Source organism: Callorhinus ursinus, unplaced genomic scaffold (genome assembly GCF_003265705.2).
Source record: "Callorhinus ursinus isolate GAN/ISIS: 27379988/994484 unplaced genomic scaffold, GSC_fseal_2.0 scaffold8, whole genome shotgun sequence".
NCBI classification, from domain to species: Eukaryota; Metazoa; Chordata; class Mammalia; order Carnivora; family Otariidae; genus Callorhinus; species Callorhinus ursinus.
In genome coordinates, this window is record NW_027397070.1 from 59687301 (window position 1) to 59752437 (window position 65137).

General features: G+C 42.6%; 1 long non-coding RNA gene and 1 pseudogene across 2 annotated transcripts; both read left to right on the forward strand.

Moving 5' to 3' along the window:
* Positions 1-11878: 11878 nt before the first annotated feature.
* Positions 11879-58536, forward strand: LOC141373296 (uncharacterized). 2 transcript variants are annotated; one of them, XR_012379122.1, is made up of 6 exons: positions 11879-11964; positions 13630-13771; positions 39544-39603; positions 40008-40115; positions 55771-55925; positions 57516-58536. It is a non-coding gene; the product is annotated as an uncharacterized lncRNA (long non-coding RNA). The 2 variants fall into 2 exon arrangements; XR_012379121.1 differs by lacking the exons at positions 55771-55925; positions 57516-58536 and adding an exon at positions 41142-41895.
* LOC112821845 (eukaryotic translation initiation factor 3 subunit E pseudogene) lies at positions 20842-21877 on the forward strand (annotated as a pseudogene).
* Positions 58537-65137: the final 6601 nt, after the last annotated feature.

Here is a 65137-nt window from a genome sequence, read left to right on the forward strand (position 1 = left end):
TCACTGCAATGGTGCAAAGATACAGGAGGCCACAATTAATAATAGGTATGAAAAAAAGTTTTTCTTTTTGCTTTCTTGATGCTTTATCATATAGTACTAATTAGAGTTTTATTTGTACATATGTCCTTAAATTTCAGTAAAATGAGATACTGTGTGCAACTTAATATAAAAATACGCTGAATTTCTAGTGAATTTTAAAAAGTACAGAATGCCTCCTCCCATGAGGGATGGGATCCCCATTTTCATCTTGCTGGTGAATGAGCTACATCCAGAATCTTAATCTTTTTTTTTTTTAAAGATTTTATTTATTTATTTGACACACAGAGAGAGATAGAGAGAGAGAGAGAGAGGGAGAGAGCACAAGCAGGCGGAGCAGCAGGCAGAGGGAGAGGGAGAAGCAGGCTTCCTGCATGAGCAGGGAGCCCGATGTGGGGCTCAATCCCAGGACCCTGGGATCGTGACCCGAGCCGAAGGCAGCGGTTTAACCAACTGAGCCACCCAGGCGCCCCCAGAATCTTATTTTAAAGTCAGCTTCCTGGGACTACTTGTGGTAATAGTTGTCTCAAGCAGGTCCCCCAGATGCAGACCCCGAGGAGAGAATTTGTGTGCAAGTGATTAAGCAGTTTACCCCCAGAGAAATTGTAAGGGAGTAGGAAAAACAGAATAGGGAAAAAAATTAGCCAGGCAAGGTTGTGATTTCAAGTAAAGTTCCAGATTCGGTCTGAACCCTTGAGAATAAATTCCCCAGTGGAGTTTATCCTACCTAAAAGTAAGGGATTCAGGTTGTTATACTTCTGTACCAGTCAGTCAGGCCACCATGGGTATTTGTAACTTCCCAGGCTCTTTTGGTTCTAGAGGCATCTGAGTGAAGTGGTTCCCGGGGACCACAGATTAGCTTCCCGAAGAAAGTTACAGATAGGAACTTCTGGAGCAAAGCTTGTAGAAACTGGGGGATGGCAACACTGAACCAACAGGGAGGGTTTGAGGGGATCTAGACAAGAGTCCCACGACTGCTAAAGAAACAAAAATTAATATATGAACAACTGACTTAAAGCTTCTGGTTGCTGACAAGATGAGAAACTGAACTGGGCTTCTTTCTGCCTCCTCCCAGTCTCAAACTCTGAAGAAACCACTGGAAAGATATAGAGAGGCTGGGTTTCCATTAGCATGATGTTGGAGGGCATAGTGCCTGACTCAGGGCGTCAGAGAGATGGGCGCTATGGAGAGTTTTGCTTCCCTCACTGCCCTGAGCAGATCATTACCTTCTGTGATTAGGTTATATAGGATTGTGCCTTCCATCTTGCTAGCAGACTCTCTATCGTGTCTTTGGATTGCATGCTTTCATGGCAAAGGACTGAGGGAGTCTCCTGCCAACAGCCAGAAAGGAACTGAGGCCCTTAGTCAAATAACCCTCAAGGAACTGAATTATGCCAACATGCATTTGGAAGAGGATCATTTCCCACTTGAGCCTTCATGTGAGAACCCAGCCCTGGCCAATACCTTGAGTGCAGCCTGTGTGAGAGCCTGAAGAGAGGACCCAGCTAAGCCATGTATAGATCCGTGACCCATGGGAACTGTGCGATAACAAATGTATGCTGGTTTAAGCCACTAAGTTTGTGGCAATTCGTTACACAGCAATAGGTAACCAATGCTAGCACTCTGCAGCTGGTCTGTAGGCTTGAACACATCTGCGCTGAGGATGGTTATCTGTGGACAGGTTTTATCTACCTGCTGGAATGCGAGGCCCACTTTTGGGGCCCCCTCCAGCAGCGAGGCTTTGCCCTGCACATAGTAGGCTCATGGTCAATGATTCCCAGGCAGGGGCTCCAGGCATTTATAATAACAAAAACTGACTAGGTTCTTACTATGTGCCAGGCCTCGTTTGAGGCACTTTACAAATCTCAATTTATTTAATCCTTACAACAGTCATTATCAGTTAGGCTCTAGTAGGATTTCCATTGCAGATGAGAAAAATTAGTCTCGGAGAGGACACATAATTTGCCAAGGCGGTAACACCTGTGAGTGGCAGAGTTGGGATTTATGCCTTGGATGGTCTGGCTCCAGAGCCCACACTGCCTCTTAGAACCGAGGAGAGTTGGAGCTCAGTGCCACGCAAACAGCGTCCTTTTCTGAAGTGCCATAAAGCATTCTAACTCTTCAGTCACTTGTCAGCTGTTGGAGGGCAGGCATGTATCTTCTTTGACATGAAATCCCACCTTGCATATTTAAAACATAGCTACAATAGGACCCTTAAAAAGTTGGTTGAATGAGTAAGTGAATGAATGAATGGATGAGGTGTCTTTGAATAGCATGTGGAGACCAAAAAAAAAAAAAAAAAGGAAATATATAGAATGCTCTATTTCTAGATATTACACACCAGCAGACTCACGTGTCTCCCACAACACATTTCTGTGCAGTTCTGTCAATATTAGCTCTTCTGGTACTTATTTGATAGCACGAGTTAGGAAATATGATGTGTTTTTCTTGCCTTGGAATTGAGAGAAGAAATAATTCACAAGAGGTAAGTGAAGTGGAAGACAGCTACTGTCCCTAATAAGTGCGTCTGTTTCTTATTGGTCTGACTACACAGGCATGCACAGAGAACCCTGGATTATATCTCATTCCGCACTTATGGCAGTTTATTACCTGCAGGGGTAAGTGAGGTTATAGAATGGGTTGGTTCAAAGAATGTACTTGCTTGCTTGTATATGCAAATATGGCTAAATTGCTTAAAATAACAAGTTGCTTAACACCCTCAACTGAGGGAATTTGGCTTGAAATGTTCAGACATCACCTGTCATTAGGCTGCCTACGACAAGCATGGGGAATGAAAGATGGTTTCTTTCAATGCCAAGTTCTTTAGCCACACAATGATTTCAGAGTAGGGAAAGCGGCTAAAGTCTTGTCTCATTTTTCATTGTTTTTGGGTACAAGAGTCAGAGTCATAGTTTTTTTTAACAGTGTCTATGATTAAGTTGCTTTGGTTTCTAATACCACGGACAAAATGTGGGTGGGGGAGTTCCAGTCCCAGACCATCCGTTACTCCATAAAAGTGGACTCCGCCATTTTAGGTGGTGTCTTTCGTTTCCTGAGAAGACTGGTAGGACTGAGCTTTATTTCCGTGGCCTTTCCCCTCTGTTTTGCTGTCATCCTGGCTGTGCCACACAAATCTGGTGGCCTCGCACCTGCTTACAACTTTTCACTGCCTCTTTCAGGCCCCTCAAGGAAAAGGATTTCTCGGCCTGATAGCCAGGATGGCTTCTATCATCCAGTTCCTACTCCTCTGACTGACTTCAACTCAATGGTTTTCCCTAACCCCCACCCCCACCCCCAGCCTCCATATTCCTACTCTTCTGCACTCTTCTGTTTCCCAAATTTTCTGTGATCTCCAAAGCCATTGGTCTTTGCACGTGTGGTTCCTATTGTATTGGGAACCATTGCCTTCCTTTCCTACCTCCCAGCCCTGATCCAACTCTTCAGGCCTGACCCACTAAGAAGTCGTTGGCTGTGTCTCAAGCATTCTTTCAGCTAAGATTGGTGCCCTCCTCAGGGCTGCTATGTTCCCTGTGCACACCTTACAGTGGTCCACTTGAGGAGCACTGGCCTGCTCCTGCTGGATGGCCAGCTCTGAGAGGGCGGGGACTCTCTAGGTTCTCTCTGGCATCTCAGGACCCAGCACAGGGGCCTGGTTCATGGAAGAAATAAGAAACACACAAAATAAAATAAAAAATCCGTTGGGTGAATGTTCTCATTAATCTCCTATTAACCTTCATTTCTCCACTTTGGGTGAATCTAAATTGCAATTAGTTCAGTTTGTAAATTTCATTCAAGATGAATGACAGTTTAAGTAAAATAAAAGCTGTTAGCACAATAGAAAATTTCCTCAAAATAAATTAAATTAAATTAACTCTTGAAATGGATACCACATGAACTTCATGATGATAATTTAAAGCAAAAATTTGAAAACCAGTTTCTCAGATTTTAGACCTTTAGTACTCATTCCAAGTCAATTGATTTTCAATTCTTACAGACCCGTGTCATTATATGGGAATGACCTACACAGTGATGCTGTCTCTCACCCTCTCTCTCAACTTTGCTTAGAAAGTGTGACGTGCATTTTTTTTTTCTGCTGGCGTAATAGGGTAAATACATTGAGATTTGCTTCTGGTCATGCCAATACAGGACAGAAAAATGGCTAAGAAGATCTAAAGGACTCTTCTAATGCACAACATTTACGAGCCAAGATGATTTTTATTTAGAACAACGTTTTCTCTGTGCAGGGTACACTGCACAGTGTCCCTCCTCAGCTGTTATCAGCAGTAATAACAGTCTGACCGAAGAGAAGAGATGAGATTTAATCATTTGGGTGTGTTTCTAATCAGACCCCAATGCTCTCCTGGATGGAGGTGAATTTGAAACTGGCACTGGGAGTTGATGAAGTTGTGGCTTTATTTTTGAGGATTTTCATGGGCTTTGATCTACTTTGTAAACTCTAAATCACTGTTGGAGTTTTGCTTACCATCTTACAATGTCTTCTATCAGTGTGAATGCTTAGAGCCAGGGTCTATTTGTAGATCATGTAGTTCTTATCCCGGGGCAAATTCCAATGATATTCTTGTTCAGGAAATTGAAGTCAGCCTGACCCCACTTACCAGGACTGACTTCGTGGAAAGGCATTCAGTGGTTTACCAGGCAAGTCAGGAAACAAGAACAAAACACAAGAAAAGGGCCTGAGATAGAGTAAATTGGCTTCCAAGGGCTGTCATTGTCGATGGCCTTGGTGGCTTCCAACAACAGAAACCTATGCTTTCACCATTCTGGAGGCCAGAAGTTCCACATCAAGGTGTCGGCAGGATTGGCTCCTTCCCACATTTCTGAGGGAGAATCATCCCATACCTTTCTCCTTGCTTTTGCTGGTGGTCAGCAATCTTTGGTGCTTTTTGGCTTGTAGAGCCATCACTGCAATCTCTGCTCTATCTGAAGACGTGGCCTTTCCCTGTGTGTGCTCCTGTGTCTGGGTCTCAGATTCCCTCTCCTTTCTCTTAGAAGCACACCAGTCATTGGATTTAGGACCCACTCTTCTGCCAGTATGCAAATGTCTTATCCGGGTGACCTTAAGACCCTTAACCCAGTTCCATCTGCAAGGGCCTACTTCCAAATAAGGTCACATTCCATGGACCAGGGGCTCGGACTTGAACATATGTTCAAGGGGGGCATGATTCAACCCACAACTGAGGGAGAATTCACCTGCGGTAATTCCTTCCTGCTTTGACCCTCCCAAGAGCTCTCCATATTTTGACCTCTGGACTTTCTCCTTCAGCCACAGAAGCAAACCCCTCCTTCTTATTTGTAGTGTTTACAATAAAACCAGAATCTGAGAGACCATGGTGAGGAAATTTTAGACCCTGAAAAAGAGAAAAATCACCAAGAAACAAACCAGGAAAGAAGACTGGTTCTAAAAACCCTAAAGGATCAAAATAGAGAACAACTGATAAATAACATGGTCCCATTTTTTCTTGTTTTGGCAAAGCAAAATTACATATATGTTCATAGAAAACTTCTGGAAGGATATATATCAAAAAGGTAGCAGAGGAGGTTATATGAGGGTTCGGTGATTATGGGATCTTAAACTTCTTCTTCTTCTTTTTTTTTTAAAGATTTTATTTATTTATTTGAGAGAGAGAGAGACAATGAGAGAGAGAGAAAGTGCATGAGATGGGGGGAGGGTCAGAGGGAGAAGCAGACTCCCTGCCGAGCAGGGAGCCCGATGCGGGACTCGATCCCGGGACTCCAGGATCATGACCTGAGCCGAAGGCAGTCGCTTAACCGACTGAGCCACCCAGGCGCCCCTTAAACTTCTTCTTTCTGTGTATTTACATTTTATAATCTTAGGTAATTTAAAAAATAACTTTTAAAACATTAGAACTAATAGTTTATTGAAAGATAATGAGATCTCAGGATGGCAAAGGATCATCTACCTGCTCTGGTCTTTCCAAGATGCAATTGTTCTAAACTCGAGTAGAGATGGTGGAACAGGAGTCCATTAGTGTCTTTCCCTGAATCTCTTTATCACTACGAATTCCACACACAATATCCTGGTGTTTGGTCACCACGTGGATGATCTTACTGAACTGTAGCTGTGAGAGCTGGAAAAAACCTCACACACCATCTGGTCTAACATCCTAATTTTACAAATGATGAAAAAGAGACCAGAGAGGTTGGCAGGCTCTCCCAAGGTCCCACAGACAGAGGTGGAGGTGAAACTCCAGGTGGGGCTCCTTCTATTACCTAGGGCCCCTGCTGTCAAGGCCTTGTGCATAGACCACTGGACTAACGTGAGTCATAGTGTCTATTTCCAGTTCTACTTCTAATGAATAAGCCACTTATCTATGCTGCTACTGGATAGGCATTTGTGAAGGCTTATTCATTGAACAATTATTGAATACTGGCATCCTGTCCCAGCATATGCTGGCCCCTGTGTCTAGAGATGGATGGACAAGTCTTCAGGATCTACCCAGTTAAGAAGAAACTGTAATCTAAATGTGCCCGGGCCCACCCAGGCCTGCAGATGGGGTCATTTTACTATAAAGGCCCAACTCTCCATAATGGAAGTACCCAGCTGCTATCCTGGGAATTCCACGCCCTCACGCTGGTTATTTTAGGAAGTCTCAATGCACCGGGACCTGAGGGCTTGGGTTTTGCTGGTGGTGTCCGTAGTCACTCAACAGCAGCTCTGCTCATGTTCCCACTAGGGCCCACTTGGGAAGTCTGATGGTCTAAAAACCATTGGAGGAATTGTGATAGTCAATTTCATGCATCAGTTTGCCTAGGTCGTGGTACCCAGATATTCTGTCAAACATTATTCTAGATGTTTCTTTGAAGACACTTTAAAGATAAGATTAACATTTACATCCGTAGACTTTGAATCAAGCAAATTACTCTCAATATTGTGATTGGGTCTCATGGGTTCAGTTGAAGGCCTTAATAGAAAAAGAAAGACCGACCTCTCCAGAGGAGGAGGGAGTTCTGCCAGCAGACTTGGCCTTTGGACTTGAACTGCAGCTCTTCTCTGGGTCTCCAGCCTGTTGGCCTACTCTGCAGATTTTGGACTCTCCAGGCTTTGTATTCGTGTGAGCCAATCCCTTAAAATCAATCTCTCTCTCTCTCTCTCTCCTTCTCTCTCTTTCTTTCCTTCTCTCCCTCTCTCTCCCTCCCTGGTCGTAAATGTCCCAGCCACCCAGGGGCTTGTCAGAAGTCTCTGTGGAGAGAAGGTTGGAGAGATGCCGGTCCCCTTTCCCCCCTCCTTAACCCCTAGAGCAACTTTGGGGATTCTTTTCAACAAGCATATTCCCAATGTACTGTTTTTCCCTCCCAGATATAAATGATGATGGTGATGATGATGCCGTGATCATTATATCTTAATAATATAAAAGTAAAATTTATTGAGCACTAAGTATTAGTCAAGATGCTTTAGATGCATAAATTCATCCAAACTTCTGAGGAGTAGGGGCGCCTGGGTGGCTCAGTCGTTAAGCGTCTGCCTTCGGCTCAGGTCATGGTCCCAGGGTCCTAGGATCGAGCCCCGCCTCGGGCTCCCTGCTCCGCGGGAAGCCTGCTTCTCCCTCTCCCACTCCCCCTGCTTGTGTTCCCTCTCTCCCTGTGTCTCTCTCTGTCAAATAAATAAATAAAATCTTCAAAACAAAACAAAAAAACAAACTTGTGAAGATTAGAACTGAGGCACAGAGGGGTGTCCACATGGCTCAGTCGGTTGAGTGTCTGACTCTTGATTTCAGCCGGGGTCATGACCCCAGGGTCCGGAGAATGAGCCCCGCCTCAGGCCCAGGGCTCAGCCCGGAGTCTGCTTGTCCCTCTCCCTCTGCTCCTCCCCACTGCTCACGGGTGTTCTCTCTCTCTCTCTCTCGCTCTCTCGCTCTTAAATAAATAAATAAAATCTTTTAAAAAAAATGAACAGAGGCATAGAGAAATTAAGAAATTGGCCCAAGATCATCTGTCTAGGGAGTGGAGAGCTGGGGAGTGGAGAGCTGGGCTGTGCACTCAAGCAATCCCTTGACTGACAATGAAAATTAATGTTAATTGAGCACTTATTACATCCCCAGTGCTGTATATGGATCATCGTCCTTAATGTTGACGGCGGCCCAACAGTGCAGTGACTATTATCATGCTGTCCTCCCCGAAGAAGAGAGTGAGGCACAGGAAGTTTCACTCGCTCACTCCGTCCCGAAAACCTCCAGTGCACCGACTCTGCTAAGCCGTGGGGAGCCACGGCTGGTTCTGAAGAGCAGAAAGATAGGTTCGAAGCTGCGCTTTTGGGAAATCAATGTGGCAGCAGTGTAGAGGATAGACTGCCTCTTCCTGGCTCAGCAGCACCAGCTGGAAGGTCTAACCATAGAGCAGGCAAGTGCATAGCTGGGGTGAGAACCACTCCAGGCTGATTCCTGGGCTGGGGCTCCAGTGGACGCAGGCTTTTGGCTCTGCAAGCCCCCCCCCCCCTTTCCTCATTGTGGCTGCTTTGGTGCCTCCCTCCTTTGCTATACTTCCTGTTGTTTTGAACCCTTCTATTGGCCCATCTCAGCGGCAAACGGTTCCTCTGAGTCCAGTCTGCTCTGGAAAGCCCAAATCCACCACCAGCGGGAGCTGGTAAGGCTGCAATACTTCCTGTTGAATTGGGACCTGGGGGCATTCACTGCATTGTTGTTTATACCTGAAGCTCTTTATTTGTGGTGCTTTACAAAACACCAAAGTCCAAGTTGTCTGTCTTCGGAGCCCGACAGACCACAGACGTACAGAAGACAGCAGAGGATCATCAGCTCCCTCCCGTCGTACACCGTCGCCCTGTTCTGCCTGAGCCTTTCCCTCTGCTGCCCCTTCCATTTCTTTCATCGCCCTTCCTGAGGGGTCTTATTACTGAAGTAGACTCCTAATTAACACATCAGGTTTCCCCTGTTCCAAAAAGTCTCTGAAATTTGCCTGTTCCGTGATGCCGCTCACTCAAAACACCCCCTGCTGTCTTTATTTTGTTCTGCTTTTTGTCCTGGCTTGTATCATTTGTTTCTTTGTATTGAAAGCTTGTCAGCTGCTGGAACCTGGCACGTACTAATTAGGAGGATGGTCCAGTGCACGACACAGCTTGATGGAAAGCAAGTCTGAGTGGGGAATTGGGCAGAGAATCAGAAGGAAGCTGGGGCAAGCAGGAGTCTGGGAGACGGCGTAAGACCATGACCCAGTTTTCAGGCCCCGGGCGGCCGGTGGGCCACCTTCTGCGCTGTGATCTTCACTGCAGCTCCCTCAGCTGGCCTTTGCCTTGTGGGTAACGGTGCTCACCAGGTCTCACCTCTGTGCCTTTGCCCAATCTGTCCTCCTCCTCCAGGACGCCCTTCCTGCTCTCTTCTACCTACCAGACTTCTGGGGACTTTCCAGGCCAAAAGGAAAGTTCATCTCCCTGCCCCCAAAGCCTTCCATGGCTCCTCCAGTCCTAATTAACTGCCATTTTCATGACACCCTTACCCTGTTTGCATCACAGTCTCCCCCGTGATGCTGTAGTCTTCTCAACGACTCTCCTGTCATCAAAGAGAAAAGGGGTTCGGCCAGACACAGGTGGAGTAAGAAAGAGGCTTCTTAGCTGCTTTGGGTCAGACGTGTGTCTTCGCCTTCGGAGCAGTCCCATGCCCTGGGCCCCCCAAGAGCAGCATGAGAAGAAGGACAAGCTGCATAGAGTTGCTTCTGCAATTTGGTGTCCTGGGCCCTGGGAATTTTGGACTCATATCTGAAATATCTATTTCTTGTCTGAAATATCTATTTCTTGTCCTGTCCACAGGTTTTAATACACGGGGTGAATACTGTTGAGGCTCTACCTGATCCCCTCAAAATCCTTTTTCCATTCTTAGGTGGTCTGCTCTGGGCTTGTATGGTTGCTTCCAACAGCTAGCTCCAGTGACTCTTCGGAAGACTCAAATCAGAAGTACCTGGAAACTGGTATGCTCCTTGGCGGGGGGGGGCTTGGTCGATGACTGGCTGGTGCCCAATATGAAAGCCCAGTTCTTATTTAGAAAAAGGGGGGGCGCCTGGGTGGCTCGGTTGTTAAGCGTCTGCCTTCGGCTCAGGTCATGATCCCAGGGTCCTGGGATTGAGCCCCGCATCGGGCTCCCCGCTCAGCGGGAAGCCTGCTTCTCCCTCTCCCACTCCCCCTGCTTGTGTTCCCTCTCTCGCTGTGTCTCTCTCTGTCAAATAAATAAAATATTAAAAAAAAAAAAAGAAAGCCCAGTTTTTTGTCCAGAGTTGGGACAGAGACTGAGGCATGACTTCTATTCCACAGCTCTCCCAGGGGCAGGTTAAGGCTGGGACTTGGCCTGAAATGGCTCCGGGCTTGGCTTCTTCTGGTTCTCTATGCTGCTTATCTGTCCTCCCCCAACTCCCCCCGCCCCCAACTGATTTGCCGTGGGGAATAGTTCCTTAGAAAATCTTTGCCCATGAATATTCATTTCCAAGTCCATTTCTGGGAGAACCTGACCTAAGATAATACATATGGTGCATCTCTTCATCGGTCACTGGCAGTCACCTCCCCCCACCCCTACCCACACACTCTAGGAGTTTCCACTTTTTTTGAGTGATGGTTGACATTCTCTTTGAGGTAGCCCTCCAGGACCTAACTCCAAGTAAATTTTGTGCAAGTCAGGGGAGCCCATATTTCAAGTCAGATCATTCCATACATGTCGTCTGATACAGTGAAAATCTACCCAGTCATTCCTTGGTAATGGGATAACAGATACAGTCAGAAACTTATTTTTATGTATTCCCTTTAGAAGATAACATTTTTCTTATTTTTTCAGGCTTTCCTCATTTAAAAAAAAATTCTATGTAATACAATTAAGAACATCAGTGTTAGTTTGTGAATAGTGGAATCATTAGCACCAAAAAGGATTCTCGGAGCTTGTCTGTGTTATTAAAACAATGACTGTGGCTTTGGGTCATGTGCAAAGGTTTCATTTCATTTTAACATCCCCAAGTTTGCAAAGCTAGCCAGTGAAATGTCATCATTCATCCTCCTAGGAAACAGTAGTAGCTTCCCCCTAAATAACACTGGATGCTGCCAAGGTAGTCACTGATAGATTCCACGCATCTTTTTGGATCCTACATTCTTGATATTGTGACTCAGAAATGCTTCTGCGTCACTGGCCCTGCCCTAAAGTTTTCTGAGAAGCTACCTCAAGCACAGAAGCAAAGAAACAAATTACCTTTCTGTCCTAGGGCGCAAGTCACTGAACTCTTCCTAACTTTATTTAAACCCACCCCTAAAATCCCACCACTGTTTCTCAGCTTTGCTGCAGGTGTGTGTGTTCACGTCAACCTCCCAAGCCCAAGGCCAGGTCTTCTTCTTTGTTCCCCAGCATGGGTCCAGGAGCACACCTCTCAACTGCATCAATCACATGAGAAACGAAAGTCAGACTACTTTGAGTCAAGCCAAGGCAAATTGGGTTTGTACAAGATTCAACTGGTTCATGGATCCAGGCACCTCGGCCAACGAGCACCTCAACTGGCACCTGAAGTGTACTTTTCTGAAATGTGATTCCTCAAACTCCATTAGCTATCTGCCGTCAGGTGCATTTAGGTTTTCTTTCTAGCTCTGTCGTTCTACGATTTGATTCCTTTTCCTGCCGGAGAAATTCAGGTTTGCGTGAATTTAGGGATTTAGTACTTCAGATTTCTCAGAAAGGCAGTTTATTAGGAAACCTCGTGTTTACTCAAGTATGGGACAAGTCCCACTTGGCCAGCAGGCTAAATGCAATTCCTTGAAATTCTGTTCCATGGACTCCTGGGAGCTAAATGTAACGTTTAGTCATCAATAGGATACTTGAGGTTCATTCTTCCTACTTGCCTTCTTAAGAAGGGACTGGAATTCACGCTGGTATTCTCTAGCAAACGGAACTACCTTCCCGCCCTGTAAAGGTATGTTATTATGGAAAGAGCCACCTATTTTCTGTGTTGGCTTCCTCTATGTTTTTGGATTTAGGCATAGTGTCTTTTCAGACGTGCTGACTTTTTATGGCTTCAAGCAAGGTAATAGTGTATAAATGCCGTTGGCCGTTTACCGTTTGGGATTCAGCTCCATGTCTGGATCTTGTTATGTAGGCATTTTCAGAGCATTACAGCTCAGCTGTGAAAGCACTCTAGCTTAAAGCGAAAATGCAGTAGAACCTTGCTAATCTAACAACTTAATAACACTTGCCACCCCTGCACAGCAAGGACTTAATAGTAAGACTCAAAGCGAGGCTTCCTGTTTTCAGAATGCACGGAGCACATTCCGCTGATGATGGAGTTAGCATAAATGATCTCTAACTATCTCTACCTTTGCTTATTAAAGCCAATGAAACAAGATTATTTTATTGCTGCCCTGGTCTTTTAATTCAGCTGTCGAGGATAGCCTCCAAATACTTGACTGAGAACCCAGCTGAGGCAAGCTAGCTTCTGCTCTGCCTTGTATCCTTCGGTACCAAGACTGTGGAAAATGTCCTCTGGTTTGTGTCGTGCCTTGGGTTTCTTCGGGTGTCCAAAGACAGTCTTTAGGGGAATGTTCAAACACACTTTAGATACAGAAATCCAAACTCCGTAACAGATGATTTGTTTTACTAAGGACTTTATTCACACATATGTAATTCTAATTGTTTGGCCAAAACAGGTTAGTCCATTTTCTCTCCCTGCGGGGGTGAGGGAAGCTTTCATATTCATATTAAAGTTGTTTCCAACGATCTCTAAATGATTTTCAGGGCATAAACAGGTTAAATTTGTTTCTACTTACCATATCCCCCTTCGTAAAACAGATACTGTGTTTCAAAAAGAAGAAAGACAGGTGCGCCCCGGGTGGCATCGTTGGTTAAGCATCCGACTCTTGGTTTCAGATGAGGTTGTGATCTCAGGGTCGTGAGATGGAGCCCTGCATCAGGCTTAGCGTGGAGTCTGCTTAGGATTCTCTCTCCCTCTGCCCTTGCCTCTCACTCTCTCTCTCAGAATAAATAAATAAATCTTAAAAAAGAAGAAGAGAGACTGAAAAAGTGACCGAGTGTTATTTTTGACATGTCACCTATCTCAGCTAAAATTTTACTAACTCTAAGCAGGAGATTTCAGTAGGAAGTTTCTGTGTGTATGTGCATGTGCGTATCTAATATTTTTATAGTCTTTTATATGAGGAAACTTTTTACAGATCCTGGAAGGCAGCCCTCAGTAACAAAGTTTAATGGAGGCATAAGAGGGAAAATTGATGGTTGGTGTTTACAAGTTCCCATGAAAATGACTCCTAATGTATTCAATGAATATGTTTTCTATTGAGCGTTGTGCTTGCATCAGAGTACAACATAACTGCGCTGTAAAAATGGATATGGCCATTTAAAGTACCTTAAGAAATACCTTGCTGGTTTGTGGTCTATGTATAATCCAGTGTCATGCAGGCTTCCTGTATGTGGGGCTTTAGCTCGCCCTGTCTGGTTAATTCAGAATAGGGTCTAGGTGTGATGTGTGGGAGCTGCTTTGGGCAGATCCCTTAGTTTTTTGGCAAGAAGTGGCTCAGAATTTCCAAAGTAACCGTTTTCACTCTCTTGTTTCTTCATGTACGTCTAGAGATGGCATCTGTCAAAGAGGGAAAAGACACCTCAGAGCTTGCCCTGACTTGAGTTGTTCCAAGTGATGTCAATTTAACATCACTCCTTATAAATTAATGCAAACCAGATCATCATAACCCAAGTTTTCCTTCAAGAAAAGGGTATGTACACATGGGGCCGGATATTTCCTTGTTATAAACTCAGCATCAGTGAATGTGGCAGGAGAAGCCTTGGCAGCAGTCCAGTATTCCAAATAATTCTTAGCTGATACCTTAACCCTTGAGGGGGAAGACATTGCTAAAAAATCAGTGAAGAGTAACCTCTTAACTATTCTAAGAAATTCTTCCAGGCTTCATGATCAGTGTGATCTTTCCCACTGAATTCTTGGGAGCCTGCAGAAAATCTGTTGTAAATTTTAAAATAATCCTTTAAAAACATATGTGAGATTATGTCTCGGACTTGCTCAAAACACTCCTGTGACTTCCAATGACATTCAGAAGAAAAAGCATTAAGTCCTCACCCTGCCTCCAAGGTTCCTCATGAGCCGGCCTCCCTCACTGGGCTCCAGCTACCATCCCCCCTTGATATTCCAGCCTTGAATCTGTGCACTCATTTTCTCCCCCTGCCAGAGGTGCTCCCCTCCTGGATGACTCACCCTACAGCCATGACTTCTTCCTTCTTCAGGTCTCTGCTCAGATGTCTCCTCTTCTCAGAGAGGTTTTCCAGAACCCCTCTGCTATGGGCTGAGTGGTGTCCTCCCCAAATTCATATGTGGAAGCCCTAATCTTCAATGTCTCAGAATGTGACTTCATCTGGTGACAAGGCCTTTAAAGGTGTGCTTGAGTTAACATGGGTTTGTAGGGGTAACACTCATCCAGTGTGATTGGTGCCTTTTTAAGAATAGGAGATGGGCGTAGAGACACACCACACATGCACGTGCACAGCAAGAAAATGGCCACCTGTCAGCTAAAGAGATGCTTCAGGAGAAACCAAACCTGCCTATACCTTGATCTTGGACTTCTAGCCTCCAGAGCTATGAGAAAGTACATTTCTGTGGTTGATGGCCCCCAGGCTGTGATATTTTTGTTATGGTGGCCCAAGCTGACTAATACATCCCCCAAGCTAAAGCCCTCCCATGACTCTCCCCCAAAGCCTGCTTTACATCTCTTCCTAGCAAATGAAGTATGAACCTATTTATTTACTTATATCTATTTTAAAATTGAGATATAATTGGTATATAATGTTACACTAGTTTCAGGTGTACAACATAACGATTTGATACGTATGTGTATTGTGAAATGAGCACCACGAGAAGTCTAGTTAACATCCGTCTAGTTAACATCCGTACCACACATCGCTACAATTTTTTTTTTCTTGTGGTGAGAACCTTTAAGACCTACTCTCTTAGAAACTTTCAAATAGACAGTACATATTATTAATTATAGTCATCATGCTGTATATTATATCCCCAGGACTTGTTTCTTTTATACCTGGAAGTCTGTGCCTTTGACCACCTTCACGTATGGTAGGTGTTCAGTAAATATTTGATGAATGAATTAATAAATATATTAAATGATATGCAGTAGCCTAGCTCTACAATAACTGTACTAGGAGCTTTGAGCCATGTGTCAGCACAGATATTGAGGTCCAGTGTTTAAGTCAAATGAACCAACTTGTTCCCTAAATGTATATTAACTTAGATTGAAATGATTATAATTTTGGCAGGCACCTTGAAAATGACATTGAAATGAACCTAGTAACTAGAGAGGTACTAAGTGGAAGTTGTGAATATGCAATCAAATTCAAGAACAGAAAATGGTGTTTTTTTTCTGCTTTCATGGTCATTGTCCTATATTTGGAAAAATTAGGTAAAACACACCAGAAAGAAGCTAATGCTCAAAAATGCAGAGATACTTGAAAGTCTTTGAACACCTCACCAGAAATAACCCAATAAGATTAAAATTCCAGATCAAAATTAGCAAAAACACAGAAAGGGAAGAAAGGCAGTTGTGAGACTTCCCAGTCCCAAACATTTACCACCACACAAATGATTAATAAACGTGGGGTTCCCGCAGCAAATAATTTCCATGTCCACCACCTGTAAGGAATAGCATTACATCACTGTTCTTGGAAAAATAGTGGGAGGTTTCCAACACTCGTGATCCATCGGTCTAGGAGCAGATAAACAATAGAGAAAAAAATAATAAATACAGAAGGATGGATCTTCACTGTCATATAATCAATCAGCAAACATGTATTGACTACCTGCTACTACTTGAAATTCTACCCATGGTGTTATAGGAAAATCCAACGTTAAATGCAAAAGCTTCATGTGATTTACAAAGTCAAGCAAACCCACGGCAAATGGCCACGGACATCAGCCCTGGCTGGAATGGAAGGGAGGGCCCTGACACCAACCACTTTTGTATCTCAAGATCCTTCCATACAGCTAGGGCTCCATCAATATCTGTTGAATGAGTGTCCAAAATGGAAAGAGAAATATGGCAGTGACTCAATTTCTTAAGTGATCCATGAGTCATGAATTCAAAGCTGTTAGAATCTCTGAAAGAACTTTAGTCAGCAAGTTGTGTAGGGAAAAAAGAGGCTCCTGGACATCCAATCCAATGAAACGGGGATTCCCTACACTCCAGCTTGAAATCCAATTAATAGTCTGGGTCTGTAGTTGACTGCCCTCCTGACAGCAATAGTGAATGCTACTTTTGTCTGCCCTCCGTGCACACCCTCTTTCTTTGGATAATTGGCCTTTCTCACTCTTGGTTCACACAGTTTAAGGTGGAGCCAAGCCCTCCCTAACCCCCAGACATGAAGATGGGCAATTGGATCAGGTCAGGCCAATGCAAGTTTTCCTTCCACTTGACCACAGTGGTTGGTTTAGGGATATTAGGTGACTCAAGATAGGCCTCTAAGACGCAATCCCAGGATTCATGCTGGGTCTTCTGAGGGGGAAAAAAAGCTCTTTCTTTCTACTAGAATTTAAACTTTTAGATGTAGGCGTGATGCTAGTCATTTTAACTCTGTCAGCAGAGGGGTAAACAGACTCTAGAGGTGGAAAAAGTATGTGTGTGTGTGTGTGTGTGTGTGTGTGTGTGAGAGAGAGAGAGAGAGAGAGAGACAGATAACTGCCCTTTGGTCACTTGGATACAGCTGTGCCTGAAACTGGCTATACCCTATGGTCTTGGTTATACCACCCACAAATGCGCATACTCACTTCAGCAAATTTGAGTTGGTTTCCCATGGCTTGCTAGCAAAATGACTTGATTAATAAATACAGCAACACAGAGCAAGCCTCAAACTACTCTGCCTTTCAGTGAGACATCCCGTGGTGAAAGCAGGTGTCAAGAGATAGGGATTCAAATTTAGGGATGGGGAAAGTTACCTTGCTGCTCTGTGGCTGAGTTTCCTCATCTGTGAAATGGGACAGTCATAAAACCTGCCTTATTGTGAGGACTAAGTAAATCAGTATATGAAAAGTACTCCAAATGTTAGCCAATATTGTTGTTATTAAGATTATTCCCATTTTTAAATTTTTTAATATTTTATTTAAATGTTATTCCTATTTTTAAAAAAAGATTTCATTTATTTATTTGAGAGCGAGCGAGCATGTGTGTGTGTGCATGGGGGAGGGGCAGAGGGAGAGGGAGAAGCAGACTCCCTGTTGAGCGGGGAGCCCCACAGGGGGCTTGATCCTGGGAATCTGAGATCATGACCTGAGCTGAAGTCAGATGCTTAACGGACTGAGCCACCCAGGTGCCCCTGTTATTCCCGTTTTAAAAAACTATTATCTCAATGCCTGTGTTCTGTTGCTCTATTAAAGGCACCCTTTTGGCATCAGCTTTGAACTGTTACCAAGTTGAATTAAATATCCACAGGGTCTACTAATTATTGGATAAAATAGCCCTTTATCCAGTTATTCAGAAAGGAAGCCCATATTCAAGTCTGGGGTTTACCTAACACTTGAATCCACTAGGAGCACCCATGGCTGAACAAGAGGCCCCTGGAGGACAGGGTGACTTATCACTGCAAGAGCCCATGAGGACCAGGAACCCAGGTCTCCATCGGCACCTGCAGAACCAGCCCAAGTTCCCTTCTCCATTGAATCCAATGGGGAAATGAGTATTTTTTTAGAGGAATCTCCATGGGATATCTCCATAGGATAATCTCCATAGGATAATGGGAGCTTTAGCTTGCATCTTGAAGCTGTTGTAAAAGAAAATAACAGTGTCGGTGATTTCTCCTTCCTGTTTAAGCACTTTGTGAAGTGCCGTCCCCTAAATTAAACTGGGAAGTCAGGAAAAAACGTGTTCCCATGCCAGCATATGGACCCACAGGCCCACTTGGCCAGAGCTTTCTAGCACATGGGAGTTCTCCTAGAGCAGAGCTGGGGAACTGGGCCAGACTGCAATATAAGAATTTCCCTCTGATGTAGAAAAACAGAAAAAAGAAGAAAGAAAGAAAGAAAGAAATTTAATCATCTCAGTCAAAAACATATGGAGGCTTTCTTTTCAAATGCTTTAATTCTCTCCTTCTCCTCCTCCCTTCTCTTCTTTGTTTATTGTAGTAACACACACACACACACACACACACCCAGAGTATAAAATTTCCCATCTTAAACATTTGAGAGCCTACGCTTCAATGGGCATTAGTAGAGTCATAGTGTTGTGCAATCAGCACCACCATCCCTCTCCAGAACTTTTTCATCTTCCCAAACTGAAACTCCGTACCCATGAAACACTAACTTAACTCCCCATGCCCCTCTGCCCTTCCTCCCGGCCCCTGAAAACCACCATTCTACTTCCTGGTCCCTGAAAAACCACCATTCTACTTCCTGGTCCCTGAAAACCACCATTCTACTTCCTGGTCCCTGAAAACCACCATTCTACTTCCTGGTCCCTGAAAAACCACCATTCTACTTCCTGGTCCCTGAAAAACCACCATTCTACTTCCTGGTCCCTGAAAACCACCATTCTACTTCCTGATTCCGTGAACGTGATTAGTCCTCCCATTAGTGGAATCAGAGGTTGTGTTCCTTCCACACGGGCTTATGTCGCTCACCATGATATCTTCAAGGCTTGTTCACATTGGAGCATATGTCAGAATTTCCCTCTTTAAAAAGATTCGATACTATTCTGCTGTATGTACCACATTTACCACATTTTGTTTACTCAGATCTAGCGATGGACGTTGAGGTTGCTTCTACCTTTTGGCTTTCGTGAATAACGCTCCTATGAACACGGGTGTACAAATATCTATGCAAGTCCCAGCTTTCCATTCTCTGGTGGAATTGTTGGATCACAGGGTAATTCTGTGTTTAATTACTGGAGGAATCATCATATGTTTTCCGCTGCAGCTATACCATTTTATGTTCCCTCCGGCAATGCATGGCGGTTTCAATTTCTCCACATCTTCACCAATATCTGTTATTTTCTGCTTTTGTTGTTGTTGTTGTTGTTGTTTAAATGGCCATGCTAATGCGTGTGAAGTGGTATCTCATTGTGGTTTTGACTTGGGTTTCCCTGATAATTAGTGATGTTGAGCATCTTTTCATGGATTATTGACCATTTGTATATGTTCTTTGGGGGAATGTTTATCTAAGTTCTTGGCTCATTTTTAATTGGGTTGTTTGTTTTTTTACTGTTGAGCTGTAAGACTTCTTTATATATTCTGGTTATCAGTACCTGATCAGATGTATAATTTACAAGTATTTTCTCCCATTTTGTAGGTTGCCTTTTTGCTCTGTTGATAGTATCTTTTCATGCACAGAAGTTTTACATTTTGATGTAGACCACTTTATCTAATTTTCTTTGGTTACCTGTGCTCTAGGTGTCATATCCATAAAACCAATGCAAATCTAGTGTCATGAAGTTTTTTCTCTGTCCTTTAAAGTTCTATAACTTTAACTCATATTTAGATCTTTGATCCCATTTCAAGTTAATTTTTGTATGTGGTGTCAGGTCCAACTCCATTCTTTTGCATGTGGCTATCCAGTTTTCCTATCACCATTTGTTGACAAAAAACAAACAAAAAACACCCCACCATGTTTAGTTTCAAAATCACACATAACTGTAGATTTTGAAACCTTTCTCAGCTCTTTCAGTGTTTGCTCTGTGTATTTTGAAGCTCTGTGAATACACATTTAGTTGAATACACAACCGTGATGTCTTAATGAATTGATCTTGCATCATTGTGAAGTGTCCCTCTTTTTCTTTGGTTATATTTATCCTGAAGTTCCCCTTGTCTGATATTAATAGAGCCACTTCAGATTTCCTATTATTGATATTGTATACTATATCTTTTTCCATCCTTTTATTTTAACCTTTTTTATATTTAAATTAGATCTCTTTGAGGCAATGTTTAATTGGGTCTTGCTTTCTTATCCTGTCTGACAATCTCTGACTTTTAATTAAAGTGTTTTTATTTAATGTAGTTACTGATATGGTTGGATTTAAGTCTACTATCTTAACTATTTTGTTTTTTACTGGGTTATCTGCTATTTTCCCCCTCTTTCATGGCTTTCTTTTGGATTTAGTATTTTTACATTCTATTTTCTCTCTATTAGCTTATTATCAATAGCTGCTGCTTTATTTTTTTGGTGGAGTGGGGTATAGAGTTCTCAATATGCACCTTTAACATCACAGTCTACTTTCAAATCATGATATATCTTGTAATGTATAACCTAAGAACCTTATAATAGTATGCTTCCATTTCTTCCTTTGGGTCCTTAATGCACTTTGTGCCATACATCTTACTTCTACATGCATAATAAACCCCATAATACATTGTTATTATTTTTGCCTTAAATATTCCATTCTCTTTAAAAGAAAATTTTAGGTTAGGGAAACATATATTTTATCTTTACATACACATTCACCACGTCGATGTTCTTCTTCCCTTTTACATAGATCCAGGTTTCCAACTGGTATCATTTGCCTCCACCTGAAAGGCTTACTTAAACATTTCTTATGGTATAGGTCTCCTAGATGAAAAGTCTTATTTTGCTTTCATTTTTGAAGGATATTTTTTCTAGATATAGAATTCTACTTTGACATTTTTTTTCCCTTCCTGCACCGTGACAATGCATTCTCCTTTTCTTCTGACTTGCATTGTCCCTGACAAGAAGTCTGACTATCCTTGTCTCTGTCCCCTGTTTATAAAGTGTCTTTCTTTCTCTGGCTTCTTCTAAGAACTTTTTCAACCCTTTTTACTTGGCAAGATGGCGGAGTATGACTTGACTACTCGCATCGCACACTTTTTGGATTGGCATCTAGTCTTTCCGTTGCTTGAGTTTCTCTCCGTAAAAGAGATATATAATGAAAAAGAATTATTACAGGGAAATTGGATCTCCTTAGTGATACCAACATGGTAGACTTTGCTATAGATGTATACAAAAACCTTTATTCTGATGATATTCCCCATGCTTTGAGAGAAAAAAGAACCACAGTTGTTGCACAACTGAAACAGCTTCAGGCAGAAACAGAACCAATTGTGAAGATATTTGAAGATCCAGAAACTACAAGGCAGTTGCAGTCAACCAGAGATGGTTGGATGCTGTTTGACTACCTGGTGGACAAGCATGGTTTTAGGCAGGAATATTTAGATACACTCTACAGGTATGTGAAATTTCAATATGAATGTGGGAGTTACTCTGGAGCTGCAGAGTATCTTTACTTCTTTAGAGTGTTGGTTCCAGCAACAGACAGAAGTGCTTTGAGTTCACTCTGGGGAAAATTGGCCTCTGAAATCTTAATGCAGAATTGGGATGCAGCTATGGAAGACCTTACATGGTTAAAAGAGATCATAGATAATAATTCTGTGAGTTCTCCACTTCAGTCTCTTCAGCAGCGAACATGGCTCATCCATTGGTCTCTGTTCGTTTTCTTCAGCCACTCCAAAGGGCGTGATAATATAATTGATCTCTTCCTTTACCAGCCACAGTATCTTAATGCAATTCAGACAATGTGTCCACATATTCTGCGCTATTTGACTACAGCCGTCATAACAAAGATGTTCAGAAATGCCGACAGGTGCTAAAAGATCTTGTTAAAGTTATTCAACAGGAGTCTTACACATATAAAGACCCAATTACAGAATTTGTCGAATGCTTATAGGTTAACTCTGACTTTGATGGGGCTCAGAAAAAGCTAAGGAACTGTGAATCAGTACTTGTGAATGACTTCTTCTTGGTGGCTTGTCTTGAGGATTTCATTGAAAACGCTCATCTCTTCATAAATGAGACTTTTTTTTTTTAAAGATGTATTTATTTATTTGAGACAGAGAGAATGAGAGAGAGAGAGTACATGAGAGGGGGGAGGGTCAGAGGGAGAAGCAGGCTCCCTTACTGAGCAGGGAGCCTGATGTGGGACTCGATCCCGGGACTCCGGGATCATGACCTGAGCCAAAGGCCGTCGTTTAACCAACTGAGCCACCCAGGCGCTCCATAAATGAGACTTTTTGTCGCATCCACCTGTGTATTAGCATTAACATGTTGGCAGACAAACTGAACATGACTCCAGAAGCTGAAAGGTGGATTGTAAATTTGATTAGAAATGCAAGGCTGGATGCCAAGATTGATTCCAAATTAGCTCCTAACTGGGCAACTCAGGACTCTGGCTTCTACTGAAGAACTGTATGAAGACAAGATGAAAAAACTATAAAATAAAGATGAAATAATAAAACCATTATATAAAGGGTGACCTGCATTTTAGGAACAATTAACATATTGAGTATAAATTTTGGGGAATTTGAATAAATTTGGCTGTGTTTCATTTAAAAAAAAACTTTTTCATCACTGGTTTTCAGCAATTTTGATTATATGTGTTGTGATGTGCTTTTATTTGTATTTTTTCTGCTTGGTCTTCATTGAGTGTCTTGGACCTATGTTTTTAGTTATTAAATTTGGGGACATTTTGGCCATTATTTCTTCTAATAGATTTTCTGTTCTCCCTTTTCTAGGGCTCCCCTTTCATATATAGTTGACTACTTGATTTTGTCCCGCAGGTCACTAAAGTTCTTTCATTTTTTTCAGACTTTTTTTTTCTCCATGTATTTCTTTTGTTATTTCTTCAAGTTCACTGATCTTTTCTTCTGCAGTGTCCAATCTCTTGTTATGCCTACCCATTGACTTTTTTTTTATTTCCTTTGGTTCCATTGAAATTTTATTCATTTCTTTATAATAGTTTGGAATAATAGTTTGGAGGAATTTCTTTCCTCATGTCATTTCCTCTTGAACATATTTATGAGAACTATTTTAAAGTCCTTGTTTGATAATTCTATTATTGCTGTCATTTCTGGGTCTGTTCCTATTGATTAATTTTTCTTCTGGTTGTGACTCATGTCTTCCTGCTTCTTTGAATGTCTAGTAACTTTTGGTTGCAATTATGAACATCACACTGTTTTGTGTCTGGATTGTGTTGTCTTTCTTTAAAGAGTTTTGAAATTTGGTTTGGCACGTATTAATGTACTTGTGGATTAGCTTAATTCTTTTGAGCTTATTTTACAGCTTTGTTAGGTTGGATGTAGAGTATCCATTACCTTAGAGCTAGTTTACCTCCACAACTATGGCACAACTTCTGAGGTCTTTAGTAAAGGCCTTAGAGGTTGTAGTATGCTGAATAAAGGCCTCCTGAATTGCCTACATCTTAATCCCTGGAACCTGGAAATATGTTAGGATACATGCCAAAGGGGAATTGAAATAGCAGCTGGAATTAAGTTTACTGATCAGCAGACTTTGAAATAGGAAGATGATACTGGCTTATCCAACAGTTTTTAAAAACTAAAGAGGGAAGCAGAAGAGAGAACCAGAGAGATAGAGGGTGAGGATTCAGCTCAGTGTTGTTGACTTTGGAGTTGGAAAAAGGGGGCCGTGAATCAAGGAAAGTGGGGGGCCTCACCAAGGTGAAAGACACAAAGATGTGAATTCTTCCCTAGGTCTTCTAGAAAGGAATGCACCATGCCAACACTTTGATTTTAGCCAGTGAGATCTGTATCAGATTTCTGACTTACAGAATTGTAAGATAATAAACTTAGGTTGTTTTAAATCACTACACTTATAACAATTTGTTACAGTAGCCATAGAAAACAAGGTTTCTCCACATTGACTAGGTGGCACTCAGTTGTCTCCTAGAGAGCTATGGATGCTGAGAAACTTTCAGTTTATAGCTCCCTGGGAGTTCTTTCACCTTGCTTTGTTCCCTTTCCCTCAGGGATTATAGTCCTGCTGTCCAATGTCTGAAGTAATTGTATCATATGTTTCGTGAGGTTGTCTAGTTCTTTATGGCAGGAAGAAAACAAGTAGTATTGGTTATTCCACCAGGACTAGACATGGGGGAGCGGGTAGGGACACAGAATTCAGCTCCTACCAGTGCTTTTCCCTACTGAAGTTACTGTTTCAAAAAAGATTGGGATCCTTTTCTCCTTCTGTTTCTATGGCCCATTGGCCATTCTCTATCACTGAATGGTGGTGGTGAAAAATGTAATGGGGTAAATTTGATTTGCTGGATAGTGTGCCAGAATATGGTCAGGATACATTTCCTATCCTCAAGGGCCTTTCTTTTTGTGGTGGAATTATATTTTTGATATTAAAATATTAACTGGAGCACCTGGGTGGTTCAGTCGGTTAAGCATCTGACTCTTGGTTTAGGCTCAGGTCATGATTGCAGGGTCATGAGATGGAGCCCTGTGATGGGCTCTGTGCTCAAGGGGGAGTCTGCTTGAGATTCTCTCTCACCTACTCCCTCTGCCCCTCCCCCCCATATACAAACACTATCTCTGTCTCTCAAATAAATAAATAAATCTTTAAAATAGTAACTGATTTTTTTTGGTCTAGAGTCCCTTCTTCTACCCATTGCCCCACAGACAGATTTCTATACACCTTGGACGCTCACACAAGCCTCTTTATTCTCACATACGTATAAGCAGCATGAAAATGCTGAGACTGGGACCAATGGTTGGCAGCCTTACAGTCAAGAATGAGAGAAAACTACACACTAACTGACAATGAAGTACCCAGCAGAAATGAGGATGTCTGCGTGGATGATGATTTTGAAGACCAGATGCCCAGCTCCACAGCCCAGAACTTAGATGCAACTCCAAAAGAAATCAGGAACACCTCAAATTAACTAGAATTCCTATTGGGCTGTGCCAGTAGCATGGAAACTCAAGAAATACATTTTATTTTAGTTTATTAAAGATTTATTTAGTTGAGAGAGAGCACAAATGGGAGGAGGGGCAGAGGTAAACGGAGAGGAAATCTCAAGCAAACTCCATGTTCAGCATGGAGCCTGACTCGGGGCTCAACCCTACAACCCTGAGATCATGACCTCAGCCAAAATCAAGAGCCAGACACTTAACCAACTGAACCACCCAGGCACCCCAAAATTAAATTTTAAAAGTCACATTTCTTGGGCGCCTGGGTGGCTCAGTTGGTTAAGCGACTGCCTTCGGCTCAGGTCATGATCCTGGAGTCCCGGGATCGAGTCCCACATCGGGCTCCCTGCTCAGCGGGGAGTCTGCTTCTCCCTCTGACCCTCTTCCCTCTCATGTGCTCTCTCTCTCTCACTCTCTCTCTCTCAAATAAATAAATAAAATCTTAAAAAAAAAATAAAAGTCACATCTCTTGCACCCTGAAATCAATATCTGCAGTATTGTCTAACTGGGGAAGCAGGACATTTTCATAAAAAGAGAGGTACTGTCACTGGGTAGTGGATAGGAGGGGTAAATAAGCTGTTGTATTGCAGCCACTTTTTACAGAAGTTCAAGGCCTCTGCAGCCCGTAGAGGTGAAGAGAGCATCATGAATGACTGGTAGCCTTCTTCCAATATTAACTGACCATAGTGGTTAGGGTGATGCAGAGCACCTAACAAACTAGGTGCAATAATAAGGAAACCCCAAATTTAAAAGATTAATGAAAACAGGAGTTTACTCTGCATATGTAATAGATTGATGGGGTTAATCCTGGCTGCTAGGTGACTTCTTCCACACAGTCATTCAGGTCCCAGGATGCTACGTCTCCCAGCACAAGGAGGAACAGTTTAACAACAACGTAGAGAATTACTAATGGAAGGAGTCCTCCTAGTTCCCGTTTGCCGAGTGTTTCTTGTGCCAAGAACAGTGTTGAGACTCCCCATTTGATCCCCACAATAATCCTTTGTGAAGAAGCTGGGGCTTCTTTACACCCAATTCTGGCTAACCCTGAGCCAGATTCTTAATCATTCTACTCTACCTCAGCCTTTTGATTTATGCTGATGTTGCATTCCTGAGAAGTTCATTCAAAAACAGTTAATTCAAAAACATGTAAAGCAAAAATGAAGTTTCTTGCCAGAAATGAAGGAAAAGCAAAGCAGGAGAGATGCTCCAGTAGATTGCAAAGGATTCCAGTCATGTAAATGTTTTCATCAGATTGCATTAATATGAACAGTAAATAAACAGTTCATGGGGAAACTTGAATATATTAAAATTTATTCATGGAATAACAACAAGAAAGAAGATAGCTCCTTACTAAGGAAGCACTGGCCAATATAGTCTGCAGAAGCCGGTAGGCAAGTCTCCAGCTTCTACACTAGAAGAATTCTCATGTATGAAGACTCTCTTCATGTTAGTGGTGTTCCCTACTGAACACGCATTACACTTGGCGGTCCTGCTTAACCATTTTCTTAGCTCTTTCATCAGAGTGAAGCATATAGCTGAAGCCCGTGAAAATAGTAATTAATAATAATGACTATTATTATTAATAATAATAGTCAAGAGCACTATGGGCAGGCACTATTCTAAATACATGCACTTATTCATTTGGTCTTCATATTCGTCCAGTAGGATAGATTCTTTTATCATCTCCATTTCACAGATGAGGTTAACTGAGGCACTGGGAAGGTGAATAGCTTCCTGTAATGGTTACCTTTATGTGTCAACTTGGCTGGGCCACAGGGCCCAGAGAGTTGGTCAAACACTATTCTGGATGTTTCTTTGAGGGTATTTCTGGATGAGATTTGTATTTAAATCAGTGGACTTTGAGTAAAGCAGATTGCACATTGCCCTCCATACTGTTGGGGAGGCCTCATCCAATCAGTTGAAAGACTGAAGAGAACAAAAGGCTGACCTCGCCATTAACAAGAAGAAATTCTGCCAGCAGCCCGCCTTTGGACTCCATCTGCAGCATCAGCTCTTCCTAATTCACTAACAGACTGCCTTTGAACTTGAACTGCAATTCTTTCCTGTGTCTGCAGCCTGCCAGCCTCCACCATCAGATTTTGGACTTGCCAAACCTCCACAATCACATAAGCCGATTGCTTAAAATAAATCTCTTTCTCTATATCACATCCTATTGGTTCTGTTTCTCTGGAGAACCCCACATCCCCACCTAAGGCACTTGTCTAAGGTTATATACCCAATAAATGGTAGAAACGGCTTCCAGTCCTGCAGTCTGGTGCCAGAATCCATACTCTTGATGGGAACTGTCCTGTTAGCCTTTATCAGTGCAGTGGGTAACCTCTATTTTGATGCCGGTAGTGATAGCTTTTTCCTACTTCTTCATATTACCTGACCATATTAGTTAAGATGATGTAAACTGCCCAAGAAGTTAGCTGCTGTAATAAACAAGCCCAAAATTTCAAAGGCCAACCACAATAGGTGTACTTCTTACTTATGTGTGAGTTGACAGGGGCCTTCCTGGCTGCTAGGTGACCTTCCTCCACACACTCATTCAGGACCCAGCTGCTAGAGGCTCTGCCATCTTCATTGTGTAGCTTCCAAGGTGACCTTGGGGCCTGACTCTGCTCCAGCCAGCCAGCCAGAAGGGGAAGGGGCAGGGTAGATCATGGATGACAGGTTTCTCACTCCCTATTGCTAAGGAGTTTTCTGTTTAAAAAATATTGACAAGCAACATAAATCCCTGCTATTCTGAAATTATTTTATGTGTATGTGTGTGTTGCTCATTTCTCTTTCATTTTATTTCAAACTCTTTAAATTAAGAGGATGTAAATTAGAGGCAGGTGTATTTCTTAATGAATCAGCCAACTTGACTGGAAGGGCTGTTTTATGCAGTGGATATTAAGAGAGAAGGTTGGAGATAAGGTTGGGCAGAGATTATGGAAGGCTTTGAATGCCAGGCCAAGGACCTTAGACTTTATCCTATGCGAGATCTCAAGTTCTTGGTCTTTCTCCTCTGAACTAACAGCCCTTATTCTCTATGCCACCTTATCACAGGTGACATTCGCCACCATGCATGAGAGTGATAATCTTTAACTTGTCATTTGTTGGCTTCTTTTTTCCCCTCTTCCCTCCACATCCATCACCTGGATAAACTGTATGCATCTCAAGGGCAAGGACCATGACTTAAACTTTTCTTAAGGCTGCACAAGCCTCTCACTTATGAAGTTTGGGGACTACATTCTGCTGAAATTCAAGACATATATGTCCCTACACCTTCAAGTATCCCATAAATTGGTGAATAGAAATAGCATATAATTTCCTCCCCAATGCAGTCTATCTTAATAGAAAAATATGAATGACGCCTTGAGGCTTCTAAAGACTTTGTAAACTACTCTGTTCTGATCAGAGTTCTCACCAAAATGGCTCAATCACTTGCACTCCCTGGTTTGGGGACTGCCCCCCCCAACTGCTGTCATATAAGCCAAGCGTTTGACACTCCAGGCTTTCAAATTCCTGTTACTGGGTGGGGGGAGGATCTCTCAGGCCTCTTTATTTTCTCATTTTTATCACTAAGATATTTTTTTAGAGCCTTTTGTTTTAACAAGGGAGCAAAGCATTTTTTTTAAAACTTACATCATAAAATTAATTGCATGAGGCACGACTAGCAGAAAACAAAACTCTGTTTGTGCTGGTAGTCAGCTAGGATCATTCACCAGTGAGAAACTCGCTCTCGCCCACAAGCCTGGGATGCAAATTCATGGCTCAGCAAATTACAAATGACCACACATCACGGATCTGGGATTTGCAAAATCACCAAGACCATGTGTGCTGACCCTAGGATGGCAAGTGTCTGTGATAGAACAGTGACTGTGACAATAGGATTGCTAGCACTGGTTACCAAGCTGTGTGACACGTATGTCAAACAGAATATATGTCTGCATCACACACACACACACACACACACACACACACACACGTGAGTTTCGGTATGCACATCTTTTCAAGTTCTCCATTGTTCTGCAACCAGCGACCTTGAAACAGTGGCTGAAAACAATAACCCTCATTTCTTCTTCTCTGCCACAGTTCTAGAAGTTGGCTGAGCTCAGCTGGGTGGTCCTCCCAGGGACCTCTTCACTGTTGCCATTAGCATGGGGGTGGGGCTGGAATCATCTCAAAGTCCTCTTCACACACACACACACACACACACACACACACACACACACACACACTCGTTTAGAGCCTGGAAACAACCAAATAGCTGGAAGCTAGGGCTGGAAGACAGATAGCTCCTTGGGCAATCTCTCTTTCTAGTTGGTCTCTCTACGTGGTCGTTCCAGTACGGTGGCTTCAATGTAGCTGGACTTTTTAAAAGGCAGCTCAGCACTCCAATAGCACAAGTCCAAGGACAGAGAGAGGGGGAGAGAGGGAGAGAGAGAGAAACTCTAGCAGGACGGGCGCTGCACTCTTACATAATCGTGCGTTCGTAATCATGTACATCCCATTACCTTTGCCAGCTTCCATTGGTTAGAAGTGTATCACAGGTCCTACCCCCACTTGTAGGGCAGGGAATGACACAGGGTTATGACTCTCAGGAGCAGAGATCATGGGGGCCACCCTAAAGTCTGCCTGCCACATGTAGTGAGGTGCAGGTCACATAGCTAGTGAGCAGCACAAACAGGATTGGTCCCCAAGCAGTCTGACTCCAGAATCCTTGTTCTCAATTATTACACCAGAGGGACACTCCATATGAGTGAATTATTTTTTTAATTGCTATAATTCTCATTTTAAATGAGTACATTCTCCTCTGCATCCTCAGAAAGAGGCAAAGCTGATAGAATCCTGCCTGAGTCTGCAAAGCTAAAGACGGGACCGAGGAACATGGCAGCTTCATGCAGGTGATGCCACATCTGTTACTGAGGCTTCCCCTGGAGACACATGCTCCATGGTTATACCTTCAGGTCACAAAAATATACCTAACATATTTGTACAAACAGAGAAAGAGATCTTGTCAGAAGGCTATATGTTTCCTTGGAACATCTTCAGGCCAGAAGGCACATGGACAGGAACAAATGGGTGGTGTCTCAATGGAAGCAACTGGAGGAGAGTCTTGTGGATGCGGGGATTTCAGCATTGGAAGGGACTCAGGCAGCAGCTGATTTTCTACAACACAACGGGCTGAAAAAACCCACATCTCTGTAAAAATAAAGAAAAGCCTAACCGAGTCCAGCTGCCGTCCTCCCAATAATTAGATTTGGAGGATTATTGCCGAGATGAATGGAAGATATCATATGGTCACTGCTAGAAATATTGGCCATCCCTGTCTAACTGCACTACTAGACACTCGCATTCTTAGCAGACCCACATATGTTTGTTTTTAATTAAAATGTGCTGAATGAACCGTTAGCTGCACTGAAGTAATGAAGAAAAACAACACAAGACAAATCAGCTAATTGACAACTCCAAACATTCTATTTTATACCCTTCACTTAGGTTAATGGAGATTTCTAATATGTTCTAGTTGAAATAATAATTACACCGTCGCAGTTACATCATAATCTAAGAGGTAGATAAAAATATATTATAAATAACTACAGCAGCAAGAACCACAAATGGTTCAAAGGATTACAAATTCATTTACCCAGTCTTTATTCCATTGAGTATTTATTGAGTGCTTATTGCTTATTATGTGCCAGGCTCTCATAGGCTAATACTTACTCCTGGTATTTTCAAATACACATTTTTGTTCAAGACGGCATGTTCTATAGGATGTTGAGGTGCTATGCATGGTACATCTCCAACCACACCATGAAACAAAACAGCAAGTGACTCTGGAAAAAACGAGCCTGTAATTTTAAGTCCTTTCAAAAGCTAGTTTATGTGAAGGCAGACAATCTGGCCAAGATCTTGACAAATTACATTTTATTCAGTGCACAAGAAACTAACGCAGCTGCCTGAAGGAAAATGTATCCTGGGATTGTGTACACAGAGCAAGGCCAAAGGGCAGCCATATTCCAAGTAGACCGTAAACAGGAGGTTTTAGCGGAGGCCTTTCGAAAGACCATGGCAGAATTTCAGCTGTGAGATAACCAGAATTCTGGCCAAAATTAGGAGTGATGGAAGCTGTCCCATGTCTTTGGGATATTTGGTGGAGATTAGTCCCTTGGCCAGGTAGTTCTCTGATGAATGAAGGAGGATAATTCGGAGTCAGTCACTGAGCACCCTTGCTCTTAACTGGAAGACCGGGATATCAATGAGGTAAATTAACTTCAATGCATGTAGAGTTTATTTACAACTAAACTGCAAAGCCTCCGTCTCATCCATATTCAATCAGAGAAAATTGTGGCTCATCCAAGACAGGACGTGAGCCAAGTCTGGGGCGAGGCGAAGGGTGACATCATCTGAAAGGGCTGGAAATGAAGTGTAAATTTGAATATCATCTGTATATAAGTGATAATTAAAGCTGTGAGGCTCAGTACGCACCAAGAGAGAAAGTCAATAAAAATGAGGAACAACAGTGTCCCGAGCCACGTGGCACCTCGGAAATGAAGATTTTTTTTTTTTAAATAAAATGGGTGGGGGCAAGATTTCCTCTCCTCCTGAATGATCTCAAAACGGATACAGATCACTCGTCAGAAAAACCCTTACCCTCTGCAGATAATAACTGAATCACTTGATGTTTGGGCAAAGTAGAGGAGATTTCCTGGAAGACTTCTATTCCAAGGAAAATAAGTCAGTTCATGGGGTCTGGGAAGACCACTCCCCCTCCCCAAACAGACCGTTTAGGAAATCATAACAAAGAGAATCACCCACCAGAGCTGACATTTGTTGTCCTTTTCAAGTCTGGTGGTAAATTTGGGTGGGAAACACAAGGTACTTTCATCTGGGTGTCCAAGGACTTTGTTCACGCAGAGAAGAAATAGTTTCTCTCTTCTTAGCTGTGTTTGAACACTTTAATAGAAGCATAACTAAAGCAAGATGCACCGTGAATCAAATGAAATTAGACTGGTTCATAAGGAATTATTCATTACCAAAAGGGCAGCTTTTGCCCTAATCATCCCTCTAGAGATCTAAACTTAGGGCTCTTCTTTTTTTCTTTCCTTTTTTTTGACTACCAGCTCTCCAGACCATAGAAGCTTCCTAAAAACATCCTGCATCCTATTCTTCAGTAACATGGAGTGAGCCTAACCACGAATGATAGGTGTTATGAGCTGAATTGTGTCCCCCTTGCATTCATATACGGAAGTCCTAAACCCCAGTGCTTAAGAATGTGACTGTATTTGGAGACAGGGTCTGGTTTTTGTTTGTTTGTTTTTGTTTTTGTTTATTGTTTTTTAGAAAGGCAGACTGCCATGTGCAGGACCTCATTTTGGATGTGTCAGGAGTCTTCGAAGCTTGACTATCCTACATTCTCCTACAAGTGGGCCTTGAGAGCTTGTTTGGAAGTTCTAGCAGGGGAGTGCAGTTACTCGTATACTCTTGACCAAAGAATGGCCCTCTTCTATCAGGGAAGGTCGTCCTCTTCAACCGAGTGCTTAGCTTCGGGAGGGACACACATGGAGCGGTGAGGGAGGAAGGGGACACCTGTCTAGCCAGCCAGATCCGCCAAATAAATCTTGGCGATCAATGGGGTGACAAATGTCTTAGCCAGACCACCCTCACATAATGGAGATAGGGTCTTTAAAGAGGTAATTCCGTTAGAAAGGGGTCATAAGTATGGGTCCTACCCCTATATAATTGGTGCCCTTATAAGAAGAACAGATTAGGACATAGGCACACACAGAGGGAAGAGCATGTGAAGACACAGGGAGAGGCCGGCCATCTACAAGTCAAGGAGAGAGGAAGAAACCTATCGTGCCAACGCTTTGACTTCAGACTTCTACCGTCCAGATCTGTGAGACAATAAATTGCTGCTGCTGAAGGCCCCCAGCCTGTGTCACTTTGCTATGGCAGATTAAGGGGACAAAGGAAGTAAGGCCAGCATATGAATTTTCCATGGAAGAGCCTCACCTTGAACCTTCCCTGTTATTCTAGAAATAGACCTACCTCATAGATTGATTTATTATGTCATCTTGAACATCTTTTTTTTTTTTTAAGATTCTATTTATTTGAGAGAGAGAGAGCACAAGAGTGGGATGAGGGGCAGAGGGAGAAGCAGGCTTCCCCCTGAGCAGGGAACCCAATGCGGGGCTCAGTCCCAGGACCCTGGGATCATGACTGAGCCGAAGGCAGATGTTTAACAACAGAGCCACCCAGGCGCCCTCATCTTGAGCATCTTGAGATTATATATATATATATATATAAAACTTCTCTTGAGTTTTAGTCTCCTCATTTCACAATTGGAATGAAAAATCTTTGGTTCACAGGACTCTTGCACTGGACATAGATTCTGAATAAGTTAACACGAACTTCTCTCCTTTGCCTCTTTCACCCCCTCTATAATCAGGAAACGCTATGACTTCCCAAATATTCTATTATGGTTTGAAGTCAGTCTGGGTTAGTCACTCACTGTGACTTTGGACAAGTTATTTAAACTCACTGTCCCTCATAACCTGCTTCCAAAGGTCATAAAAATTAATATTTAAATGACAATTATTTAGAGCCTCTAGCAGAGTGCTTGGCACATGGTAGGAGTTCAGAAAAGTTTGCTTTCATCCTTCTGAAGACACGAGCCTGTTATTCACCAGCAGAGAAGTGTTTATTGTGTTTATTGTGTTTGATATTATACTCATTTATTTATTTATACCCCTCTTCAATCTAAAAGGATGTTAGTCCGCTCATAAAAATATCTCCAGAATAAATTAGTCCTCATAAGGGATAAATAGTGGGAAGTAGTAGACATGATCATCGACCACCTTCCTATAACAAACTCAAAAGGAAGCTCACAGGGCTGATCCCTAAGGCATCCTGCACTTGCATGGCCTCAAAATGCAGTAAGAAAGAGCAATGTTTTTCTAGAGAGGCAGAGGTGAAATGAAGTCTAGTGGGCAGCTCCTTCATGGTTTCTGACTTCATGCAAAAATACATTTAAAGTATCTTGAGGAATGGATGAGTTGGTCATCCTTTTGGCCTTTTTAAACTTCTTTAAAAATACAAGAGATAAAAGGGGCGCCTGGGTGGCACAGTCAGTTAAGCGTCTGATTCTTGGTTTTCGTTCAGGTCCTGATCTCAAGGTCATGAGATTTATTCCTGTGTTCGGCTCCATGCTGAGCGGGGAGCCTGCTTGGGATTCTCTCTCTCCCTCTGCCCCTCCCCCAACTCTCAAATAAATAAATAGATCTTTAAAAAAATATATAAGAGATACAGAAAATTACAAAGAATATTGTATCCAAGCTCTCATATTCTGCTACTCAGAATTAGAAAGCATTCACATTTCACTGTATTTGTTTGCAATATTTTTTAAGGAAATAAAATACTATGACTAAAGTCATGTTTGACTAACCAACAGAGAAGCAACTTCTAATGCATCTGAATGATCCTTCCAGAACATTAAATGCTGATATACATGCATTAGGTATTTGTGTAGGCTCATGTGTGTGTTTTTTAAGTGGGGAGTGCTATCATATGGTAGGCACCGTTATGCATCACACTCTTTCAACTTGACATTGTTTTCTGAGATGAAGCTGCGTTGTCACATGTGCATCTTGCTAGTTTCTTGTAGGGACGGTGGTACGGGATGAATTTTGTCCCCCTAAAATCTGTATGTAGATGTCCTCACCCCAGGGCCTCGGAATGTGACTATACTTGGAGACTACCTATTTGAATAGACAATTAGGTGAAAATGAGGTCATTAGTATGGGCCCAAACCCAATATAACTGCTGCACCTATCAGAAGAGATTAGGACACAGGCACATAACAGAGGGAAGACCATGAGAAGATACAGAGAGAAGGTGGTCATCTTTAAACCAAGGAGAGAGGCCTCAGAGGAAGCCAGTGATCTTGGACTTCACGTCTCCAGATCTGTGAGATAACAAATTTCTGTTGTTTAAGCCACCTGGTCTCTGGCACTTTGCTCTGGCAGTCCTGGCAGATGGATATGGGTAGCCTGGAACACAAATGCCACAGTATTTTCAGCTGTTCCCCTACTGGTGGCCATTTAGATGGAAACTAAGCACGTGGCTCCTCATGCACATGTGTGGGAGTGTCTCTAGGGCAATACCTAGAAAATGGAATCACTGCATTAGGGGGGAGGCACATTTTCAAATTTGCAAGATGTTGCCAAATGGCCTTCTAACGCGTCTTTATCTGTCTATACTCTCGACAATAGCAAATGAGAGCGCCAGTTTCCCCACATCCTAGCCAACATTTCATATTCTCCAACTTTAAGATGTGTGCCAATATGATTGGCACAAAAAGATCTCATTGTTTCATTTGCACTTCCCTCATTACATATGAAGTTGGATATCTTTTCATACTTGCATTTTCCATTCTTTTCAAGATTTATTTATTTATTTGAAAGAGAGAGCATGAGCAGGGGGAGAGGGAGAGGGAGACTCCTCAAGCAGACTCCCTGCTGAGTGTGGAGCCTGATGCGGGGCCTGATCTCACGAGCGACCCAAGCTCCCCATGCATCATCCATTCTTATTTCCTCATCTCTACATTCTCAGTTCGTATTCTTTGCCTGCTTTTCCATTCATTGTATGTCTTGTTCTGCCTTATTGGTGGGAATCATATACACTGTAGAGAATGATAGATGTCTGCTAGCTGTTCTGAACTCCTTACAGGCTACCACTTGTCTTTTAATCTTGTTCATGGTGTTATTTTGACAAAAGGTTTTTAATTAGGTGTAATCAGATGTTCTTCTATTCACAGTTTGCTTTTTTGTGTGTCATCTTAAAAAAAAAAACCTGCAACTTTCCTTCTCCAAAATTTTGAGAGGTGTTCTATTTTCTTCCTAATAGTTTTAGAGTATTTTTTCCCCATGCTTAGATCTTCAGTACATCTTTTTAAAGATTTTATTTTTGAGTCATCTCTACACCAAACATGGGATTCAAACTTGCAACCCCAAGATCCAGAGTTGCACACTCTGCCAACTGAGCCAGCCAGGCACCCTGATCTACAGCAGATCTTTAATTCATTTCTGTGATGGGCATGAAGTAGGATTTTTTTTTTCCTTTTCTTTCCCGTGTGAGAATCAAATGTCCCAACACTATCTATTGAAATGTCAAATACTCTAATCAGTTAAAAAAAAAAAAAACTCAGTAAAGCACCCACAGACCGTCTCATTTTAAGAAGTGTAATTTCCTGATAACACTTCCAAAATATATTAGGAGAAAATGTATCCCTAGGTAAGTTAATAAGCTGACTGAAATGGGTATTTGGATATGAGCCAAGCAAATGCTAGAGGTTGTCTGTCAAAAAGTGGTTTTGATATTGGGAGAGTTGATGTTAAGCCCTTCTTCCTGACAGTCATTGGATAGCGAGGCCAGGTGTCTTTCCAAGGCCACTCCAAGTTCTTAATGATTAAACCATCAGGGGTGTGTAGCAGGCTTGTTCTTCCATTGTCCCTAGCAAGGGGATGGGCCCCCTGTCCACCAGAGCAGTGATCCCTGCATGGAAGTCTCTGGAATGATGTGCTGAAGTTGGCTACAGTTTGTCTCTCAAAGATGGAGGATGAGTATTTGTGGGAGGCTGATTTTTCACTGAATTCCTTTTTGTGACCACATGCATTATACTATCAATTCAAAATAACAATTTCTTTTTAAAGCAAAAAAAAAAAAAAGGCAATATGTCACTAGGACACTAAATTAAACCAGGAGAAAACATCCTTGTGTTATGCTGCTTTAAAAAGACACAGAGATGAGAACTTTTGTGGGGGGGAGTAATTCAAACGGAAATTGCACTTCATTTTAATTATTTGAATAATTTAGACCATTGGTTTTCAAATATTTCTTGGCCACAAAACACTGTTCTAACTAGACCTTTCTCGGAAGACCAACATATAAAAATAGATGAAATGAAAGTATTTTCATTTAAAATGAAGAGCTCCCCTGGGAGCCTTTGAGGGGGCTCTGTGGGACCCCCAGGACTCTTTAGAATACACTGATAACTTTCTTTTAAAAATCAATGCACTTGAGAGGTAGAGATAAATTATAAGAATCTTTTTCACTTTCTTCATGTACTAATTCCATTCCTTCTCTGAAATTAAAAACATATGTATTCACTCATTCTGTAAACAGTTCTTGAATGTTTTTCAGGCCCTAGGATAGGCACCAAGGAAGAGGAAGGGGCTTGGAGATGGTGAGGTCTGAGCAAAGTTTTCAAGCACAAGTAGGAGACAGCTGAAAGTCAAGAAGGCCGGTCCAGGCCCAGAATCCACAGGGAAAAGCATGGAGGAAGCCGACTGGCAGATTAGGGGGCCTGCGGGTGGGGTGGGGGCGCTCAGTGTGGCGAGATGCATGGGGCATCTGTTAGCGGCAGCAGGTGCTGAAACTGGAGATGCAGGGAGGAGTGAGTTACTGCGTGCCTTGAGGACCTTTCTAAGTTTGGACTTGGAAGACCACGAGGAAGTGATAGAAGGGTTTTAAGTAGGAGATTGACACAGTCATATTTGTGCTTTGGAACGATCACTCTGGCCAAAGTGGGCATCACAAAGGGACGTGATTAAGGCTGGGAAACTGGATAGGAGATTGTTGCAGACATCCAAAAAAGAGATGATGATAGACTGACTATAGCCAGGCCATAGAGATGAAGCAGAAGGGGATTAACTAAGACAGAATGAATTGAATGCTGGTTAGAGGAGGGGAAAAAGTACTGTCTAGGGGATTCCTGGAGTTTGGGTTTGTTTGGTTAAAGGAGATTGGATAACTGGTGCCATTTGACACAGCAGGGAAGATGGGAGAAAGGATTTTGGGCAACAGAGGAAGGAGTGCCATTTGGGGCCAAGTTTTGGATGAAGAACCAAAACTTGTGAGATATCAAAGTGGAAATGTCCAGTAGACAATTGGACCTCTGGAGAGAGATCTAGGGTGGAGATGAAGATTTGGAAGCCATCCTCAGTATGATGACAGTGGTGGTCAAGAAGGTAGTTGAAATTCCAGGGAATATGACCAGGAAGAAGAGTCCCAAGAAGACAGGGGAGGGGTACCCCATGAACAGACTGAGAGGAAGAGCATCAGGAAGAGAGGGGATCAAAGAAACTGAGGGAGAGAATTTCAGGGTAGGAGGAGCTGTCAAGAGGTTCAGATTCTGCGCTGAGAAGCAGAACTTTGACTGCTTGCAAGGACTGTGATGATGAAGGAAGCATGCACTACCTTGATGTGGACCTGCTTCAATCCTCTGATGAACAAAACAGGGGAGACTGGGCCAGAGATTCTCAACTTTACCTGCAGGATAGAAACACCTGGGGAACTTTGGTGGTGGTCGTTGTTAATATCAAAGCCTAGGCCATCGATGTCATCGGTCTGGAGTGGGGCCTGGGCAGGGGTATGTTTTTAAAGGTCCAAGAGAGAGTCTCGCATGTGGCCACAGTTGGGAACCACTGTTCCAGTTATGTTATTCCCTATTTTGAGCAACACAAGATTGAAATGTGTTACTTCTAGGAGAAGTCTGATGACTCTCATGTCAGTCCATGTCGTCAGGACACAGAGGAGTGGTTAAGTACAGAAAATGGAGACCAGCAAATCAAAAAATGTATCCATGTGGAGCCCATTCCTTTTGGGGGTGACAGGCCCGGAAATTGGGGGAACACCAAGGATGTGTTCTCCATTGCTGGGGAGGGGAATTTCACTGGGCTTTCCCACAATGTAAGAGACTTGTCCCATAAATCACACGGAGTCTATACTTGCCAAATATCCTTCTGATTAATAATTAAAATTTGCCTGGTGATTTTAAAATTTTACATATTTTTCAAAATTTGGAAGGAATCATATAGAGGATAAAAAAAATGTAAATACTACAGAAGCAACATTGTCGCCCTCAAACCCTCCACCTGCACATCCCACATCCCAAAGGCAACTGCTTGACTATTTCTATTTTTGTGTCTTCTGGTGGTTCTCCTGTCCCCATAGATAATACACTTACTTGTCCCTTTCATCATTTATCATTATTGTTGCTGGCCAGTATTGGAAGATGAAAGTTTATTTACTCTGCCTTCACTTCCCCTTCTTCCTTCCATAGTTTGGTAGTCACAGTATTATTTTTCATTCTTCTGGTGGTTACATTCATTACTTCAACTAATGGATTGAAATTCCGTGTTTCATTCCACGAACTCGAGACAAAATTTCCCAACTCCACACAGAGTGAGATGAAGAGATCAGCTTCCCCACGGACCCCCTTCAACTCTTGTCAGCTTGACCTGTGCTTTTCTGTTGTTCTGTCCGACAGCAGTACCTTGTGGTCTTCGGCCAGAAGTCCTCTCCCCTTGGTCTACTGCTTAAGTCCAAGGGTTGAAAACCAATAAACTGCATTTGAGTTCTTTTGAGTAAATAGCTCTTGCTTCCTGGAGAGCCAAGGATTGTGTTAGGACCACATTACTTCCTCCTGGGTCCAACATCTCAACTTTTGAGTGATTCAAAGGAGTATTCCACAGGGAATACTCTGTCGCATGGTCAGACTGGTTCTCTTTTATTACACTCTATTAATTATTCAAAATCATGGGTCATCTTAGTTTGCCTCTATTTGGACCATGATTTTCTTGCACCTTTTTGAGTTTCTCCTAAGACTTATCTTTTTTGTTGTTGAGAGAAGAAACATATTTTGTCTTCACCAAACATTCCCACCTTCTTACTCATTCCATCTAATGCAAAATGCCTTCATGTTTTCTTCTTACAGATTTCTTGGAGCCCACTCACTTCCTGTTTTAACTTGGACCCGGAGGAAGGGGCGTGAGAGGTAAAGAATACATTTTAATCACAGCTAAAGGACGATCTCAGTGTAAACAAACCCAGTTGCCATGTTTTCATTAGTCTTGTCTGAATTTAGTTGGTGTGACTTTGTCATGGAGACACTAATTATCTATGGACATATAAAGAACGCTCAGGGTCTGGGTCTCAGTCAACCACCCCAAGAGTCTGACCATGGTCAGCCAGAATCCTTCAGTGCATCTGGAGTGGATACTGTAATGTGTTGCCAAGACGCCCGAAGGAGGAAGGCACTCAGCCCCTTGCCTCAATTGGAAACATCTCTGAAGGGCCATCTCGTCTTCAGAGTGCCCCATGGGATGAGCGAGGCTTCTTTTGCAACTGTTTTAACTTCCACTTTGTTCTCTGTCCTGTGTTTCCTTCACCATCTGACAGGTATTATTCCCACACTCCCGAATAAATATGGCTCAAAGTCTGTTTCCTGAGGAACTGTACCTACAACCCTACTTTTCTATCATACCCAGAACTGTAACAAATGAAAAGGTGAATTTCTTACAGGGGATAATGGATTATTGTGGGAGGGGGTTGTTTTCTGGGCAGGAGGGCCTGGGATCCAGGACATCAAGGGACAGAAGCAGGAGCTGAGCTTGGTCAGAGAAAGGAAGAAGGGAGAACAGTGAGGTGCAGTTGATGACCATGGGAACTGGAATGGGGGAGGAGGCTGAGAAAGCGGTAGGGATGGTTGTGCCTCTGAATTTGCTTGCGGATCAAGAGCACTCTATTTCTAAGTTCAGCTTTTCCTTCTATTGTGCCTTTATCAGAGATGCTGGCAAGGGTGGGGGGTAGGGAGGATGGGGGTGGGCGTGGCTCTGAACTGAAAGCACAGCAGGAATCACAGCAGTTAGGGAGCAATCACACCAGCGAGTGGGTTTGCTGCCATTCGCTTAAAGTGATTTAATTAAGTACCTATTAATTAAAATTAGAATTGGTCTATATAGAATCTATGCTATAGAGAGAGGATTAGGAGGGGGAGCCGGCTTTCTGAGGCCAGCATTATTTATACATCAGTCCTTGTTAAATTAGTTAAAATTAACTTCAGCTTAATTCAGAATGATAGCAAACCCCAAATAATAATAAATTAGCCAAGATAGAAATGTACTGAGATATCACATATATGTATTGATATTACATGTATGTATTGAAATGTCTAAGAGAAACCAAGTCTGGAAGTGAGCAGATCAGAGTTTTGCAACTATCAGGGACATTGTCTCTACCTGTATTCTTGTTCCACCCATCTCAAAAATGGGTCCACCTCATGGTCTTAGATGGCTGCTTGAGCTCCAGCCCTTGCATTTGCACCACAGGAAGGAGGGCAGGAGAGGAAGGGCATGGCCACACTGATATGCAAGGGAGTCTGGTTTGGTGACCATGTGTCCAGTGAAAGCTTGGGAGTTCTAGTACCCAGGCAGAAGGGAAGAATGGCATTAGAGGCCATCCACAGCCTCTGCCATACCTGCCTTTCCCCATCCCTGACACCTGGACCACTCATGCCCTCTCTCTGCTCACCAGCCCCAGAGTGGTACTGACCAACACCCAGACCCAGCAGTGAGTGGAACTCTCTCTGCAGTCACTGCCCAAGGTTGCTGCCTGGCATTTCTGTGCCAGAGAACTGGACTTCTGACTCAGTTTCCCACCCAGCACCCCTCATCCATCATGGTGCTTACAGTAGCAGTTGAATAGTTGTAACAGAGAACATGTGGCTTGCAAAGCCTGAAATAAATGTGAGTCACATATGAAATTTTAAGTTTTTCTAGTAGCCACATTCTTTTAAAAGTATGAAGACAACTTGGAAGCATACAAGTGGCCAACAGGTACATGAAAAGATGCTCAACATCACTCATCATCAGGGAAATGCAAATGAAAACCACTGTGAGACATCACCTCACACCTGTTAGGACAGCTAGTATCAAAAAGACAAAAGGTTAGTGCTGGGGAGGATATGAAGAAAAGGGAAGCCTTGTACACTGGTGGGCATGCAAACTGGTGTAGCCGTCATGGAGAGCAGAATGGAGGTTCCTCAAAAAAATGAAAAAGAGAACCATCATATGGTTCAGCAATCCCACTTCCAGTATCTTCCAAGAGGAACTGAAATCAGCACCTCAAGAGAATATCTGGGGCGCCTGGGTGGCTCAGTCGGTTAAGCGACTGCCTTCGGCTCAGGTCATGATCCTGGAGTCCCGGGATCGAGTCCCGCATCGGGCTCCCTGCTCGGCAGGGAGTCTGCTTCTCCCTCTGACCCTCTTCCCTCTCGTGCTCTCTATCTCTCATTCTCTCTCTCTCAAATAAATAAAATCTTTAAAAGAAAAAAGAGAATATCTGTACGCTCACGTTCATGGCAGCATTATTCGCAACGCCAAAATATGGAAACAACCCAAATGTCCATCAACAGATGAACGGGTAAAGAAATTGTGGTATATAGAGCCCCTGGAATATTATCCAGCCTTTAAAAAGGAGGTCTTGCCAATCGCAACAATCTGGATACACCTGGAAGACATTTTGCTACGTGAAATAAGCCAGACCCCAAAAGAAAAATACTTCATGATCTCACTTATATGTGGAACATAAAAAAGTTGAATACATGGAAGCGGAGAGTAGAATGGTGGTTACCAAGGGCAGGGAGGTGAGGGGAAGGGGGAGATACTGGGGAGAGAAGCTGCAGTTGTGTAGGATGAAGGAATATAGAGATCTAATGCACAGCACAGTGACTATAGGTAATAATACTGCATTGTGTACTAGAAATCTGCCAAAAGAGTACATTTCCAGGCAGCCTCATCACACAATAAATGAACGATATAAGGAGACGGGTATGTGAATGAGTTTGACCATAGTAATCATTTTGCTATGTATATGTACGTCAAAACAGTATTGTGTAGACCACATTGTGTTGTACCCTTTAAACATAGATAGTTGTTACTAAAAAATAAAAGTAAAAATTTTATAAGTACAAAGGAGAAAGTGAAATTAATTTGAATATATCCAAAATATTATCAGCTCAACATTGCAATCAATATAAAATTATATAAATATAAAAATAAGTCTAAATTATCAAGGAGATAGTTTGCATTCTTTTCTTTCCATACTGATTCTTCACTTATCGCACACCTCATTTCAGACTAGCCATGTTTAAGAAAAAAAAGACTAGCCATATTTCAGGTGCTCACGTGGCGAGTGGCTATTGTGCTGGACAAGGCAGGACTGTACTATACTTAATGTATTTCATGCCCACTACATGCTTTTATATCACTTTTAAATGGATCAGTTTATTGAAATGATCCCCATTTGCTGAATATTTATACTGCTTCCAAATTTCACAATTATAAACAAGACTGCTGTCCACATTCTTATATTAAAAGTTTACACCCCATCTTTAATTGTTTCGTTAGGATAAATTCCCAGATGTGAGTCAAAGAGCATACATAAATTTTGAAGGCTGTTGAAATATGCTGTTTAATAATAATATCTCCCTTACAAGGTTGTTATGAAGATTAAGTGAACTAGTACACTAAACCGATTTTATTAATTCAAGTGAGGTTAATGAAACTTCACATAGTTGTGCCTGGCACATAAAAGTACTCTACAAATGGCATCTATTATTATCAGCATTAGCATTATTTCTGAATGAATCTCCAGCACCAATATATTCATTTATGCCCCTTTTAACAATGTCTAAGAATGCCTGTTTCTAGCACTCTCTCTCCAATACGCTTCTTTTTATAGCCTTTCACAGGCAAAATTGGCTTCTTGTTATTGTTGGTTTAATCTGACTGGCATTCCTTAGTTTTCTTATGCTTAGGATTAATTTTTCCTGATAGATTTGTCACAACCTCAGTGTATATCTACATATATGGAGAGTTGGACCACTCTTCACTGGAGGGTTTAGGACAATAAGTGACCCTCTGTACCTGTCAACTTTCCCATAGTTATGTCATTGTAACAAGCCTAAATCTCAGTAGCTTACAACAACCAATATTATAATACATGTGAGAACCTAGGCTGACAGAGCAGTACCTAACACGGACAAGCCACTCTCATGGCAGACAGAAAAGAAGGGAGGCAGATGAGCAAGGGAATAAGAGCAGAGTCTCCTAAAGCCTCTGCTCCTACCTGGCACCTAGTCTCTTCTGCTCACATCTCCATTTGCTCATGAGAACGCAAGTCATGGCACCACCCTCAATATCAAGGAGGTGGAGAAGTATGCTCCTACCATAAGAGACACTGGCAAGTCACATGGCAGTGCATGGGAATTGACATGGGGAGCCAATGATTGAGAACAATAATATGATCTACCCCACCAGTCAAATCAATCCAATCAAGTTAAACTGGTTTATGTGGCTCTAGCCACCTGAAGTCAGGAATCCCCTATAGGACTCTTGTCCTTCCGGGAGTCTTATGGCTCAGCCCCCGAAGTAAACAGAGGACAGAAGCTGGGCTGCTGACCTGCTTTCAATGCACTCTAAGGACAAACTGGTCCAGAGAGAGTCAGCTTAAGGCACATAGGAGTACATCTCCCACGCCCTGCATGAAGATGCAGACTTGCCAACGAAAAGGGCTTTGCATCCCAAGAAATCATTCCATCATCAAATAACCAGGAAAAAATAAATCCCCGGATGCTCTTATAGCCCTTGAACCAATTTCTTTAGGGAAGGCAGTACAACAGTCAGAACAGGGGAGAATAGGGTTTATATCCTGGCTGCATCACCTGTAAGATCAACAGTTGACGTCTTCATCATCAACATCATCATCACCACCACCTTTTCAGTTACCTGGCTTGATCCAGCCAGTAGCACCCTAGCTGGCCACAGAGGCATTTCCATCTCAAAGGACTGACCCCTGTACTGCAGAAATGAGCCACAGGCTCCAGGGGCCGGACTGCTTGGGACATCGCTAAGCTACTGCAACCTCAATAAAAACGTCTTCCTAAAATCCCAACACCGGAGAGTTTGGGAATTAATACATGCGTATGAAAATTACCAGCTTATTCCACTCCAAACTGAAGGAAACCATGCTAGGAGCATGAAAAACAAACAAAAAAGGAATGCATGTTTCCTAAGGTAAGTCACTTCATATTTGAATCATTTATTTATATCACGAGGCTTTCTGGAGTGATTAGGGAGCTGCCAGTTCCACTTAGCAACCTTTTTTCAGGTTATGGAGAAGCAAACCTTTCTTCCTGCTTTACGTATGAGTGCCCGTGTTGGAGATTTGTGTCCCGAGACCCAGACTCTTCCCCCCGGCTTTGGTCAGTCTCTGGAAGGACTCGGTGCTCAAAGGGAAACACTTCTCATTCTGAACCAACGGCAAAGGGAAGAAAAACAACACGATCCCTTTCATCCTGTAAGGCTACTGAGTTTGCTTGAGCTTTTGAAAATGGTCAGGAATGAAAGTGCCGTATTTTCTGTGTCCATTTTTCAACTCTCAGTCTTTCAACACCCAGCTCCAATCCCACCTCTGCCGTGAAGCCTTGCCTACCTCAGGGGAGCATGATTTTCCCTCCCTTGAACCCCAGTGGATATTCCCTGACCCTACACCCTCATCAGCACTGTCTTCCCTCCTGGTGATGTTGGTTAAGTTCCCGAGTGGACTGTAGCAGTGGCTGATTTTACAGATTTATTCCACTCTCCCTCCTTCTGGGACTCATAGCACTTGGTTCGGAGGGGAGCCTGTGACCCCAGCAGGACCGTTCAGCATTTGTTCTGCATAATTAAAAATACACATCGAGAGAGAGGATCTCCTGTCTTCTTCTGGGTCATGAGCTCTAAGAAATTAGAAGCTTGGGCTTTCTCAATGTCATCTTCTCTGGACTTTAGCAGAAAGCCAGTGCTGAGAGATGAAGAGTCTCGTAACATCTTTTGAACCCCTAGATCCAGCTATGCCGAAACTCTTACCCCAGACTTCCCAATGATGTGAGCAAATATATTCCTTGTCTTCAGTGAATCTGAGTTGGCTTTAATCATCTACAACCTGAGTAACTAACATGCTCCCTCAGAACTCTTTAAGGAAAAAAAAAGGTGCCTAAGGTTAAGGATTCTCCGGACCACAGAGTCTTTCCATCTTGTGTTCTACTTTTGTCCTTGTGTGGTTGAAGCTGGATCGCCTCCATGCCTGAGTCCCAGCTAGTGGGAAGGGGGCAAAAACACACGCAGGAGGGCACAGCCGGTGTCTGGAGGTCCCCCTCTGGATCTGGCACCACGGCTTGCCCTCAAAGTCATGCGACACGGTCACATCTCACTTCCGGGGAAGCTGGGGTGTGTAGTCTGGGCTGCTGCATGTCCAGCCATGTCTCTATTTCTGAAAGAAAGAACAGATGATGATGCGTGACCATGGGTCTAAGGCACACCAAGCATCTGTAGATTGAGACAGCTTTCCACCACCTCCGATTTAAGGGCGTGCAAGGTTGCAAGTGTGGTGAGGACAAGCCACTCTGTTAGTGAAGAGTCCTAGTGAGCAGAACTCCACGTGGGCTCCTGGGGAGGCTGTGCATAGTGTCAACCTAGCTAAGCAGGGGCTAACTTCTCTCAAGTTCCCTTCCCTGTGTGGCCCCGAGTTAGGGCTGGCTGTGGGGGAAGTTAATGCAGGATTCTAGCAATGCTCTTTGGTTCGGCTCAGAAGGCGGACCCAGGGCACCAGGCGCTGCTGTATCTCGCGGGCATTGCTGCTCATCTGCTGGCTCGCCAGGCCTACAGCTCCCCAGTCTCCTGCTGCAGCTTCTCCAAGTCCTCAGCCAGTCTGCAAGCATAGCTCCATGGCGAACCACCGAAGTCGATGGCCGTGGGAGACAGACCTGGGCTCTGACTGGCCCTGCAGTTCCCGGCCTTTCTCAACTTTAACCTTGGGGTTGCTCAACCTCAGCACTATTGCTTTTTTGATGATTCTGGATAATTCTTTGTTGTGTGGAGCTGTCCTGTGCATTGTAGGATGTTTAGCAGGGTCCCTGGATACCAGTAGCAACTTTTACCCTAGTTGTGACAAGGCAAACTGTCTCCAGACATTGCCAAAGTCTTCTGAATGGAGGGTGGGGAATCATCCCTGGTGGACAACCACCCCCCAGCCCCCGTCTTCCCAGCGAGTGCTTCTTTCCAATTGCTGGCCTTGTTGACCTACACCTTCACACGCAGAGGTCCACACAGGCTTGCTTAGCCCTCTCCACCAGCTCCCATAGTCACAGAAGGTCTGACCCTATAATCAATCCCTTGTCCCATGTTCCTCATAGCTGGTGTGCTCAGGGCTGCATGACGACTTGTGGGCCTGAGACACTTGGCCTTCGTGGACCCCTTCCTTCAGTAAAAAAAAAAAAAAAAAAAAAAAAAAAAAATTAAAATTGATATTTTAAGGCTCTTTTGGTAGAAAAACAAATATCTAGCCTGGATTCATTATTATATTCATGATTACATTCATTTTAATTACAATGAAAGCTTTTGTGGGCCCCTACGCGTACTGATCATAGATCATAAGCCCTAGGCCTTGTGTGTCTAAGGGAGAAGGGAGCCCGAGGTCTGCTTTTTCCTTCGAACCTGACTGACAGGTGCACTCCCTTTACACAGTTACCTTCTTTGTAATCAGAGCAAAACCACGGGAGGCAATGATTGGCTTCTTCTTTTTTTTTTTAATTTTCCATTTATTAGTCTGTATTTTCTAAGTTTTCTACAATGCAAATAAATATTTCCATAATATAAAAATACAATAAAAATTATTATATAAAAGGGACAAAAATATGCTCTAGAATATAAAAATTTTCATTGAAATTGGACATCTCACTAACATGAGAGGTTCTTGCAACAATTATACATTTAAACCAAAAATTAGGATGTATAGTTTAAAATACACATATACAATTTTCCCCTAATTTGTCAGTTATTTTTTTAAATTTTTTATTGTTATGTTAATCACCATACATTACATCCTTAGTTTTTGATGTAGTGTTCCATGATTCATTATTTGTGCATAACACCCAGTGCTATACGCAGAATGTGCCCTCTTTAATACCCATCACCAGGCTAACCCATCCCCCCACCCCCCTCCCCTCTAGAACCCTCAGTTTGTTTTTCAGAGTCCATCGTCTCTCATGGTTCGTCTCCCCCTCTGACTTACTCCCCTTCATTCTTCCCCTCCTGCTATCTTCTTCTTTTTTTTCTTAACATATATTGCATTATTTGTTTCAGAAGTGCAGATCTGTGACTCAACAGTCTTGCACAATTCACAGCGCTCACCATAGCACATACCCTCCCCATTGTCCATCACCCAGCCACCCCATCCCTCCCACCCCCCCCCACTCCAGTAACACTCAGTTTGTTTCCTGAGATTAAGAATTCCTCATATCAGCGAGGTCATATGATACATGTCTTTCTCTGATTGACTTATTTCACTCCGCATGACACCCTCCAGTTCCATCCACGTCGTTGCAAATGGCAAGATCTCATTCCTTTTGATGGCTGCATAATATTCCATTGTGTATATATACCATATCTTCTTTACCCATTCATCTGTCAGTGGACATCTTGGCTCTTTCCACAGTTTGGCTATTGTGGACATTGCTGCTATAAACATTGGGGTGCACATAGCCCTTCGGATCCCTACATTTGTATCTTTGTGGTAAATACCCAGTAGTGCAATTGCTGGATCATATGGAAGCTCTATTTTCAACTGTTTCAGGAACCTCCATACTGTTTTCCAGAGTGGTTGCACCAGCTTGCATTCCCACCAACAGTGTAGGAGGGTTCCCCTTTCTCCGCATCCCCGCCAACATCTGTCGTTTCCTGACTTGTTAATTTTAGCCATTCTGACTGGTGTGAGGTGGTATCTCATTGAGGTTTTGATTTGGCTTTCCCTGATGCTGAGCGATGTTGAGCACTGTTTCATGTGTCTGTTGCCCATTTGGATGTCTTCATTGGAAAAATGTCTGTTCATGTCTTCTGCCCATTTCTTGATTGGATTATTTGTTCTTTGGGTGTTGAGTTTGATAAGTTCTTTATAGATTTTGGATACTAGCCCTTTATCTGATATGTCATTTGCAAATATTTTCTCCCATTCTGTCGGTTGTCTTTTGGTTTTGTGGACTGTTTCTTTTGCTGTGCAAAAGCTTTTTATCTTGAAATCCCAATAGTTCATTTTTGCCCTTGCTTCCCTCGCCTTTGGGGAGGTTTCTAGGAAGAAGTTGCTGTGGCTGAGGTCGAAGAGGTTGCTACCTGTGTTCTCCTTTAGGATTTTGATGGACTCCTGTCTCACGTTTAGGTCTTTCAACCATTTGGAGTCTATTTTTGTGTGTGGTGTAAGGAAATGGTCCAGTTCCATTCTTCTGCATGTGGCTGTCCAATTTTCCCAACACCATTTGTTGAAGAGACTGTCTTTTTGCCATTGGACATTCTTTCCTGCTTTGTCAAAGATTAGTTGACCATAGAGTTGAGGGTCCATTTCTGGGCTCTTGATTCTGTTCCATTGATCTATGTGTCTGTTTTTGTGCCAGTACCATACTGTCTTGATGACAGCTTTGTAATAGAGCTGGAAGTCCGGAATTGTGAAGCCGCCAGCTTTGCTTTTCTTTTTCAATATTCCTCTGGCTATTTGGGGTCTCTTCTGGTTCCATACAAATTTTAGGATTATTTGTTCCATTTCTTTGAAAAAAGTGGATGGTATTTTGATGGGGATTGCACTGAATGTGTAGATTGCTCTAGGTAGCATTGACATCTTCACAATGTTTGTTGTTCCAATCCATGAGCATGGAACGTTTTTCCATTTCTTTGTGTCTTCTTCAATTTCTTTCATGAGTATTTTATAGTTTTCTGAGTACAGATCTTTTGCCTCTTTGGTTAAATTTATTCCTAGGTATCTTATGGTTTTGGGTGCAATTGTAAATGGGATCGACTCCTTGATTTGTCTCTCTTCTGTCTTGTTGTTGGTGTATAGGAATGCCACCGATTTCTGTGCATTGATTTTATATCCTGCCACTTTACTGAATTCCTGTATGAGTTCTAGCAGTTTTGGGGTGGAGTCTTTTGGGTTTTCCACATACAGTATCATATCATATGCAAAGAGTGAGAGTTTGACTTCCTCCTTGCCGATTTGGATGCTTTTGATTTCTTTTTGTTGTCTGATTGCTGTGGCTAGGACTTCTAATACTATGTTGAATAGCAGTGGTGATAGTGGACATCCCTGCCGCGTTCCTGACCTTAGGGGGAAAGCTCTCAGCTTTTCCCCATTGAGAATGATATTCGCTGTAGGTTTTTCATAGATGGCTTTTATGATATTGAGGTATGTATCCTCTATCCCTATACTCTGAAGAGTTTTGATCAAGAAAGGGTGCTGTACTTTGTCAAATGCTTTTTCTGCATCTACTGAGAGGATCATATGATTCTTGTTCTTTCTTTTGTTAATGTATTGTATCACGTTGACTGATTTGCGGATATTGAACCAACCTTGCAGCCCAGGGATAAATCCCACTTGGTCACGGTGAATAATCCTTTTAATGTACTGTTGGATCCTATTGGCTAGTATTTTGGTGAGAATTTTTGCATGCATGTTCATCAAGGATATTGGTCTGTAATTCTCCTTTTTGATGGGGTCTTTGTCTGGTTTTGGGATCAAGGTAATGGTGGCCTCATAAAACGAGTTTGGAAGTTTTCCTTCCATTTCTATTTTTTGGAACAGCTTCAGGAGAATAGGTATTAATTCTTCTTGAAATGTTTGGTAGAATTCCCCTGGGAAGCCATCTGGCCCTGGGCTTTTGTTTGTTGGGAGATTTTTGATGAGTGCTTCAATTTCCTTAGGGGTTATAGGTCTGTTCAGGTTTTCTATTTCTTCCTGGTTCAGTTTTGGTAGTTGATACATCTCTAGGAATGCGCCCATTTCTTCCAGGTTATCTAATTTGCTGGCATAGAGTTGCTCATAATATGTTCTTATAATTGTTTGTATTTCTTTGGTGTTGGTTGTGATCTCTCCTCTTTCATTCATGATTGTGTTGATTTGGGTCATTTCTCTTTTCTTTTTGATAAGTCTGGCCAGGGGTTTATCCATCCAGTTAATTCTTTCAAAGAACCAGCTCCTAGTTTCGTTGATCTGTTCTACTGTTCTTTTGGTTTCTATTTCATTGATTTCTGCTCTGATCTTTATTATTTCTCTTCTCCTGCTGGGTTTGGGCTTTATTTGCTGTTCTTTCTCCAGCTCCTTTAGGTGTAGGGTTAGGTTGTGTATTTGAGACCTTTCTTGTTTCTTGAGAAAGGCTTGTATTGCTATATACTTTCCTCTCAGGACTGCCTTTGCTGTATCCCAAAGATTTTGAACAGTTGTGTTTTCATTTTCATTGGTTTCCATGAGTTTTTTTAATTCTTCTTTAATTTCCTGGTTGACCCATTCATTCTTTAGCAGGATGCTCTTTAGCCTCCATGTATTTGAGTTCTTTCCGACTTTCCTCTTGTGATTGAGTTCTAGTTTCAAAGCATTGTGGTCTGAAAATATGCAGGGAATAATCCCAATCTTTTGGTACCGGTTGAGACCTGATTTGTGACCTAGGATGTGATCAATTCTGGAGAATGTTCCATGGGCACTAGAGAAGAATGTGTATTCTGTTGCTTTGGGATGGAATGTTCTGAATATGTCTGTGAAGTCCATCTGGTCCAGTGTTTCATTTAAAGTCTTTATTTCCTTATTGATCTTTTGCTTAGATGATCTGTCCATTTCAGTCAGGGGGGTGTTAAAGTCCCCCACTATTATTGTATTGTTGTCAATGTGTTTCTTTGCTTTTGTTATTAATTGCCTTATATAATTGGCTGCTCCCACGTTAGGGGCATAGATATTTACAATTGTTAGATCTTCTTGTTGGATAGACCCTATAAGTAGGATATAGTGTCCTTCCTCATCTCTTATTACAGTCTTTGTTTTAAAATCTAATTTGTCTGATATAAGGATTGCCACCCCAGCTTTCTTTTGGTGTCCATTAGCATGGTAAATGGTTTTCCACCCCCTCCTTTCAATCTGGGGGTGTCTTTGGTTCTAAAATGAGTCTCCTGGAGACAGCATATTGATGGGTCTTGTTTTTTAATCCAATCTGATAGCCTGTGTCTTTTGATTGGGGCTTTGAGCCCATTTACATTCAGGGTAACTATTGAAAGATATGAATTTAGTGCCATTGTATTGCATTTAAGATGACTGTTACTGTATATTGTCTGTGTTCCTTTCTGATCTATGCTGCTTTTAGGGTCTCTCTTTGCTTAGAGGACCCCTTTCAATATTTCTTGGAGGGCTGGTTTCGTGTTTGCAAATTCCTTTAGTTTTTGTTTGTCCTGGAAGCTTTTTATCTCTCCTTCAATTTTCAATGACAGCCTAGCTGGATATAGTATTCTTGGCTGCATATTTTTCTCGTTTAGGGCTCTGAAGATATCATGCCAGTCCTTTCTGGCCTGCCAGGTCTCTGTGGATAGGTCTGTTGCCAATCTAATGTTTCTACCATTATAGGTTACATATCTCTTCTCCCGAGCTGCTTTCAGGATTTTCTCTTTGTCTCTGAGACTCGTAAGTTTTACTATTAGATGTCGGGGTGTTGACCTATTTTTATTGATTTTGAGAGGGGTTCTCTGTGCCTCCTGGATTTTGATGCCTGTTTCCTTCCCCACATTAGGGAAGTTCTCTGCTATAATTTGCTCCAATATACCTTCTGCCCCTCTCTCTCTTTCTTCTTCTTCTGGGATCCCAATTATTCTAATGTTGTTTTGTCTTATCGTATCGCTTATCTCTCGAATTCTGCCCTCGTGATCCTGTAGTTGTTTCTCTCTCTTTTTCTCAGCCTCTTTATTTTCCATCATTTGGTCTTCTATATCACTGATTCTCTCTTCTGCTTCATTTAGCCTAGCAGTTAGTGCCCCCATTTTTGATTGCACCTCATTAATAGCCTTTTTGATTTCGACTTGGTTAGATTTTAGTTCTTTTATTTCTCCAGAAAGGGTTTCTCTAATAACTTCCACACTTTTTCCAAGCCCAGCTAGTATCTTTAAAGTCATGATTCTGAACTCTAGGTCTGACATTGTACTAATGTCAGTATTGAGTAGGTCCCTGGCAGACAGTACTACCTCTTGTTCTTTTTGCTGAGGTGATTTTTTTTGTCTTGTCTTTTTGTCCAGAGGAGAATAGATGAATGAGAGAACAAAATGCTAACAGGTTAACAACATCCCCAGCAAATATACTCTATACAAATCAGAAAAGACCTGAAACCAGGGGAAAAGAAAGAGAAAAAAAGAAAAAGAAAAAGATAAAAACAAACAAAAACAGAACAAAACCAAAAAAACAGAATATGATCAAATGTGATCAGGCTAGTGCATAGATCAGTGCCACACACTAGATTTTGGGCGTATTTTGGTCTGTTAGAAGAAAGTGCCTCCTAAAATTTTAAAGGAAGAAAGACTTATATATGTACAAAATAAGGGTTGATACAATGAAGGGATGGAAGATGACTGTAAAGATGAAAATTATAAAAGATTTTATAGAAGGAATTGATAAGAAGTTGTTTGAAAAAAGAAAGAAGATTTAAAAAAAAAAGAAAAGAAAAAAAAGGGAGAGAATGTGATCAGGCAGGAGACTAGAACAAAGCCATACACTAGTGATTTAGGGTATATTTCGATCCGTTAGAAGAAACTGTATCTCAAATTTTTAAAGAGAGAACAACTTATATATATATGCCAATAATAAGGGTAACTACTATGAAGGGATAAAGTATGACTCTAAAAATGAAAAATAAAAAAAATTTTTTAAAAAAGGGATTGATAAGATGTTGGTTGAAAAAGGGAAAAAGAAAAATTCAAAAAAAAAAACCCAGCTAAAAAAAATTAACTTTGAAAAACTAATGAATCATGGTAAAAAAGCCACGAATTCTATGTGCAGTATTCCCCTAGCGCTGGAATTCTCCCGTTCTCCTTGATCGGTAAACTTGGTCTTGGCTTGCTGGCTGTTCGTGCTGATCTTCTGGGGGAGGGGCTTGTTGCCGTGCTTCCCAAATGTCTTTGCCGGAGGCAGAAGTGCCCCGCCCTTGTCGGTCCGGGCTAAGCAAGCTGCTCGGGTTTGCTCTCAGGAGCTTTTGTTCCTGCAAGCTCTCGGTACAGCTTTGGAGGACTAGAGTGAAAATGGTGGCCTCCCAATTTCCGCCCGGAGGAGCTGAGAACTCGGGGCCCCCGCTCCTCAGTGCGCCCCCAGAGAAAAGCAGTCACTCCCGTGTCCCTGGTCTCCGGTCGCACTCCGTGCTCACCTGGCCTGTGACCAAGTGTTTCAATCTCTGGCACCCGACCCTGTGTGGAGTCTCCAAACCCAGCAGATCCCCGCGGTGCACTTCCGCGCCGCTCCTCCCAGGGGAAGAAGGGGAGTCTCCCCGGATCTGCCGCTTGTTGGGTCCCTGCTGGAGGAGCAGTGGCCCGACTGGGCCGCAGATCACAGTTTATGGCAACCCCAAGCTGAGAGCCCGCGCCTCGGCTCCGTCTCTACAGCCGGCTTCCCCGCTCCGATACCTGGGAGCTCTGGCGCACTCAGGCTCCCCCGGTTTTTCTGTGACCCCAAGGGTCCTGAGACCACAGTGTCCCGCGAGGGTTCCACCCCCTCCCCCCCCGCTTAGCCCCTGGAGCGACGTCCCTCAGCGGAGCCGACTTCTAAAAGGTCCGATTTTGTGCTCGCGGCTCTAGCACTTGCCAGAAGCAGCCGACGGAGGCCCCCTCCCCCACCGTCTATCCTCCCGAATATCGCCTCGGATTCACTTCTGCGCATGTCCTACCTTCCAGTAAGTGGTCGCTTTTCTGTTCAGAGAGCTGTTGCTACTCTCCTCTTCGATCTCCTGTTGAGTTCGTAGGTGTTCAAAATGGTTTGATCCCTATTCAGCTGAATTCCTGAGACCAGACGAAATCCAGGTCTCCCACTCCTCCGCCATCTTGCTCCGCCCCTTTTCGGCAATGATTGGCTTCTTTTGGGACCAACCTGGGTTTACGAAAGTAACTCCAAGTACTTGATGTGGCACTCGGTGGTGGCCAAGCACACGGGGGGAAGACCCTTGGTGAGTGTGACTGTGAGCCGACTAGCTGGGTCAATGGGAATGATAGTTGCAATTGAGGGCATTCCAGGGAAAGATGAGTGTGAAATAAAACTCCCTTTTAAAAACACATCCAAGAAAGCAAGTGTGTCTCAAGGGGGAAATTGCAGACATGTGTTTTCCATGTATTTTCCATTCGATTGATAATAATAGGATATATATCATCGAGTGGAATCAGATGTACCAAACCCGGGGTCCTCGTTCCCACCCGGTGACGGCTGTTTCTGATTAGCTTGGAGCCCACTGCCCTGATGAAGAATGGGCGCCTCTTGGGGGCGCTGTGAAGGACGGAAAAGTAAGCCGTCGGGCGTCTTGCCTATTATTCCCACTCTTTCCTCAAGCTGCAAATCCATCAAATATGAGAGGGAGAAATAGAAATTGTGCAGAGTGGAAGGAAGTGGGAGATGCTGTTTTATTCCACACCTCCATCAGCATGTTTGTTCACAGACGTTCAATATTCATTCTGGAATTAAACACCTGCATTACACCAGATGTTTCATACACAGGCACCCCTGTGAATGGCAGGAGGTTTGTATGAAAGCACCCAATTCTTCCTGTAGCAGGAACTCTGCTTTTTTTTTCCCGTGGAAATACCAGGAAACCATTTTGAGTTGAACAACCAAACTAAAGGCAATGGAGTTTAAGATAAATGTTATGAAAATTGCATAAAACATTATATCAAAACCCTTGGCAGTGTCGAAAAGCAAGATTTCTGAATCCAATGAGTAGCTGAAGAAGAAAATTCAATTCCATTTTTTCACTTTGTCTGCCAATTTTATAGCACGTCATTTAAAATGGAATCTCTAAAGAATCGATTCAAATTAGCTTTACAGTTTTCCCCAAAGAATCTGCTTTAAAATAAATTGAATTGGAGCATGTGACATAATAAGTGAGCATAAAATTCATGTTAACTAGTCCGAAGGAAAAACTTCTCAGAAGGAAACAAATAATCTCACATGACTGAGCTAAAAATAGTCTTTAGATTGTCAGTTTCAAAATTGAACAAAAATAGGGGGAGTTGTTATAATAACGATATGGCGCATTTCCCCCTAATGAAATGGCCTTGAATTTTGTAATAAATTACAGAAAGAGAATCCTTTGGGCAAAAAAGAAGGTACGAGACACGAGTTGCTTTCATAAATAGAGTGACAGCGATGAAAATACCTTCCAGCTGGGACCAAGCAGCCTCAGCTTTTCTATGTGGTGGCTTCACTCACCGTTGAAGACCCAGCAAGGCAGAGGTAAGCAAGAGTTACAGTGAGGATGATCTGTAATAGTCTGCTGCCCTCTGTCCAGAAAACAGCTTTTGCTTCTATATTTGCTTTATTTTGATCAGGTCTATCTATCAAGAATATCTATTTAAAATCTCTTTGTAAAGTTAGGACTCAAGCTTCTCAAGGACGGGGACAGTATCTTATTTAACTTGGTAACCACCTCATACCCATCCCAGTGCCTGACATAGAAGAGGAATCCCATAAATGTTTGAAGGAGGGACACAAGAATGAATTCATGATTCAGTTTATTGTTTAAGTCAGATTAAACTTAGTTTTTTATTTTTTCTTTCAAAAAAAATTCACAGGGAATTTGGGAAATGTGCAGTCAGCTTAATTAAGAAGGGGACAGTTGGGTTGTGGTGATTTGTTTCCCTTTCTATTGGGGTCCAGAAAAAAATAATGTGATTTACTCTTAAAGAAAGCTGGTGGAGATTCCTTAAGGCCCTGCCTGAAAGTGAGCATACAGAAGTTTACCTTCATGGGACCCAATATCTTGGAAGTTAGCTAAGTCTTGAAGAATGAGCCAGCCCCTCTTTTCACAATACCCATTTGGGTTTCCTTGCCTTTCCACTGTGCTCATTCAACATAGCTTAATAGAGATTGTGTCTTATTTCTTCTCACCTTACTTATTCCTCAATCCACCTATTCAGTGGTCCATCCATTTATCTGATCATCTGTCCATCAAATACTTAGGGATATAGTGATGAAAAATAATCATAGCTAACGTTTACTGAGTGCTTATTATATGTCAAGCATTGTTATAAACACTTCTTGCTAATGAACTCAGTTAATCATCCCAACAATTCTATGAGGGATATGCTGTCATAATCCATACTTTATATACAAAGCCAACTGAGGTGCAGCAAGATTAAAGACCTTGCCCAAATTCACACCACTAGGAAGTAGGGAAGACAAGATTCCAACCCAAAGAGTCAGTTCTAGTCAGACCAGAACCACCAGTCTGCTGTACTAATTAGACAGATATCGCCTTGGCCTTCATAGTCTTTCTTTCCATTCTAGTGGCAGAAATAGAATTTAAACAGGTAGCTGTAATTTCAACTATAATGACTGCTCTGAAGGTAAAGTACAGGTGTTATAAGAGTGTGTGAAAGGGACACGTAGCCTAGTCTGAGCAATTGAGGAAGGGCTCAGTACTGAGGAAGTTGGCCCTTGGGCCGAGATGTGAAGGGGTTGGGTAGTGAAGTATAAGCGTGAAAGAGTGTTCCAAGCAGAACAGCATGTACAGGGGAGAGAGGTATCTGTGTTGAGGCAAAGAAAGTGACCAAGGGGTCTTTGGTGTCTATGACATCAGTATGATCAAAACTCAACTTGAACATAGGCCCTTCTCCAGGTGTTCTTGATCCCATTGACTTGTACTTTGTTTACCCAGTTACGGGAGTCAGAAATACAGGAGACAACCCATCATCTTTTCCCTCACCCAGTGCCCAACAGATCTAACCCATCACCAATTCCTGTCACCCAGTGCTTCGCCATATTTAATCCATCGTCCCTCATTCCTCTTGCAAACGGACTCATTTCTTTCTGCTCCTACCCTAGGTCCTGAATCCCGCCACTTCCCTCTCCTGCTTGGATACCTACAGCGTTCTCCTATATCCAGTGCCTGTCTAAAGGCACTCCAGAACCCCGCACGTCTGTTCTCCACACTGCAGCCAGACTGATATTTCCAAAGGGCAAATTTAGTCATGCCACTTCTGTCCTCAGTTAAAAACCTTTGATGATCTCCCACTGCTCTTGGGAAAAAGACGGAAGTCCCTGCACGGCCTGGGCCCCCTCTATAATGTCAGCATCATCCTAGGCGCCACGCCTTACCTCACGGCTCCTTAGCCACCATAGTCTGCCTCCCTTTGGTCTCTGCTACTGGCCATGCTCTCTCTTTGGAGGGCTTTGGCACATGATCCTCCCTCTTCCTGGAATTTCCTTCTCCTCCTCTTCTTGTAGTTAGTTCCTGGTCATCCCTGAGATCCCCACCTAATCCTCAGCAAGCCCACCCTATGTCCCTGCTTGGGTATCTGATCTGTCCCTGTTACTATCTCCTTATGTACCAAATACCTCTCTGTTATGGCTGAATCATGTCCCCCAAAATTCATATGTTGAAGCCCTAACCCCCAATACCTCAGATTGTGGCTGTATTTGGAGATAGGGCCTTTAGAGAAGTAATTCAGTTAAAATGAGGCCATTAGCGTGGGCCCTAATCCAATCAGACTGGTATCTATCTATAAGAAGAGCAAATTTGGACAAAGACACACACACACATACAGAGGGAAGATAAGGTGAAGACACGGAGAGAAGGCGGCCATTTGCAAGCCAAGGAGAGCTGCCTCAGTTGAGACCAAATCTGCTGATTCTGTGATTGACTTCCAGCTTCCAGAATTGTGAGAATAGAAGTTTCTGTTGTTGAGGCCACTGGTCTGTGGTATTTTGTTATGGCGGCCTGAGCACGCTAACATGGCCTCCTTCATAACACCTGTCATCGTTGCAACTTACCTTTTGTTGCTTTATGTGATGGCTGTCTCCCTGACAGGAACGTGGGCTCCGGAAGGACTGGAACGGGGTCTGGTTTTGCTCATCACCTTGTAACCCCAGGGCCTGGCACTGTGCTGGGCATGCAGTAGGTGCTCAGTAACTTGCTGAATGAAGGAGTAAATGTAAAAACTTATGAGTGAATGCGTGAACACACACACACACGAAATAACGGTAAGTATACAGTGGTTTTACCTCCGGGAAGATTCGCTTTGGCCCCGGGCGCATCCAGAAGCAAGGGCACCTTGGACTGGCTAATATGGGTATTAACATGCATTAACGTAATTTCACCAGCTACGGCGAATTCCTGGAATTTCAGGTTTTTAGTCCCTTAGAGAGAAACTGTTCAATGAAATTTAATCTCATGGATTTTATTTTTAAAGAGGCAAATATCTCTCTCTCTAGAGTAAAAAAGATAATTCTAAGAGACATAAATCCAACCTCCTTGCAGCGGGAAGAAACTATCTTGTTTCTATCAAACCACATTGATGAATGGCATGGATTTCAGCTTGGAAGGTGTCCTTGCTGGTTTCCACGGGGGCAAAGGCACAGTGAGAGCAGGACGGAGGGCATGCAACACACGTGAGAATTTCTGTCGAAGTCTTCTGAAGAATCCTCTTTTCCGAGAAACTCATTATTCACTTAATTATTCATTCTGTTTATTTACTGTATAGTTATTACACATAAATATGGTCCAAATCCCCAGAATCCTCAAACACCAGATGCCAGTTTCCCTCTGCAGTCCCAAAAGACATAGCCAAGCCATCACTGTGAGAATTAAAACAACAACAACTAAAACCCAATTAAAATTGTGCCAGCATGTTCGTTTCCAAAAGAAAAATCCTGCCAATGAATAAGCTTTTAGTCACTCCCCTGACTGCTTCTGTAAAGGAACAAACAAACAAACAAAAAAACCTTAAAAAGAAAACGGGCATATAATTAGTATTTAAATCATAGCTACAATGGGCTTCATAGCTGCACAGAAAGGGCAATGGCTAAGTCAACTTTGTGTCATCCCCCCCATTTTCAAAATCAAATGATTGAAGAAAATGGCACTTTGCTTTTTAGAATTTCCATGTGTCTGGCAAAGCCCAGGGAGGGTGGTGGGAGAAGCCGAGATGGCGACAGGATTGTTGGAATCTTGGAAACTGTGGATTACACAATCTCTTCCTCCTCACGATCTGAGTGGGGGGATGACTGTCACACTGTGCTCTTTGAACAAAATCCAACACAGCACAGGTCACCTGCCAAGGGGAGAGGAGGCCAATCTCATGTGAGAAATGGCTGGGGGATACAGACAAAACCACAACAGCCAAGGGTAGGGCGGGGCTTACAGCTGTGATGGAGGATGTGGGTGGGGGTGTAGGGGGAGGAGAAGGGGAGGTGGGGGTTCATGCGTGTAATTTTTGATAGGTCACCAATCCTCTGGTGATATTGGTCTCATGAAGAACAACATGGCCTTTTAGGTGAGCACGTGATTGTGGATACCTCTAATAGAGAGTCACAGTGTAACTGGAAGATCTCTGACTTCTACTCCCATTCTAACATAACAGTTGGCCTGAGGGGGCTGGTCACTGTGAGACCCATGGTGACCTTTTTTTTTTTTTTTTAAAGATTTCATTTATTTATTTGAGAGAGAGACAGATCATGAGACGGGGGAGGGTCAGAGGGAGAAGCAGACTCCCCGCTGAGCAGGGAGCCTGATGCGGGACTCAATCCCAGGACCCTGAGATCATGACCTGAGCCGAAGGCAGACGCTTAACCGACTGAGCCACCCAGGTGCCCCCTGTGATGACCTTTGAGATGCAGGCAAATGAGTCCATTGCTGGACACACTTGAAGCTCCTCTGGATGGGCCAGAGGCCTGGGTGCTTCCCCAGAGCTCAGACCTGACAGGACAAGTCTCCATTCTCAGTGTTGAGGTGACGAGGATGGGCTGAGGCAGCTTGATCAAGTTCAAATCCCGTGTCTACCGCTTACTACTAGAGGCCGTTCATGTCTCTCTGCTTATTCCCCCTCGTGAGAATAAAGATAATGCCTCCCTCTTAAAGTCACCACAAGATTTAAATGTGACAACGCATGCCAAGTGCTTAGAACAGTGTCGGCCCATGGCAGGCATACAGTGGACCTTGGTTTTTACAATCGATGTTAGTGAGTTTTCAGTGCATGTGGCAATTTAGCACGGCACAGGACTAAGCTTTGCAGTAGGCCTGTTTTTTTCTGTTTTTTATTTCCAAGGCAGCTGATAGAACTGTTCATTTCACTCTTGAGTAATAAGAATGTTCCTATTCCTGGCACCTCAGATTGAAATAAGTTCATTGCCTCCCGTCCCACAATGCCTCATGGCCACTTTTGCTACCTGTCACTAATACTTTCTAGTCACGTAACCTGATTTGGGGCCTTTTTGCTGAGAAAGCTAAAACATTTTCTAATCTGTTCGGCGACCACATCGTAACGTATCAAGCCCACCAAAACACAAAGGTCTTCATTAATAATATATGGAGTGGGAACTCTGTATAATATTTCATTATTGCTTTCTTATTAACATAACATTAATAATCTGTGGCTGCTTTAAGAATTCATGGGCATGAAAGCCTGGTATATTAAGTTATGGCTCAAATTAGATATATTAAACAGTGACACCCGTGATATCATGAAAAAAAATGTGGTAGAACTGAGAAAATCAATTTTAAATTAAAATAAAATCATTCTCTCTGTCCTATGCTTCCATTTTCAAAGCAGCTGCTCTTCTAGATCAGTACCGACATTACCTCACTATCAGAGGTCCAAAGTTAAATGCATGCACCTCAGTCCCTTCCTTCCTGACAGGCATTTCAAGTACAGTTGTTCCAGTTTCTTCTCCTGGGTAGGTCAGGGGGTACAACGGGAGATGAGGAAGCTGGAGCTGAGGGAGTGAGAGTTTAAGTGTATGGTTCCATGAGTTCACAGTCACACCATTATCCAAGTTGGGCACCAGGGACAGTAAAACTGGGCAGCATCTTCATAAAAGTCATAAAAACATGGAACTGGACAATTCCTTAGACACACACACACACACACACACACACACACACACACAGTTCTATGGCCCATTAAATAAGTCTGAGAAACTTTGTACGTTCTACCTGTTTCTTGCAGTGCCATAATGGGACGTTAGCATTTTTCAAGTTTGGGGGACTCCTACAGTAATAAGAATACCCATTTATCATCTTTGACCAAGTATTCCCAAGCTCCCGAGTTTGGCCATGGTGCTCTTTTTCTTTCATATAACACTTATTTATGTATAAATGGGCAATGAGGCATTTTTATCTAAGTCAACCTTGCCATTGAAATTGATAAGAAAGAGGAAACTGAGACCCAGGAAAAGTAGTTGACTTGCCAAAGAGCACACACACTGAGTGGAGAGTAGAATTCAGATCCTCCATTACTTAGCTCCAAATCACACTGCCTCTCAGAGAAACAGCCCTTTCATTCATCAGTGTACCCAATCCCATCATATACCAGGCAGGGTGCCAGACCCTAGGGACGTGAAGATAAAACAACAACAACAAAAACACATGGTCCTGGCTTCAGGAAGCTCCTAATCCAAAGTTGGAGATAGATATGGAAATGTACCAATCACACCACAACACAGGCAGTACTCTGAAGAGCCTACTGTGGATGTCAAGAAGAAAGTATGAAAGTCTCTTGATGGAGTAAGGAGAGGTGTCATACAGGAGGTGTTGTTGGCATGGGGCCTTGAAGGGTGATCAGGACTTAGTCTCAGAATGTTTTTCTCTCCCTCAATCACTTTCTAAGTTCTCACAATAGCTCTCTTATGTGGGGTGATGTTTGCATGAATTACCATGCTGGTGCCACACGACTCGGTCACCTGATTAGACCAGGATCAGGGCCCAGAGCAGCCAATCGAATGACCGGTCAGTACCCTAAAGGAGTGTAGGGAGTGCTGCCCAATCAAACTCCATGCAATGATAGAAATGTTCTATTTGCCACTGTTCAATATGGTAGCCGACAGTCACATGCAGTCATTGCACACTTGTAATATGGGTACTGAATATGGCTATTCAATGAGGAACTGAATTTTAAATTTTATCTAATTTTGATTAACAATTAAATTTAAGTTGCCACATGTGCTGGTGACTACCGTGTTAGACAGCAGTTTTAGACTGATAAATTCACTTTGTGATTCCAATTTAGGGGCACCTGGGTGGCTCAGTCGGTTAAGGGTCCAACTCTTGCTTTCCACTCAGGTCATGATCTCAGGGTTGTGAGATCGAGCCCCGAGTGGAACTCTGCACTGAGTGTGGAGCCTGCTTAGGATTCTCTCTCTCCTTCTCTGTGCACACCCCACCCCACCACTGCTTGCACGTGTTCTCTCTCTTAAAAAAAATAAAATAAAATACAAGTTGGGGGGTGCCTGGCTGGCTCAGTCAGAAGAGCATGCGACCCTTGATCTTAGGGTCGTGGGCTCAAGGCCCATATTGAGTGTAGAGATTACTAAAAAGTAAATAAACTTAAAAAAACACATAAAATACAAGTTGGTTTAGATTTATAATTTTATGTTGAAATCCAAGTTCACAGGTAGGATTGGAACATCATGAGAATTAAGATTTATCACATTATAGAGTTCAATAATTAATTGATTTATAATTATTAAATAAATAATTTATTTAAATGCATGGGAAGATGTCTTTGTTCACTGAAAAGTTAAAGGACTTAAAAGAGAATTGAATCAAAGATTGAAAATATTCAAAGTAAGTCCTCTGCCCATGATCGAATTAGCTAGAAAGCAATAAGGAAAACTAGAAAACCAAAAATATTTTTGAAAATGTAATAATTTATTTCTGAATAGACTGTGCACCAAAGAAGAAATTACAACAATGAGGAAGAAGATAACAATAATGAAGATAAGACGTATTAAAACTTGGGAGATGCGGTCAAAGCAGCGGTTTAGGACATTCAGAGCTTTACTTCATTATTTTTTAGAAGGCTTTATTTATTTATTTATTTGAGAGAGAGAGAGAGAGAGAGAGAACAAGTGGGGTGAGGGGCAGAGGGACAAGCAGACTCCCTGCTGAGCACGGAGCCTGATGCGGAGCTTGATTCCAGGACCCTGAGATCCTGACCTGAGCTTAAGTCAGACACTTAACTGATAGCCACCCAGGCGCCCCAGGACCTTCATAGCTTTAAATATAAGTATAAGAAAAGAAAAAAAGCTGAAAATCAATGATCTTAGCCTTTCAAGTAGCTAGGGGAAAAAAGCAGAATAGAAAGAAGAAGAAAAAATGAGAAGGGCAGAAATAATGAAACAGAAAATAAAGAAAAGCAACAAGCCCAAAAGTTGGTGTTTTGATAAGATTAATAAAAGTGATGAATACCTACGAAGACCAATCAAGAAAAGATAACAATATATTATTTTATAGGTGCAGTTAAAACTTAAGGAAATGTAAGAGAATTATAAAAGCCACCTGAAGGTGATAAATAAATTTTTGGACACTTATAAACAGAACAGTATGATCTGTATATGAGATAAAGGCTTAAGGAAGAACTAGGCTTTTTACCATTTGCTCTGGTCTGAATGTTTGCTACCCACCCTGCCAAATTCAGATGTTAAAATCCTAACTCCCAGGTGTTAAGAGGTGGGACCTTTGGGAGGCAATTAGGTCATGAGAGCAGAGCCTTCAGGAATGGGATTAATGCTCAGGTAGGGTTACAGTGAGAAAATTAGCATCTGTAAGGAAGTAGGCTCTTGCAGGTTCAGTATCTGCCAGCACCTTGATCTCAGACTTTCAGCTTCCAGAACTGAGAAATAAAAGATTTCTGTTCATTAACCACCCAGCCTATGGTATTCTTGTTATAGCAGCTCGAACAGACTAAGACACCATTATAATTTTAATGAGTATAATATTAACCTTATAAAACCAAACTTGTCTCTGAGTAATCTCACAATGACCACACTGGCTTCCATGGCTATGATGCAGGACCAAGCTGAGGCCAAGCTGCCAGGAGCGCAGGGAACACAAAGGAGAGTTAGTCACAATGTGCTAGTGTGCTCCAACCATGAGCAGGCTGTTTCCTCCAGCTTTACTGAGATACAATTGACATACAACATTATGTAAGGTTAAGGTGTACAATGTGATAACTTGATACCCTTATATATTATGAAACGATAACCACCACAATAAGGTTGGTCAATATCTCTATCCCCTGACATAATTACCTTTTTTAAAAAAAGTTGTGATAGGAACACTTGAAATCTATTTTCTTAGCAACTTTCAAGCATATAATGCAGTCTTGTTATCTATAGTCACCATATTGTACATTAGATCTCCAGAACTAATTCCTCTTATAACTGGAAGTTTGTACCCTTGGACCAATACCTCCCCATTTCCCCCGGTCCTGCAACCACCATTCTATTTTCTGTTTCTGTGAATTTGGTTTTTTTAGATTCCATGGGTAACTGAAATCACACTGTATTTGTCTTCTCTAACTTATTTTACTTAATATAATGCCCTCAAGGTCCGTCCTTGTTTTGCAAATGGCAGGATTTCTTTTTTTATTGCTGAATAGTATTCCATTATTCCATAATATTCCATTACACACACACACACACACACACACACACACACACACACACAC